Consider the following 72,089-nt stretch of genomic DNA (forward strand, 5'->3'; position numbering starts at 1 on the left):
CGCTTAGCGCAGTTGAGTAAGCAACGAAATAAGTGTTTACGATATGAGCAGTGAATGGGGGGAGTATCTTGCAGTAAGATCATGGTAGGAGTGAATACGATATTAAGCCCTAAAACCGTGTTTATGCATCTTGTGACGTCTGACCAGAATGCCTGAATGCGAGGACAATGCCACCAAATGTGCGACAAAGTGCCCCTTTCACCACAACGCCTCCAGCAAGAATAGGAGGAGTTTGGGAAGATAGTGTGAAGTCGTTGTGGGGTTAGGTACCATCTCGACAATAGCTTATAATTCATTTCTGCAAAAACCAATGATATGGATGACTTTTTAGTTTCAGTAAAGATGTGACTCCATTGTGCCTCAGAGAGGACCGTATCTAGCTCTCCCTCCCATTTAGATATGTAAGAGGGTCTCCTGGTTGGAAAGGAGCCCCTGAGTAGTTTATATATTATAGAGATATGGGATCTTGACATAGTGGGGGTTGTACACAGGATTTCAAATGGGGTAAGGGGTCTGGAGAGGTCCTTAGAAACTGGGCTGCTCGTTATAGCATGTCTCAACTGTAGGTAGGGGAACCAGAGATGGAATGGGGGACCTAATAGATGGGAGAGTTCTAGCTGAGGGCGTATTTGTCCTTTGTTGAGCACTAGATGTGCCGGGATATTGGAGGCGGAATTTGCAACTATCGGTGTTTTTATGGAGTGCGGATGCAATAGGAGGGGGTTGTTAAGAAGAGGTGTGAGGGGAGAAGGTATGGTCGAGATGGATTTATCGAGGGACAATGTTCTATCCCAGACTCGTAGCGTGGCTGCCACATAATAATTTATATATACCTCTTGTGGTCTGTGATTGGGCATGGTCCAGCACACATCACCCAAGTTATGACCTCCGGCCAAGGAGGATTCCAGCTTAATCCAGGGTTTCTCCCGGGGGGAGTGCTGCCAGGCCACGATCCTAGCCAGATGTGCCGCTCTATAGTATGCTAAAAGATTCGGGGCCCCCAGTCCACCGTGCACTTTGTCTAAATACAGAGTGTTTTTAGCTACTCTTGTGCGCTTCCGAGCCCAAATGAAGGAGTCAAACATTTTCTGTTGTCTTAACAAGTATGAACTGGGGATATCTAGTGGAAGGACTTGAAACAAGTATAAAAATTTGGGAAGGAGGTTCATTTTGATCGCGTTTATTCGGCCCATCCAGGAAAGATGGCCTCTCTTATGCCATGTCTCAAGGGTCCTTTGGGTTTCCCTTTGGAGGGGGATATAGTTAAAGTCAAAAAGATCTGTTTGCAAAGGTGAGATATCTACACCTAGATAGCGTATTTTGTTTGTGATATGGAAGGAGGTTTTTGCTTTAATAAACTCAGTCTCGTCTTCTGAGACGTGCAAGGGCATTAAATTGGACTTCTCCATATTAATCGAGAAGTTTGAGACTAACTTGTATTCCTCCAAATCATGGAGTAGTGCTGGGAGTGAAGTGTGTATAGAGCATACTGAGAATATGATGTCATCTGCATATAAAAGGCATTTTTGCTGGGAGAGGTTCAAGGTCATACCCCTAATCTGGTCGTTACTTCTGATCTTATTGGCCAAAACCTCTACCGTCAGGGCACACAATAAGGGAGAGAGGGGACACCCCTGTCTCGTGCCGTTTTTAATGGGGATCTTTTGTGACAAGGTGCCATTAGCGCTAATTCTAGCTACTGGGTCATTGTAAAGTGCTTTAATACGGGAGATAAACATTTCTGAAAATCCAAACCTCAACAGGGTGGCCCACAGGAAGTCCCAGTCCACCCTGTCAAAGGCTTTCTCCGCATCTGTGGAGAGCAGAATTACTGGGGTTTTAGTGGCATTTGCAGCATGTATGGTCTGGAGGACCCTAATAGTGTTATCTTTGGCCTCTCTTTGGTAAATGAAACCAACTTGATCCGTGTGGATGAGGCTGGGGAGAATTTTGTTAAGTCTGGTGGCTACTAGTTTAGCGAATAGTTTAATGTCGGTGTTAATTAGGGAAATGGGGCGATAGTTAGAAACCTTTACTGTGTCTTTTCCTGGTTTGGGGATGACTGTTATCGTAGCTTCCAAGAGGGATTGAGGAAGGGGGCTGTCTTTACCTAGGGAATTGAATAATTTGAGAAGGTGGGGGCTCAGTAGGGTTTTAAATAGGTGGTAGAATTTGGGGGTAAACCCGTCCGGGCCTGGGGCTTTACCTTGGGGGAGATTCTTAATGGCCACCAGAATCTCCTGTGAGGTGAATTGCGAGTCGAGTGACTCCCCTTCCTCTTTTGTAAGGGTGGGTAGCTGAACTCGAGAGAGATAGTCATTGATCCTGTCAAGTTTATAGTCGGGATGCGCCGTAGGGAGATTATATAGGGAGGAATAATAGGTTTCGAATTGGTTAACTATTGCTGCATTGCTGGAATGGGAAGTCCCGTTAGTGTCTGTAATCTTGGTGATAAAGGCCTTATGTCTCTTCTTTTTAAGGGACCTGGCCAGTAAACGGCCTGCTTTGTTGCTTTCCGTATAGAATTTGGAGTTGGACGTTATTGCTCGTAATTGGGCGTTCTTAATTAGGTGCTGATTGAGGGCTTCCCTAGCTAGTTGGGCCTGTACCAGTCTTTGCGGACAGCGGGGGTTCTGTTTCAGAGCTGCCTCACCTCTCTGAAAATTGGTCATGAGGAGTGTGTACTGTGCAGCTTTCTGTTTGCGGAGTTTGTGTGTATGGCCCATGATCACGCCTCTAATAAAACATTTATAGGCTTCCCAATTGTTTGTAATCGAGGTGCAGTCTGGATCATTGAATGTGAAGAATTCAACAGTCTTTTCTGTGATATCAGTAGTGATTAATGGGTCTGTAAATATGTGGTCATTAAGCTTCCAGTGCTGCTGCTGATGTGGTCTTGAGAGCCAGGAGAAAGTGGAGCTGACCATGCTATGATCAGACCACGGCGTGTGGTGTGTCCTAGAGTCAATTAGAGTGGCGAGGGTGCCCTGATCACAGAAGATGTAATCAATACGAGAGGAGGAATGTTGAGGGTGAGAGAAAAAGGTGAAATCTTTAGCGGAGGGGTGCGTAATCCGCCATGTATCAAAGAAAGGGATTGTCCTGAGCGCCTGCCAGTTAGCTTTTATTTGGGTGTATCGCATATATGATTTACCTGTCGAAGTGTCTATGGCTGGGTTAATGGGGAAGTTTAAGTCGCCTCCTAGTAGTATAGGGCCTTTTGAGATGTCTAAAAGCTTATTAACTACAGTGCGGAAAAAAGAGGGCGTTGGGCGGTTAGGAGCATATAAGTTGGCCAACGTTAGAGGTCTACCATAATACAGGCCGACCAAAATTAGTATTCTACCCTCGCGGTCCTGGAATTTATCCAAGAGAGCAAAGGGGGAGTTCCTTCTAAAGAAGATTCCCACTCCGTTACGTTTTGTTGGTCCTGAGTTCAAGAAGTGTTGGTCGTAATACAGATGTGAAAGGGTGGGTTCGTTAGACCTTTTGAAGTGTGTCTCCTGTATCATTATAATGTCTATTTGTTTTTTGAAAAAATCATGAAACGCAATGGAGCGTTTCTGGGGAGTTAGAAAACCCTTAACATTTTGTGTGGCGATCTTAAATTGGCCAGCTACTGGGAGGTTTGCCATTTACCCTTAAGCTGTCTGTTAATCTGAGTGTAGAAAGTGTCTGTCGAGTATGGTTCAATGATATTTACGCGGCTGCTGCTATTAAAATAAAGCTGTGCTGGTAAGAGTACTGTCTGTATGTAGAAGGAGAATGAAACAATCAACAATAGGAAAGAGGAGAAAAGGGAGGGGGGAAGTAGAGGAAAAGTCTGGGAGAAAGAAAAAGGAAGGAAAACAATAGCGGAACAAATTCCGAAGGAAAGATGTAAGAACAAGTACAATGAACAAAAATAGAGCGGGGAAAGTCGACCCAACGGAGCCCTCCCCAACCTGTATATGACTGAGAACATAAAGGAGAGAACTGTGCAATGGTGGTCTCGGGTTCCAACTATGAACCGGTTAAGCAAAAAGATCGACCATTAATTTTTATAACTGAGCACTAAATACATTCAAAATACATAAACCACACATACCTAGAATGGAGCAAAAGTGAACATTATAATAAACATCACTGTGACATGTCATATATTTGTACTATCTGCCTGTCAAGGGACTGGCGGACATTCAATCAGATTGAAAAAAATAAATAAAAAATAGAAAAATACATAACATAAGGTAAGCTAATAACTTCTATATGTAAGAAACGTTTAGTTATCTAAGTTCCTGACTGGGGTCTAAATTTAACACCAATTTTATTATTGTGACCGCTCTTAATGAGCATACCTGTGCCGAAGGTATCATAATTACTAGTGTGTCAGGGAAAATATCTAAAGAAAAAAAAAAAAAGAAAAGAAAAAAGGAAAACCCCCCTCTATTTAGATGGGGTGGCAGTTTCTTTGTGGGGCCACTAGTGTTAGCATCTAACCACAGTCCTTTATCTTGTTCCAGGCAATATATATTCTATAACGTTTCTAGGTAGAGTCTTATATATCAAAGTTCGGCCTGGTGTATATGATAGTACTTATGTCCTAAGGCTATCAGGCCTTGCAAGTACTAGTCTCTTGATATGAGAGTCATTTCTAGTGTTTAAACTGCGGGATACACGAGGCTAAACCTCAAAGTCTTACTCACGGAATCCTTTGGGAACATCTTCTCAAGTCTGAGGATCGGTTGTGCGATGCTGGGCTAGCGAAACTGGGCTGAGTCTTTTTCTTGTTTGTTGCCCAGCAATCTCTGACCACAGTTTGCTTTGTGGTCTCGCTGGTGTGTTTGTATTCTTTGAGAGGGGAGGTTCAGGCGCCTCAGGCAGAGGGATGTCCAGTTGCCCGCAAAAGGTCGGGACATTATCCAGAGTGTTGCATTCGAGCCTCTTTCCATCTTTGATGACTTGTACTGACACTGGGAATCCCCATCTATACGGGATTTTTAATGAACGAAGGTGTTGCGTGAGGATTGCAAATTCTCTCCGGCCCTGTAGAGTGCGTATTGAAAGGTCCTGGAATATCTGTATTTTGGCCCCCATGAAGGAGAAGGATGATTGTGCTCTAGCCATTTGGTAGATCCTCTCTCTGTCTTTAAAGCTCTGGAAGCATACAATTATGTCTCTAGGGGGTTGGTTGTCTTTGGGCTTAGGTCTCAGGGCCCGGTGGGCTCTTTCCAGCGGTATCTCTTCGATAACTCTTTGATTTGCTACGGCAAGAGATTGAAAGAGATTTTGTAGATGAACTGGTATTTCGTCTCTGTGAATGGATTCAGGTATACCTCGAAATCGTAGATTGCATCTACGTGTTCTATTTTCGATGTCGTCAAGCTTATTCTCAAGCTCCAGGATCTGAGCTTGTTGAGTTTCAATCGAGTGAGCCATATCTGCAACTTCCTGAGACATTTCCTCTCGATTATCTTCCAGGATCCCAACTCTGTGACCCAGATCGTTGATATCTTCCTTGAGGTCTGCGCATTCGGACTTAATGCATGACTTTACTTGGTTTATCAGTGCCTCCATTGCTTTGAGGGTAACAGGTTCATCGTTAGCTTGTTTTGTAGGGGTCACTTGAAGATCTTGCGAATTATCCGGGTGTTCCGGCAGGGATTCTTCGTCGCTTCCCGCCTGCGTGGTTTCGGCTTTTTTTGCCCTATCTGTGTTCTTAAAGAATGTGCTCATTGAGTTACAGGCGTTGCTCTGCTTTAAATTTTTATCAACTTTACTATTTCTTCTTAGCGCCATGGCGCCAGTCAATTGTATATCACAGTGAGTGGATCAAAGTGATGTAGCTATATCAAGCAGAATGGTTGGAGGCTCAGTTAGAACATTAGCTGAGTGAGACACTGAAGCAAATTACTCTTTTCACCTTAATAAGCTGTTCTTTGCAGGGAAGCCATCAGGCCCAAGGAGAAAATTCCAGAACCCAAAGCAGTGTCAAGATGCCCTGGGGCTGTAAATCAGGTCTGTGTGGGATCAATTGAGCCTTTTAACTGCCAGGCCTTTGAGTAAACGTTATTCATATATCATAAGGCTCATCCTAAGATGAAAGTAATTTCTGTGTCCCCTGCAGTCAATCTATAAACATTTGTCTGCTTCATCTCAGTGTATTAGAGGCAACCCGTTATTTATAGTTGTGCTAATAGGCACTGCATGTAAAGTCGCTAAACATGGGGCTCAAGCGGGGTGTGTTAGCGTGCAGGAAGTGTTTGACAGACTCTTACCCCCAGGTTGAAGTTCTCTGAGGGGGAGGTGGTGTGCTCTTTATCCCTCTTAAAGCTGCCGATCGCTGTTTCCCACACTCCTTGCTAGGGATTCCAAGCAAATGTGTCACCTGTCATTTGCTCCGGGCCAGTTCCGATCTCGGTAGATTGACCCACGAGGTCTAAACTTGAGGAGCGCCTCTGGCGCGGCCTGCGCCGCAAGTTGTAGCAGAAGGATGGAGCGATATGAACTAAGCGCTCTGCTGTAAGTTAAATGTTCCGGTGCTAGTCCAGGGCGGTATCACCGTAAGACCAGCTCTCCCATGTCACTTAAAATGTTATTGGGGAAGGGCTCCGCAACAGCCGAGTCAGGAGCTCTAATGCAGTGCGGCCATTCCGTACGCCCGCACGCTCCGCCCCCTCGTTAATCCGTGCATGCAATTTTAAGCAACTTTCTAATTTACTCCTATTATTAATGTGTCTTCGTTCTCTTTCTATCTTTATTTAAAAAGCAGGAATGTGATGCATAGGAGCCTGCCCATTTTTGTTTGAGAACCTGGGTTATGCTTGCTTATTGGTGGGTAAATGTAAGCATCCAATAAGCAAGCACTATCCATGGTGCAGAACCTAAAATTGGCTGGCTGTTAAGATTTACATTCCTGCTTTTAAAATAAAGATAGCAAGAGAACGAAGAAAAAATGATAATAGGAGTAAATTAGAAAGTTGCTTAAAATTTCATGCTCTATCTGAATCGTGAAAGGAAAAAAAAATTGTGTTCAGTGTCCCTTTAAAGGGACAGTCTAGTAAAAATGTAACTTTCATGATTCAGATAAGGCATGCAATGTTAAACAACTTTCCAATTTACTTTTATCATCAAATTTGTTTTGTTCTCTTGGTATTCCTTGTTGAAAGCTAAACCTAGGTAGGCTCATATACTAATTTCTAAGCCCTTGAAGGCCATCTTTTATCCCAGTGTATTTTGACAGTTTTTCACAGGTAGATGGCACTAGTTCATGAGTGCCATATAGATAACATTGTGCTCACTGCCCCGTGGCATTTTTTATGAGTTAGCACTGATTGGCTAAAATGCAAGTCTGTCAAAAGATCTGAGATAAAGGGGAAGTCTACAGGGGCTTAGATATAAGATAATCACAGAGATGAAAAGTGTATTAATATAACAGTGTTGGTTATGCAAAACATGGGAATGGGTAATAAAGTGATTATCTACCTTTAAGTACATATAATGATGGCAAAACTTGTTTAAAATGGAAATGTGGTCTGTCATTTAAACTGTCAATGGTTCAATTGGTGGGTAGAGGGAGGGAGGGAGGGTGTAGTAGCCCCCCCCCCCCATTTCAGTGGCAATAAAACTTTTTGCCTAATATGTGATTGAGCTCTATGTAGCTGAAGAGCAGGGGTGGAGGTTACCAAAAGCTTAAATCAACTGCACTAGCAGTGGGCCATTGGTCCTACTAGGGGTAGCAGAGTGAAGGTGGACACTACTTAGTGTTGCAGAACCCCAGAGATTTTGTTATGTCATTCCTGTCTAGTTATAGTTTTGATTGCCTCCTGTGTTTATGTACTTGTATTAACTTTACACTTGGTGCCATTTAAAAAAGTCATAGCGTTTTATATGGCTTAGGAGCCAGCAATAGGTGGGGTAGTTGGTGTGCTAAGAACTGACCCCCCCCCCCAAAAAAAAAGTAACATTAAGTATATGAATGTAAGTAAACAGATGTAGATTTTAATCTTTAGTTTGTATGTAAATATATTAATATCTGCAGTAAGAATAGTCCTATTCATAAGGAATCTTTTTTTACCTCACAAAGGCCTCTCGGAATAGGGGTCCTAGGGGTCTTCACATAACAGTGCACAACTGTTTGGGGGTGAAGCCTCTGACTGGCAATTCAGAAGGGACTTGCAGGCTGGTTTATCCAGACCTGAACACCTATTTCAAAATAGAGAAGGAAGCAGAGATCTTATTTGTCCGCAAAGAATAAAATGAGAAATGTCCCAAAAATATCTGTACTGGGCAGCTCTTTCTTTACTTTCAAACAGAAGTCACACATGAATGTTCCTATAAAACATCAAGAGGACACTGCATTGTGTAATCTGTATAAAAAGTAAGTATTGTATACAGCAAGACACATACTGAACAGGACATTAGCACTCTCATAGAGCAGGCTGGTCTATTGGCAGTGGACAAGCTAACTGGTCTCAGGAACAGCCAGGCTCATCATCTTTTTGGATTCTAATCTTTACAGTTAACTGCAAATAGCAGCAACAAGAACTTGGTGAAGGTTAAAAAATATATATTAAAAACAATAATAAAAAAACAGGGAAACTCCTTTAATAGAAGTCCCTATATGCAACATGTTTCTCTTCAGTGGGTTAACACCAGAGAAACGTGTTTCATATAAGGACTCCTATGTGAGGAGATTCCATTATTTTTTAGTTTTCCAGCACAGCTTTTTTCTTTCATGCTGTGCATGCACTTGCTTTTTTTTTGCTTACATGGGCACATATGTGTTTGTCTCAGAATATATTGCTAAGGCTCACTGCTGCAGATTCACTTTCACTCTAATTAGAAGGAGGTAGGAAAGGAACTTGGTGCAAGCTTAGCGTAAGCACCCCTTCCATGATGGGTTTAAGGTGACTCTGAGGTCTTGCCTGTAACCCACTTCCATCCAAAGTGTACTGTCCTGAAACCCCCACTCCAACTAACCCAACCACCAAATCCATGATTTCCCAACCCAAGTATCCCTAACCATGCTGGCCACCAGACCTCATATCCCATTTAGAAATTCACTTGCATTATTTTGTTATTGGATCCCCTCATTAAAGTAGTGATAGAGGCAGCATGATTATGAAGCGAGGAGATTATATAAACTCAGCCCAGTAAATGATAAAGGGCCAGATTACAAGTGGAGCATTATTTAATGCTCCCACTCGCACACTTACTCCGCTCGAAGTAAGTTTTTTGCGCAAGCACTAACTTGATACACGCAAAAAGCCAAACTTAGGATATCACGCGTGTGTTAACGTATTCCCCCATAGAAGTCAATGGAGAAAAATAAGTAAAAAAAAAAAAGACCCTATTCACGTGCAAACCTGATCGCATATTTTCAAGTGTGCTAACCCGACATGAAAATATGAATCTTTCACATTCCACTCTTCTTTACATAGCAGAATATGGTCTATTTATTCATAAACATATAACTCTACATATATCTGATGATATATTTATATAATATCTATCTATACCTATATACAGTATATATATATATATATATATATATATATATATATATGTACTGTGTGTGTGTATATATATATATATATATATATATATATATATATATATATATATATATAGGTATAGAGATGTGTGTTTATATGTGTACAGATATATATATATATATATATATGCGGCTGAGTGTGTGTGCACTCCCACTATCTCTCATCAACTGCCGGGTGCTATTGTGAAATAATAAACAAGATTGAAGATAAGCACTCACTGGATTCTGGACAACATAGTCAACAAAAATTATTTATTTGTGGTGTGACGTTTCGGGACTAAGCACTGTCACAGGAAGGGACAGTGCTTAGTCCTGAAACGTCACAGCACAAATAAATAATTTTTGTTGACTACGTTGTCCAGAGTCCAGTGAGTGCTTATCTTCAATATTGTATACATATATTTACAAATACTTACAAAGAACATATTCTACTATGTACAGAACACTGGAATTTGAAATATTTACAATAAATATTCATTATAACAATTTATTAAATATGAATATTGCATAAATATGCTTTTTCATGTTTTCATCTACTTGACTGCAAAGGGCTCCATTGAACTTATATATATGTGTGTGTGTACATATGTATTTATGTGTGTATATATGTCTGTATATCTCTATGTTAAAGCCATTTGCACCTGAGATCTTTATTTCTTTGAGCCCTTATAACTTTTTTGTGAATTTTTTTTTAATAATTTTTATTAGAAAGTGTTATTACTGTAGCTGTACTTTGTAATGTATTTTTGATGTGTTTTGTGACACTTTTTATTTTGCGATACAGTTAACCAGAGCTCTGAGGACACGGTAATCATTCTAGTGTAAAAAGCGATTGTGCTCACAAGTTCGTGTTTACTTTCAACTTGTAATACAAGCATTAAATCTGATGCATACAAACACTAGCGATAAAGCCCTTTTCGCGTGTGTGTAACTGTTAGCGATCCACTTGTAATCTGGCCCAAACAGGGCAACTGGAACAAGAGGTACTACAATGCAGGATGAATCAGATGGTATAAAATTAATGTAAATAAGAAAGATGGAATAAGAGTTTTAACTGTAACAACTTTCAAAGGCCACAATACAGAGGAAAGGGAAATGAAAGGTAGCAGAGTCTCCTGTAATGGAGTTAAGGGATGAGCTGACAGGCTAGTGGAAAATCCCAGTGTAGTGTAGTAGCAACAATGTTGCAAAGTGTGGGGAGGTCTTAGGCTTACCTCATATAAGGGAAGTTCTGGAACAATCTGGCCTCTTCCACCTGGGATTTTGCAAGGAGAAAGTTTTGTGCCATTCTTCAAGTGAAAATGTCTAGATCAAAGAGAAGTGCTGCGGTGCCCATTCGCTTCAGGGAGTCCCCTGGGAGATCCATGAGGAGTACACCTGTAATAGAGGAAGAGGATGAGGATGTGGTGCCACCGACTCCGGCAGAAACAAGGCCAGTATTGTCTGTCTTAACTCCCAATACTATAATAAGTAGCCCCCCACCCCCTGAGCCTGCGCCCGCCGGGCCTGGTACTGTTATGGTTACGGGACAGGCGGGTGCAGTGAGCTCTGGCCCATCCAATTTAGATCAAGCTTTGGAGGCAGGCCTGGGGGCCCTCACGGCCTCCGGACTGTCTCCGGTGGCAGCGGCGGCCATTGTGGGCATGTTTAAGGCCCTGACGGCCGCTGTTATGCCTCCAGTAGTGGGGCAGGCTAAACCGGGGCCTAGCGCCCCTCATCAACAGCCTCCTTTACCCCATGCGAACCCGGGGCCTAGCAGCATTAACCAGGGGGCTAGCGTTTCCTATCATCCGGCCGGGTCCCCGGGGCCCGGACCGGATGTCTCAGTGGTGGCTCAGTCTGTGACCGGTGTGGGGCCTATGGGTCCTCGCCCGCCCCCTGGACCGCATCCATCATTGGTGGCTCAGTCAGAGCCTGCTACTTCCAGTGCAGGCTCCGGTTGCGGCCTCGCGTCCGTCGCGCCCATTTCCGGCCGGTCAGGTGACACGGGTGACGTCCCTTCCAGCGCCGCGGTAATCACACGGCCAGAACATGGAGCGGATGGGCACGTTCCTGGGGCCAGAAAGAGGCCTAGCCGGGTACTCTCCACAGGTGAGGGGGGAGTATCCAGGCAGGCCCGCTCCGCTGCGCTACACTCTGCAGCATCTAGCATGGTAGACAGGGCCAATGTAGTGCAGAGAGGCCGTGGCATGCAAAGGGGGAGGCTCATGGGATCTAAGGTTGGGTTGGGAGAGCGAGAAGTGCATTGCTGGGGCGCCAGTGGTATAGCAGGGGGGGTTCCGGCAATACTGATGTACCCAAAGGGGGGAGATTGCGCTCACAGATAGGGTGCAGGGCGAGTCACTGCAACCAACAGCTGCAGGGGTCCAAGGTGGCCACGGACCGGCCAATGCAGGCGTTCAGAGCATACACTCAGGCAGAGAGCGCATGGTTAGTGCATCGCCTGTTGTTGCAGGGTCAGTGAATGAATGGAGTGGTGATAGGGGTGATGAGAGGGCCAGAGGGGTCTCGACTGGGGCAGGGGTTAGTTCTACTCCAGTTGGGGGTAGTAGGCAGGAGGGCCGCATGGCTGGCCTGGATACTCCCCTCTTGTTTGTTTCTCCTCCACAGGACAAGCTGGCCGCGCCGCAGAGGACAGAGGTGTCTGGTCCAGCAGGAGCTGGACTGTCGGTACCGCAGTCAGGAGGATCAATGGAGGCAATACCAGGAACATCTACACCTTCCACATCGGCAGTTGGTGAGAGAAACTTATTTAATCTGTCACGCACCTTTGACACCGACTATAGCACTGATTCAGATTCAGATGGTGGGAAGAAATTAAGGCTAAATAGCAAGGGACAGCGCCGCATGTTCAAAATGTTGAAGGTGCTGGTTGCTGAGCGAAATCAGGCTAAGAGCTTAGGTAGCATGGAGCAACCTGCTCTGCTGGCGGGCCGGAGCTCCGTGTCCGCCTCCGCCGGCAGTGCTCAGGGAGGCAAGAGCTCTGCGCAGCCGCAGGACATATCAGTTAGTGCCAGAAGGGTTGCCCTGCAGGGGGGACTCTTATCCCTGCAAGATACACTGCCTGCATCTCAAACCCAAAACGATACAGAAAATTCGCGATCACAAATACCTCAATATGTTTGAGCTGTCCCTAGAGGCGCAGCGCGACAAAGAGCGTAGTGAGGATGGGACTGGACCAAAGAAGATCCAGCGCCCTGATACATTCGATGAGTGGAGGCGGTGCTTTAAGGTATTCTCCTCCTGCTACATATAACAAAGGCCGGAGGCCGCAGTAGATATGATCAAGTACGCAGAGATAATAGAATGTATCTATAATAGGTATGGGGAAGGCATGTGGCGTGCCTATGATAGTGAGTTTAGGAGAAAAATGGCTGGGAATCCAGTTTTGAACTTCGGGGTGAAAGACTTGGACCTGTGGTCCCTGCTCATACCAGAAAAGGGGGGGGCAGGGGGATTGATGCTGCGGACAGGGCCCCCAAGGCCACCGAGCATCATCAAGCGTCGGGGCAGGGAGTGTTGGAAGTACAACGAGAAGCAATGCGACAAAGGCGCTTCCTGTTCCTTTCACCACTCCTGCATGTACTGCAGCGGCCAACACCCGGGTATTGTATGCCCGAAGCGGAGGGACGGAGGAGCCTTCCGTGGGGCAAAATCGGGGGGGGCTGGACAAAAGAGCTCCAACACCCCTGAAGCTGGACGCCATTAGACCTTGGCTGGCGGCTTACCCAGACAGGGTGTCGGCTGCCAACCTACTGGCGGGGATTGGGGAAGGTTTTAAGATACCAACATTGGGGTTGGTACTGGGGTCCTCGTCGCATAAGAATTTAAAGTCGGCTTATGAAATGCCGGGCGAAGTTAGGGCGAAACTGGGCAAAGAAATTGCTCTGGGAAGATTTGCTGGTCCATTTGAACAACCTCCCATCCCTGACCTGGTTATTTCCCCTTTAGGGGTGGTCCCAAAAAAGGAACCAGGCAAGTTCCGCTTGATTCAGCATTTGTCCTATCCGAAAGGGGGTTCCGTCAACGACGCAATAGATCCCCTAATAAGCTCGGTGTCCTACCAATCGTTTGACCAGGCGTTGGAGTTGGTAGTTGCGGCGGGTCCGGGCGCGCTGCTAGCCAAAATGGACATCGAGTCCGCTTTTCGGTTACTCCCCATACACCCATCATCTTTCAGACTGATGGGGTGTAAATTTTAGGGGAATTATTTTATCGACAAATGCTTGCCCATGGGTTGCTCGCTATCGTGTGCTTATTTTGAGGAGTTTAGCTCATTCTTGCACTGGGCTATCATTGCGGCGGCCGGCGGGGGAATAGTCGCTCATTACCTGGACGACTTCCTGCTGGTTTGCGCTGCGAACACACGCGAATGCGATAAGCTGATCGCGGTAATGCGAGGGCTAATGTCGAAATTTGGAGTGCCACTGGCTAAGGAAAAAAAGCAGGGCCCCTGTACAAGACTTGGGGATCGAAATTGACACTGCTGCAAGGCTATGTCATCTTTCAGCCGACAAGGTGGAAGTCATGCTTTTGGCGGTGCACAAAGCCGGGGCAGCAAAGAGCATGCCCCTGAGGGAGCTGCAGTCAGTGCTAGGCTTGCTCAATTTTGCGTGCAAAATTATACCCATGGGACGCGTGTTCAACAGGAGGATGGAAGCTTTGCTTTCCACTCCGCATGGTGCACGTAAAGTGTTGGTTTCGGAAGATATGCGGGAAGACCTGAGGGTATGGGAGCACTTCCTGTAAGGCTTCAATGGAACGCTGCTTTGGCGCGCTCCTAGGGTTTCCAGTCAGACAGTGCACCTGCTGACGGATGCAGCTGGAGCGGCGGGTTATGGCGCCTATTTAGATGGGCAATGGAGCGCCGAGCCATGGCCCCTGTCATGGGTCCAAGTCGGCCTGACAAGGAACTTGACACTTCTGGAGCTCTTTCCAATAGTTGTGGCTATTGAGCTCTGGGGGCTGCCGTTAAAGGATCGGTACATCGTATTTTGGATGGACAACGCTAGCGTTGTGTTCGCCATAAATAGGTTGTCGGCGTCATCACCGGTAGTTGTTAGATATTTGCATCAGCTAGTGCTGAGGTGCTTGCAATACAATATTCAGTTTACCGCGAGGCACGTTCCCGGGGTCAACAACACCCTGGCGGACGCACTCTCGAGGTTTCAATGGGAGCAGTTTCGCAGACTGGCCCCTAACGCAGCAGCAGTCGGCTTACCTTGTCCCCACTCTATTTGGCAGTTGGCGGGGCAGGGAGGTCCATACAGCACCTAGTGAGGGCATCCCTGGTGCCGAATACATGGAGAGCTTATTCACAGCACTGGGGCGAGTGGGTAAGTTACTGTCACATTCGGGGTGCAGCGCCAGAAGGGGTCTCGAGGGATCTGTTCTTGGAGTGGCTGGCGGAGAAACACAGGCAGGGGATTTCAAAGGGCGCTATATCCAATAGGATAGCTGCAATCTCCTTCTTTTGCAATATGTTAGAGTGTCCCAACATCACTAAAGGTTTTCTGGTGAGGCAAGTGATTAAGGGCTGGGGTAGGCTCGAGGGTAGAGCGAAAGATGCGCGCAAACCAGTGACATTCTGTAGGCTGGCCAAGCTGATGGACGCCATCGAGGGCATATGCGTCGAACCAGGTGAAAGAGAACTGTTTCAGTGCGCATTCTCCTTGGCGTTCTTTGCGGCCCTTAACGCGGGTATGCAGTTGGCTCATGTCAAATTTGCGGGCGAGAATTAGTTATTGTTTATCCCACACTCGAAGACTGACCAGGAGGGGAGAGGGGTGTGGATCACTCTGACGCCCTCAGCATCGGGCGCCTGCCTGGTTGTGAATACAAGGGCTTACATGGTGCAGCGTCCGCGGGGCCCTGTCCAGTTCTTAGTGCATTCCGACGGATCAAATCTTTCTCGGTACCAGTTTGCAGTGGTGCTCAGAAAGGTAGCGCTTGTTGCAGCGTTGGGGAACTGTAGAATCAACCCCCAGTCCTTCCGAATAGGGGCGGCTACCAGCGCGGTGGCCCTGGGATGGAAGGGAGAACGCATACAGAAGTTGGGTAGATGGAGGTCCCAATGTTATAAGTCTTACGTGCGCCTGCCAGCTGAGGAGTAGGGGATAATCGGGGCATGAGTAAGAAAACATGCGTTTAATAGTTGTGCTGGTTGTGTTGTCTATCTTTAGTTTCTGGTGATTGACTATGTAATCCGTTTTTCAGGTGTGGCTACAGGTCCTTCTCGCATCTGGATAATAGGGCACTCTTACGTGCACTGGGCGGCACTGAGGGCCCATTCTCTTCCTGAGGGGCAGCAGTTGGGGCTTCCGACGTCTAAAGCATCAATATGGTGGTTGGGCCATAGAGGCTTACAGTGGGATGGTTTGCCTGCCCTCCTCCAGAATTCTAGACATAGATGGGGACAGCCCCACATCATCCTCCTTCACATGGGGGGAAATGACATAGGGAGTGCACCGGCTTTGGACCTCATCAATGCGATGAGGTCGGATGTCAAGTGGATCTGTACCACGTTCCCGGGGGTTAGGCTGGCTTGGTCCAACATAATCCCCCGGCTGCGTTGGAGATATTTTCCCACACCTAGAATAGCTTATAGGGTCAAGAAAAAAGTTAACAGGGAGCTGGGTAGAGCAGTACTAGAGATAGGGGGTTTTGTGGTCCGCCATGAACTGATCTCAGCGGACAAGAAAGGGCTGTAACGCCCGGACAGGGTGCACCTGTCCGACGAAGGGCTGGCGATCTTCCTGGCAGACCTCAAAATGGCTCTGGTTAGTATTATTTAGCGGGTGGCGGCAAGAGCCCGGTTTATGTGGGAGTGCCTGTCTCTTGTGGCAGGAGGTTGTAGCCATCAACAATTGAGGGCGGAGTCTGCAGAGGTGACAGTCGGGCTAATGGGCGGGGGTGATGTCCTCAGGTCGTGACCTGGGGGGCCCCGCCCCGCGGGTCTGCTGGCTGAAGATCCTTTAGGATGTCCGCACCTATTAGACAGAATGGGGTGGGGCCACATTTGCGGCCCACCCTTGGCATTTGCAATTCCACAACATCTGGCTGCGACCTCTTGTCATATGGAGCTAATAGTATTATTTTACTAGGCCTCGAATGCCGACACAGGTTAAATATTTGAATGACTTCCGTTGAAGTCAAGTTAATATTTGTTAATAAATATGACCATCGTTATGGTCTTTAAATCCCAGCTATCAGTGTTGTGTGTTTATTTATAGGTTAAGTAGTTATGTTAAGTGGTTTTGTAAGGGGTTGGAACTACCAGATACAGCATCAGCCCTTAAAGCAGGTTTTTACACTGAAATGTAGGTAGCATGAGGTTGAGCTGTAGCAATTTCTAGTTTCCATAGTTCAGTGAAACAAGCAGGGTCATTAATGGATTTTTATGCATCGGTGATGCAAAGGAATGTGTAGAGGGAGCAAGGGGTCATACACTAGAGTCAATAATTATAATAATTATATCCAGAACACAGGCAGAGTGACTCAATATATGAAGCTAGAACATTGTGTTAGAGAAACATCTAAAGGTCATGTCAAGCAACATCTGTGGTCAGTTGTGAAATCCCTGAAAAAGACAAGAACACAGCATGAACTGTAGATTTAGAGACGCTGCCCGTAATCTGGAAAACACAATGTGATACGTGAGTATATGGAAGTGAAGGTCAAATTTGACAGAAGGCTGTCTAAACTTAACATGTTTAGTATGTAACCAGGCCAAATAAATCAACATAGGGTTTGTACAGCCATAGACGCTTTAAAAGGCTGTAAAATTATAATTTAGAAAGGTAACAGCAGGTGCTGCAACTCTAAGATTATTAAAAGGAAAATGTTGAGATTGTATCTGAAGGCAGCATTGAAGAGACTATTTTAGAATTGCTTGCCAAAGTAAATTTCTAGGTAGTTTTACATTGGTTAGTGGTCAAAACAATTTTTATAAAAGAAATTAACATTAATTTGAGAAGATATTTCTCTAGGTCTTCATTGGTGGTAGATTGTAGTAGATTGCCTTGAGAGTACATCTGCCTTTACATTTTTAGTACCAGTAGAGTGAGTCAGAATTAAATTATATTTTGAAAATAAATAAGACCATTAGGCCTGTCCAGCATTTCAGACAACAAGTCAAGTTATAATAGATTTTTGTGATTAATTTAGATTAGGAATTGGATAATGTCATTCACCAAGAACTAGTTTCAGTCTCAACAATTCCTTATTGGCAGCAACCGAATAAAGTGTCTTTGAAAAGTAGGATACTGAAGTAAACTTATTAGAAGAAAGATTACACTATGGGCTTGATGTTCAAAAACTCACCAGCATGGAAAGAAATCATGCAAATTCTTGGTTGGTTTTTTTTGTAGAGAATTATTTTGTAATTTATATGTCTCTCCTTCCATCCCAGAAAACTGCATAGCAAGATAAACAGATCTTCATTGAAGTTCTGCTGATTGAAGATTTTCCCTGGAAAGCAAAACCTCAAAGTCTGGACTGGAATAGACAGCTCTCCCATACTTGAGCAAGTTATTCCATACACGGCATTGGAGACACCAGGGCAGGCTGCGTTTATCCGGACAATATTGCAAGGGAAGTTTATCCTTCTTTAACCATTTTTACGTAGAGTTTATACATTATAAGACATTGTTTCTGTATCATAATGTTTGATAATCTCAAGCTAAATGTTACCTTTCCAAAATTATTTGAGGGAACTCACAGTACTCACAGTTAATCTAGTTGATTTAGCTTTAGATCATACTCTGGCAAAGAGCTGCATCAGCACCAAGATCAGATGTATCAAATTCATAATCTGAGTCAGGATTGAAATTATGCAGTAGAGATACTGGAAAAAAGCACAATTTGTTTACATATATACATATACACCTTTGAGCCCTTCACAGTAAAACACCTTGTTATACCATATCCATTTAACTCAATGTTTAAACATTTTTATTAATAATAAACCCCTATTTTACATTTTGTGTGTGTGTGTATTACTTTATATTATTATTTTACATGTGTTTTCTTATGCTTTATTTCTAGGCCTAACATTAGGCACACTAAATATTTCAGCACTATAATGTGTTGTGCTCTCGAGCTACACATAACTCACCACTAATATGAGTAATGATCGGGCAACCTGCAAATACTATTGAAAGTAAAGGGAATAAAAAAAGTTTAATTTTGACTTTATGGTCTCTTTTAAGTACTAGTCATGGAAAAGTTGGGTAACCAAGAATGTCGAGAATAAATTAACTGCCGAGTGGGTAGTGGGGCAGAGAGATAATAAATGTTAATTTTTCTCCTGTTCTCTTGAAGAACTGGTCTCACTGCATATGCAGTGAGAGAAAAGATTAGGAGGATTTTGTGTAAATATAGAGAAATGCTAATAAGATCTGCCCTCCCTTCAAGCTCAGCCAGGTTGATTAGGTTGTGCTTTCCTTAGCCGAGAAAACTATTTCATATACAAAATGTACATAAAGGAGCAATTTCCCATATATATTTAACTCTGCAGTTGGTATAACAAGTTATTTTAAACACATCAAAGGGAAACTACATTTACGGTACAATCTACCTTTAACCCCTTAAGGACCGGCAATTTTAGAGAAAAACTTGCCCAAAGTATCAGATATTTTTTTTATTATTACTGACAGAAATAGAGCCTTGTTTTTGTTTTATTAACCTATCAAACATGGATATTTTTTAGTAGACAATCCAAGGTATTGATCTAGGCCATTGTTTTGCGACCAAATCTGATCATATTAAAATAATTGTTAACTTTTTCACAATCTTTGAGTTTCTCACAGATATTATTTACACTCAATTACTGCAGTCATAGAACAAATGGTTTTAAAAGCTTTTCTGGGGTCACCTTTGTGCAGAAACAGCAAACATGCATGACTTTGCTATAGTTTTTGGCAATTAGAAGGCTGCTAATTGCAGTTGCGCACCACACTTCTGAAATTTCAGACAGGGAAGGGGTTAATCAGGCACCTTGTGGGTAAGCTTTTTAATTTTTTTAAAATGTATTTCTGAAGTGTAGGAAACCTTCCTCACCCACCCACCTTCTTGATCCTCCCTCCCAAACTGCTCTCTAACTCCCCCTTTAATTAGGTGCCACCATCTTAGGTACTGGCTGCTGTCTGCAAGTACTCAGCTTTATAGATGTTTAAAAATTATTTATATTAAAAAATATTTCTGTTATGTAAAGATCCCCCCTTCCCCCCCCCCCCCATCAATTGCCCGATTTTCTGCAGGTAGGGAAGCTTCACCCCCCCCCCCCTTCTGCGGTGTGCTGCAGTTCTCCCTCCAAAACAGCATCACTGCAAGTCGATGTCAGTGCTTCCTTACCATATGACGGCAAATGCCTTCTGCCCCTGGCTGCAGTCTTAGCTGTCAGCAAGGACCGCAGCATGAAGCAGAAGCTTTGACGTAAGTGCTATGTAAACAGAGCATGCTAAATCCCCTGTGATGTAGTACCTTCACCCAATAGACATAAGGGGTTAAGTACATCTAATAATGGGATAGGTGTGCCTTTCCTATGCACAAAAAACAATCAGCTAGATTACGAGTTATGCGCTCTATAGGGAAATTAACGAACGCAACAAATGTTGTGTTATTTAACCCCCTATAGCACTGCCATTACAAGTTTTCAAACAACCGGCCTATGCATGAGATATGGTTGCGTTGAGCTTCATACCGCACAAAATACAAGCGCTGTTTTGATGTGCTCATGCACGCTTTCCCCATAGACATCAATGGGGAAAGCAGGTCAGAAAAAAGCCTAACACCTGCGATCGCAAAATGAAAAGCTCTGTAACGCAGCCCCATTGATGTCTATGGGGAACATAAAAGTTACGTTTAAACCTAACACCCTAACATAAACCCCAAGTCTAAACACCCCTAATCTGCCACCCCAACATTGCCGCCACCTACCTACAGTTATTAACCCCTAATCTGATGCTCCCGATATCGCCACACTATATTAAAGTTATTAACCCCTTTTCCACCGCACTCCAAAATCGCCACCACTATATTAAAGTTATTAACCCCTATTCTGCCGCTCCCCAACATCGCCGCCACTAAATAAAGGTATTAACCCCTAAACCTCTGACCTCCCACATCACTACCACTAAATAAACCTATTAACCCCTGAACTGCCAGCCCCCACATCACAACCTAAATTAAACTATATTAACCCCTAAACCTAACCCTAACCCTAACTGTAACACCCCCTAACTTTAACATAATTAAAATAGAGCTAAACTAAAGTTACAATTATTAACTAAATAATACCTATTTAAAACTAAATAAATACTTACCTGTAATCTATAATAAACTATTACGGGCCATTAAAAGGGCCTTTTGGGGGCCCTGAAAAGGGCCTTTTGTAGGGCATTGCCCTAAAGTTAACAGCTCTTTTGCTACAAAACAAAACAAACACCCCCTAACAGTATACAAACCCCTACCCCCCAAACCCACAAAATAAAAATAAAGTAAAACCTAATCTGCCCATTGCCCTGAAAAGGGAATTTGTATGGGCATTGCCCTTAAAAGTTCATTTAGCTCTTTTGCTGCCAAAGCCCTAATCTAATAATAAAAACCCACCCCAAAACGATTAATACATTACACAACCTGATCTAATCTAGAATAAACTACCAATAGCCCTTAAAAGGGCCTTTTGTAGGGCACTGCCCTAAGTTAAACAGCTCTTTTACCTGAAAAAAAAGACCCACTAACATTACAACCCCCCAACCCACAAAATTAAAAAAAAAACTATCTAAAAAACCTAAGCTACCCATTGCCCTGAAAAGAGCTTTTGTATGGGCATTGCCCCTAAAAGGGCATTTAGCTTGTTTAGGAATAGCCCAAACCCTAAACTAAAAAAACACACACAAAAACCCTTAAAAAACTCATCACTAACAACCAAAGATCCACTTACAGTTTTTGAAGTCCTGCTTAAACGATCTTCATCCAGGCAGTGAGAAGTCTTCATCCAGGCGGCCAAGTCCTCGTCCTGGCAGTGAGAAGTCTTAATCCAGGCGGCCTCTTCGATCTTGATCCAGATGGCATCTTCTATCATCCAAAAGAATGAGAGCTGCATAAATCCTTTTGGCTGATTTGAACAGCCAATAGGATTTTAGCAGCTCTAATTCCTATTGGCTGAATTAAATTTTTCAGCCAATAGGAATGCAAGGGACGTCATTTTTAAACGGCTCCCTTGCATTGAAGATTCAGTGTACGGCAGCGACCGTATGAAGAGGATGATCTGCGCCGGATGTCTTCAGGATGGACCCGCTCTGTGCCGCCGGGATCAAGATAGAAGATGCCGCATGGATGAAGATAGAAGAGTCCACCTGGATGAAGACTTCTCGCCGCCTGGATAAGGACTTCGCCGCCTGGTTTAAGATAGAAGAGGCCGCCTGGATGAAGGTTTCTCACCAGCTGGATGAAGATTTCTCGCTGCCTGGATGAAGAGCATTCAAGCAGGACTTCAAAAACTGTAAGTGGATTGTCGGGGGATAGTGTTAGTTTTTTTTAATGGTTTTTTGGGTGTTTTTTTTAGATTAGGGTTAGGGCAGCAAAAGAGCTAAATGCCCTTTTTAGAATTAGTTTTTTTTATTTTGGGGGGTTGGTTGGGTGGTGGGTTTTACTGTTGGGGGGTCTTTGTATTTTGTTTCAGGGAAAAGAGCTGACATCTTTTAAGGGCTATTGGTAGTTTATTGTAGGCTAGGTTTTTTCTATTTTGGGTGGGCTTTTTTATTTTGATAGGGCTATTAGATTAGGTGTAATTCTTTTTTATTTTGGATAATTTTGTTCGTTATTTTTCGTAATTTAGTGTTTGTTATTTTTTGTAATTTAGTCTTTTTTATTTTTTGTAATTAGATACTTTGTAATTTTTAGAGTAGTGTTAGGATTTTTTTAATGTGTAGTTAAGTTTTTTTTGTTTTTTATTTAAATAATTTTTGAGGTTTTCATATAAGCATACAGACAATTATCATCAGCACGTTATAAAACAAAGCACAACAACAATTTGCAGTGTATATCCAAAATAAACATACAAGAACTGCACCTGTTCCTATTGTAACTCATACATTTAGTGCAAGGACATATCAAATCATGCCTCGCTATATATTCACATTCAAATCTGTAGCCATACAAAAAGGTTTAAGTATTCGAAAGATGAACCGCATGTTTTCACATTTTTCCTTTGCTTTGAATTTGTATAACTTGAAACTCATAGATATGATATAACGATCCTATTTCAAGTAGATATATATATATATATAGATGTAACAAATAAGTGTTTCTGAACAAAACATAACTCAACCTTAATGTTACCTAGAGCAATATTTTACAACATAAAGTAAGTAAAGTATTGTATATCACATCAGTTTTTACTTATTTCTTCTAATTATAGAATATATAAACCCAAACCAAAATGTAAGCCACTTTTGGGCTTATAAACACAACTAGATACCTCATTGTGGGGGATATTGTTCAAATTGCATACCTACTCTTGAGCATATTGCTGTAGTGAGTGGTATATTTATAAATATATATATGTATATGAGGAAATCTAATTAAGACTTTTATATATTAGTAAAAATATAAAGATTTTTAACAATAATAATACCCTTAGGGGAAAATAGGAGCTTTGATCTTATTATATCATAAGAAAGCCACAAATGTGCTTGAAACCACCTATGGTTCATTTAAACATGCCTTTCTAATTATAATATTGGTAAAGGTGTTTGGTAAAATATAGGCTGGTTACCCACAGTTAGAAAGGCCCTACATGAGCCAATTATGATGTGAGATGATAAATATCAACCTTTTATCAAATAGAAACCATTAGTGTAACAAAGCATGTATGATCAATCTAGCTATGGGTACTTCATTCGAGATTATAAGGATATCAAATTAAGTGTGGTATTTACAAGAGAAACTGCAATTATGTCTCTAAGCATAATCAAGATTGCTAGAGCACTTTTTTTTCCCTTTTTTTCTTCTTTATCAAACCTGTCGATAATAGGGTCACTGGCAAGAAAAAAAAAGAAAAAAAAACCCCAGCCTAATACAGTTTTGCCACTATAGGGAATATAGAGATCCAGCTACATAAAATAAAAATATTGGTTATAAAACTATCTTTGGAACAATGAGGTATAATAAAACCTGTGTTTGCTCCAGACAAAAGTGTGATTGCATTAGAACTATGCTATAGGGAGGTTGTTTTCCTTCTATTTGTATGCTTAAACACTGTCACCTGGGTACGGGCCCTTTACCCGGCGACAGGTTAACCATATTAGTTCCTATTAGTATATTGCTGTATATGGTAAGGTCAGGGCTGGACTGGGAATGGAAAGCAGCCCTGGAAAATTTGATTACCAGCCCTATTTTTTTCAATGAGTCAGCAGAATGCGCATCCCCCACCTCAATTTTTCTCAAATGGGATTACTGGGATACTCATTCCCCCAATGTTTTTTTCAGAATTAAATTTTATTAGTTTGTATTGAAAAAAGTGCAAGATTGTTGTTATATAGGCACCCTACAACCCAATTGCATCCACCCTTTAATTTGTAGCTTTCCAGCCCCATCTGCTGCAGCCCACTGGGAAATCTCCTGGTATCCTGGTAGGCCAATCCGGCCTTGGGTAAGGTTAATACCTCTGAAATGAAAGTTAGCATAGATTACTCAATCTTGGTACATTGGGTTATATAGCTTGCGAAGGGAAAACAAACCTATTAGATATATACATACATAATCACCTGAGAAGATTAGCGTTAAAAAAACAAAAGAGTGAGCAATCTCATATGTCGACAAGTAAACCAAATTAACCCTCAGTTTCATAAGAAAACTGTTGAATATGGTTACTCTTGGACCTAATGGAATAGTTAGATCATCAGTTATACTGACTAACTTTAGTTTTTATTTCTAAGCTTGAAATAGCCCCTATAACATTTTAAAATAATTTGTAACATATAGCTTAGGTCAAATGGCACATGATGTCCTCTCCTGTACCTCCCAGGTTGTGGCCACATATTAACTGGGCTATATATGGGGCTATAGCCATAATCACAATAATAAGATGGGTACTGCTTTGAAAACAGTACGTTAGCCTATTATGTAGCAGCTCAGTAAATAAATAAAAAAGCATCTGGGATGAGGAGCTAACAGAGAAACAACCTATATTGGTCCCAGTAAATAGAAGTGGGGAGATAATAGCTATTGTAGCCAAATCTGGTCCCATACAGCAAGAACATTGGTGTGATGTATTACATGGGAAAATCACTTAAATATGTTTAAAGTGCTAATAGGAAAAATCATAATATTAAGGTACTCAACATACAAGTACATTTAAGGCTGGTTTACATTTATAAGACAGCCAACCATCTCTAGAATCATAATAATCTCTATGGATACAGCTATCTTCACAATAGAGTGATAAAAGGAGAAACGTTATATGAAAAAGGGGTGTAATTTCTTAGCTGACTTTCCATGTTGTCCACTTATTCGGCCGTTGAAACACACAACATAGTGAAAATATTAGCAAATTATTAAATGTAGGGCAGAAACCTTTAGTGAAAAACTGTTGACATTGTAGTATTAAAACTTAGTGGTTGCAGGGGACAATAGAGATGCCTAGCCAACACCAACTTTAAAGGCAGCCAGCGTGTACACTGTCCCTTCTAAGCTAGCAAGAGACCTTTAAGGCTGAATCTTGGAGGGGAGCACAGGTAGCGAAATGCCAGAATATCGTAATGGTAGTTCTGAAAGTCTCACCACTGTAGGAAAGTCCTGTATCGAGGTCAAGCTAGACTTTAGATTATCATCCTTCACATGAGCATACCGTAAACCATCCTGTAATGTCTCAGAACCTGAAACAGGTTAACAGTAGTTGAATGTGGCTCTCAACTGGAGAATTGCACTTTAAATAGTTTATATGTGACACAACCTTGTCTTTTTTAATACTATGAAGTATTGTATGACTGAGGTGGTGTTAAAGTTGATATAATTTAATCTACAACTTCCCAAGAATGTAGTCAGGAAATTAGTAGGTAACTTGGAGTAAAATAGGAGAAAAAAATATTTAGTGAACCTAGGAGGGGGTCATCTGTCTCGCATAAATGATCCGCCCAGATCCTGGGTTCAGATCTCAGGAAAGAAATCGTAGTCAGGACTTTAACCCTTTCAGTGGGATACGTCATGTGTTTCAGGGAGTACAATAAATGACAGGCATTTTTAAAATATCTGTAAGTCTTTCTGTCTCCTGAAAATGGTTCAGGCAGGGAAACCTGTGGTTCAGGTGTTTGGTCTGAAGAAGTTTTAGATTTTACTGAATCTTTTATAATATCCTTTAAAGTTCTGTTTTCAATCTGCAGGTCTCTTATAGCTTGTCCCATTTGATTGACTTTTTGGGACAGGTTATAAACTATTTGAGGCAATTCACTTGGCTCCATTTTAAGGGCTTAGTATTATGTAATGTCTCAGAACCTGAAACAGGTTAACAGTAGTTGAATGTGGCTCTCAACTGGAGAATTGCACTTTAAATAGTTTATATGTGACACAACCTTGTCTTTTTTAATACTATGAGGAAGTATTGTATGACTGAGGTGGTGTTAAAGTTGATATAATTTAATCTACAACTTCCCAAGAATGTAGTCAGGAAATTAGTAGGTAACTTGGAGTAAAATAGGTAGAGTTGTTCAAATGACAGCTTAAGGGAACTGCAGGCAATATGTAGGAGCAAAGTCTTTTCAATCACACTGCAGATATTTCACATAGAAGATATATGAACCAGATGTAACAGTCTTTATATGCTCAAATATTTTCTCTTTAGTAATATCTTTTCATTCACACTGAAAGTATAGATCAGACGTAACAATCTTATATGCTCCAAATATATATGTACATTAAGTAGCGATATTGAGAAGTAACTCCAAGATGATTGTGCAGAGAAGCAGCAGACTGCTGGACTGATTCTAATATTCCTGAGCGCTGCGCGGAACACAGGAGGAGGAGTTTCCTCAATGACAGAGTTTTGAGTAACAGTTGCGGTCAGTGTTATCTTGCTCTGGCTATTATATGTAGGTTACCATAGAGAATGTAGAGGCTGTACGAGAACTGGCTGTCCTAGGCCCAGATGCCTTAGTTGTCAGTTCTAGGCTCACAAACGCAAAAGAATTGGCTACAAATAAGCTCCGAGGGATAAAACATCACATCCTATAGTTTGAAGTTGTGGATGGTGTATTTTATATCAGAAAATAGGAGGATTGTTGAGATTTTTACAGCAGCTCAAAAAATTGCTTCCTTTCAGGTTGAATGTACAGACATGCCCCCCGTGTAGTTTAGTTTTATTTAATTGGTAGTTAGTTTAATTTTAGTTTAATAATTATATTAGTTAAATTTTAGTTTAAACTTAGTTCTTTTAATTTGAGAGGTAGGTTTTAATTTAATTTAAGCTAGGGAAATTGTAATTTTAATATAAAGTTAGGGGGGGGCGTTAGGTTTAGGGGTTACTAGTTTAATTTAGTTTATTGCGATGTGGGGGGCTTTTCGGTTTAGGGGTTAATAGTTTACTTTAGTATATTTCATTGTGGGGGTCTTGAGATTTAGGGGTTAATAGGTTTATTATAGTGGCGGCGGTGTAGGGCTTAATAACTTTAGTACAGTGGAGGGGATGTGGGCGGACGGCAGATTAGGGGTTAATAATATTTAAATAGTGTTTGCGATGCGGTAGGGCGGCGGTTTAGGGGTTAATAACTTTATTATAGTGGTAACGATGTTGGGGATCGGCGGAATAGGGGTTAATAATTATTTTAGTGGCGGCGATGTCGGGAGCGGCAGATTAGGGGTAAATAAGTTTTATATAGTATTTGCGATGCGGGAGGGCCTCGGTTAGGGGTTAATTGGTAGTTTATTGGTGTTTAGTGTACTTTGTAACACTTTAGTTAGGAGTTTTATGTTACGGTTTTGTAGCGTAAAACTTATAACTACTGCTCTCCGATTGCGAAATGGATGTTGTTGGCATAGGCGGCAACGCAAGCTTTTTAGCCTCACCGAAAAACTTGTAATGGCAGCGCTATGGAAGTCCCATGAAAAAACGTAATTTTTACATGTGCGGGACTGAGGTTGCGTTACAGGTTAAAAGGCTTGCAGTACAGCTATACCGACAAGACTTTTATAATGGCTGCGGTGCTGTTTTAACGCTGAAATGATCATTTTTTAGTGTTAAAACACAAACACACAACTTGTAATCTAGCTGAATGTGAGCAGCACTGAAAACTCAAACACTATACATTAAAATTATACATTACCTTTAAAGAGACATTTAAGATTAAGTGCTACAAGTGGAGAACTATTTATCACTCCCGCTCATGCGTTTATCTATTTGTGCACGTCGGATAGCGCACATAATAAAAGTAAATATTTTATGCTCGTGCACTGACCTGATGCACGCAAAGAGCCGATGTTAGAATATCAGTTGTGCATTCAAGTATTCACCCATAGAAGTCAATGGAGAAAAAAAGTGGAAAAAAATACCCCACTCTTGCGCAAACCAAATCACATATTCTCATGTGCCCTAACCCTACATGAAAATATGAATATTTCACATTCAATGTTGTTCACATAGCAGAATATGTTCTATTTATTCAAAAATAAATATTTCTACATATATCTGATGTGTTTTTTTGTACAACATATATCTATACCTATATATACATGATTATATATAGGTATAGATATATACAGAAATATATAGGGAAATCTATTTATAAATATTTAGAACATATTCTACTATCTGCAGAACATTAGCATGAGAAATATTTAAAGAAAATACATAGTTAAAACCTTTTATTAAATATGAATATTGCATAAAAATGATTTTTCATGTGTTCATCTACTTAACTCCAATGCACTTATATATATATATATTTTGTTTTATGTGTGTACATATGTATATACTGTATGTGTTTATATGTCTGTAAATACATATATAAATTCATAAATACATATGTACACACATATATATATATATATATATATATATATATACACATACATACATATACATCTTTAGACATGTATATGTATATATCTCTATGTTAAATCTCTTTACCTGCCCTTTTATCCTAACACCTGAGTTGTCATATATTTGACCCTTTATAACTTTTGTGTTCAATATTTTTTAAAAATAATTTTTATTAGATAGGGTAATTATAAGTGTAACTATAATTTGTAATGTATTTTTGATGTGTTTAGTGCAACTTTTTAGTTATGCGATAAATAATTTAACCAGGGCTCTGAATCATTCTAGCCTAAATTGTGATTGCGCTCAAGTGATCACGTTTACTTTTAACTCAGAGGCCTATTTTTCAAGCCGTCAACCGCAAATACGCTTGAATTCCGCAGCGTAATTGTGGTGAGCTTGATTCCCCTTATTTATCAAAGACTACAGACACCGGCAAAAGTAAAAATCTGTGATGTAACATACGATCCGCCGGTCTCAGTCCGACACAGATCAATGCTTACGTCACTACAGATGTTCCAAATGCAAATTCAGCACTATCTGACTACTTTTGCTAGTTAACAAATATCTAACAGGTACGCTCGCCTCTATTTCGGCCCAGCGTACCTAGTTTCAATCCGCCGCCCTGGAGGCGGCGGATGCCATAGGAATCAATGGGAGTATGAAAGCAGCGAAAGCTCATGTTCGCTGCTGCCCGATATCCCATTGATTCCTAGGGGAGAATAAAAGTTACATTTACACCTAACACCCTAACATGTACCCCGAGTCTAAACACCCCTAATCTGCCGCCCCCTACACAGCCACCACCTACTTTATACTTATTAACCCCTAATCTGCCGACCCGCCACTGCCGCCACCTATATTATACTTATTTACCCCTAATCTGCCGCCCTGACACCGCCGCCACCTACATAATGTTATTAACCCCTATCCCGCCACTCCCGGAGCCCACCGCAACTAAATAAATGTATTAACCCCTAAACCCCTGGCCTACCACCACCAGCCCCCCACATCGCTATAAACTAAATTAAATTATTAACCCCTAAACCTAACAACCCACTAACTTTACATTAAATATTAACTCATCCCTATCTTATAATAAATTTAAACTTACCTTTAGGTTTAAATTAAACTATATTAAACTATTAATTAATCTTCCTTAACTATTATACTAAAATTACATTAAACTATATTAAATTATTAATTAATCTTTCCTATTATACTAAAATTACATTAAACTATATTAAACTAATAATTAACCTACCCTAAATATTATACTAAAATTACATTAAACTATATTAAACTAATAATTAATCTACCCTAACTGTTAGACTAAAATTACATTAAACTACAAATTAAATTAACTATATTATATATTTAAACACCTAACCCTACCCAAATAATTTAAATCTACACCAAAAAATTACTAAGTTGCAAAAAACTAACAACTAAGTTACAAAAAAATAACAAACACTAAGTTAAAAAAAAAATAAACACTGTTACACCAAATAAAAAAAACCTAGCCTACAATAAACTACAAATAGCCCTTAAAAGGGCCTTTTGCAGGGAATTGCCCCAAAGAAATCAGCTCTTTTACCTGTAAATAAAAAATACAAATACCCCCCCAACAGTAAAACCCACCACCCACACAATCAACCACCCCAAATAAAAACCTAACTAAAAAAACCTAAGCGCCCCATTGCCCTGAAAAGGGCATTTGGATGGGCATTGCCCTTAAAGGGGCATTTAGCTCCATTGCAGCCCAAAACCCTAATCTAAAAATAAAACCCACCCAATACACCCTTATAAAATCCTAACACTAAGCCCTGAAGATTCACTTACAGTTTTGAAGATCCGACATCCATCCTCCAAGAAGCCAGCCGAAGTCTTCATCCAACCCAGACGGCATCTTCTATCTTCATCCAAACGGCGCGGAGCGGCTCCATCTTCAAGACATCCGACGCGGAGCATCCTCTTCATTCGACGTCTTCTTCCCGAATGAAGGTTCCTTTAAATGATGTCATCTAAGATGGCGTCCCTTAGATTCCAATTGGCTGATAGAATTCTATAAGCCAATAGGAAATAAGGTTGAAAAAATCCGGATCAGCCAATAGGATGAAAGTTCAAGCCTATTGGCTGATTGCAACAGCCAATAGGATTTTTTCAACCTTAATTCCGATTGGCTGATAGAATTCTATCAGCCAATCGGAATCTAAGGGACGCCATCTTGGATGACGTCATTTAAAGGAACCTTCATTCAGGAAGAAGACGTGGAATGAAGAGGATGCTCCACGTCGAATGTCTTGAAGATGGAGCTGCTCCGCGTCGGATGAAGATAGAAGATGCCGTCTGGGTGAAGACTTCTGCTGGCTTATTTATTTATTTATTTATTATCAGGTATTTGTAGAGCACCAACAGATTCCGCAGCGCTGTAAACATAGTCGGTGTACAGGATAGCTTTTGTAGGGGTCAAGTGGGTAGAGGGCCCTGCTGAGAGTTTCACTGTTGTAGTCGGCTCTTATGAAGCGATCTGTAAACAGCTGGGCCCATAGGCTTACAATCTAAGGGGTTCAAGGGGAAAGCAATGGCGTTAGGAATGGTTAGTGTTGGTTGTGTGCATCCCTGAATAGTAGAGTTTTTAGGGAGTGCTTGAAGCTGTTAAAACTAGGGGAGTGTCTTATGGAGCAAGGCAGGGAATTCCACAAGATGGGGGCCAGTCTGGAGAAGTCCTGTAAATGTGAATGTGAGGAAGTAACATGAGCGGAGGAGAGGAGGAGATCCTGAGCTGATCGAAGGGGACGGGAGGGAGAGTATCTAGAGACAAGTTCTGAGATGTAGGGGGGAGCAGTGCAGTTGAGAGCTTTATATGTAAGGGTGAGGATTTTATGTTTAATCCTAGAGGCAAGAGGAAGCCAGTGAAGGGATTGGCAGAGAGGTGCAGCAGATGAAGAGCGACAAGTTAGGAAGATGAGCCTGGCAGAGGCATTCATAATGGATTGTAAAGGAGCTATGCGGCAGCTAGGTAGACCAGAGAGGACGGAATTGCAGGATTCGAGGCGGGAAAGGATGAGAGAGTGGATTAAAATCGTTGTTGTGTCTTGTGTAAGGAAATGTCTAATTTTAGCAATGTTTTTAAGGTGGAAGCAGCAGGCTTTAGCCAAGGACTGAATGTGAGGAGTGAAGGAAAGTTCTGAGTTAAGAGTGACCACAAGACATCGGGCATGTGGGGTAGGGGTAATGATGGAATTATCACCAGTTATAGAAATTTTGGGGGTGGAGACATTGGAAGAAGGTGGAAAAATATGGAGTTCAGTTTTGGAGAGATTTAGCTTAAGGTAGTGAGAGGACATCCAAGATGAGATGTGAGAAAGACAGTTAGTGACACGGGTTAGTAAGGAAGGAGGTAGGCCTGGTACAGAGAGGTAGATTTGGGTGTCATCGGCATACAAATGGTATTGAAACCCATGGGACTTTATTAAGGAACCTAGTGACGACGTGTAGATTGAAAAGACAGAGCCTTGAGGTACCCCAACAGAAAGTGGTAATGGGGCAGAGGATGCTCCGGAGAAGGCTACACTAAATGTACGGTTAGTCAGATAGGAAGAGAACCACGAGAGAGCTGTGTCACAGATGCCGAAGATTTGGAGGGTTTGGAGCAGAAGAGGGTGGTCAACAGTGTCAAAGGCTGCAGACAGGTCAAGGAGGATAAGCAGAGAGAAGTGGCCTTTGGATTTTGCTGTAAGAAGGTCATTGGTAACCTTGATAATTGCTGTCTCTGTAGAGTGATGGGAACGAAATCCAGATTGCAGTGGGTCAAGAAGAGAGTTTAGTGTAAGGAAATGGGATAGACGTGCATAAACTAGCTTTTCGAGGAGCTTTGAGGCAAGAGGGAGTAGGGAAATAGGGCGGTAACTGGAAGGGGAGGTTGGATCAAGGGAAGGTTTTTTTGAGGATAGGTGTGACCAGTGCATGTTTTAGAGATGAGGGAAATCTCCCACCCCTCAAAAGCTCACGATCACCCAAAACCCAAATATCCAAAAATGCAGCTCTTTTGCCCCTGTTAATGAGGATGAAGTTTCTGCTCTTATACTGTCCTCCCACCTCACTACCTGTCCCCTCGACCCCATCCCCTCAGAGCTACTCCCCTCCCTCTCTTCTACCCTCACCCCCATACTCACACACATTTTCAACCTCTCCCTCAGCACTGGTATATTTCTAAAGGGCTTGGATGAAGACTTCGGCCGGCTTCTTGGAGGATGGATGTCGGATCTTCAAAACTGTAAGTGAATCTTCAGGGGTTAGTGTTAGGATTTTTTAAAGGTGTATTGGGTGGGTTTTATTTTTAGATCAGGGTTTTGGGCTGCAATAGAGCTAAATACCCTTTTAAGGGCAATGCCCATACAAATGCCCTTTTCAGGGCAATGGGGAGCTTAGGTTTTTTTAGTTAGGTTTTTATTTGGGGGGGTTGGTTGTGTGGGTGGTGGGTTTTACTGTTGGGGGGTTGTTTGTAATTTTTATTTACAGGTAAAAGAGCTGATTTCTTTGGGGCAATGCCCCGCAAAAGGCCCTTTTAAGGGCTATTTGTAGTTTATTGTAGGCTAGGTTTTTTTTATTTTTTGGGGGGGGGCTTTTTATTTTCATAGGGCCCTTAGATTAGGTGTAATTAGTTTAAATCTTTGATAATTTTTTTTTTATTTTGTTTTACTTAGTGTTTTTTTTTTTTTTGTAACTTATAGTGTTTGTTATTTTTTGTAACTTAGTTGTTAGTTTTTTGTAACTTAGTAATTTTTTAGTGTAGATTTCAATTATTTGAGTAGGGTTAGGTGTTTAAATATATAATATAGTTAATTTAATTTGTAGTTTAATGTAGTTTTAGTATAACAGTTAGGGTAGGTTAATTATTAATTTAATATAGTTTAATGTAATTTAGTATAACAGTTAGGGTAGATTAATTATTAGTTTAATATAGTTTAATCTACCCTAACTGTTATACTAAAATTACATTAAACTATATTAAACTAATAATTAATCTACCCTAACTGTTATACTAAAATTACATTAATTATTAGTTTAATATAGTTTAATGTAATGTTAGTATAACAGGGTAGGTTAATTATTAATTTAATATAGTTTAATTTAATTCTAAAGGTAAATTTAAATTTATTATAAGATAGGGATGAGTTAATATTTAATGTACAGTTAGCGGGTTGTTAGGTTTAGGGGTTAATAGGTTAATTTAGTTTATGGCGATGTGGGGGGCTGGCGGTTTAGGGGTTCATAACTTTATTTAGTTGTGGTGGGCTCCGTAAGCGGAAGAATAGGGCTTAAGAACATAATGTAGGTGGCAGCGGGGTATGGGAGTGGTGGGATAGGGGTTAATAAGTTTATTAGAGTTGCGGTGGGCTCCGGGAGCGGTGGTTTAGGGGTTAATAACTTTATTTAGTTGCGGCAGGGTCCGGGAGCGGCGGGATAGGGGTTAAACATTTTAGTATAGTGGGGTGTTTAGTGACAGGGTACAAATAAAGCTGTGAAAAAGCCTAATAGCAGCGAGATCGATGACTGTCAGTTAACAACAGTCCGCTGCTCATTGCCCCTTACTTGGTGCACGGCTTTTTGACAGCTTTTTTGTTAAATTTGGAGAGCGTATTCAGGTCCTTCGCCACGATGTTAGGTGATGTCAGGCGAGCGTATTGGTGCTGGCGATAAGTTGATGGCTTGATAAGTAGGCCTCATAATATGAGCGATAATCCCGACAAGCGCAAACATTTGCAATAAATCCCTTATCGCTTGCACACACACATGTGCGCTCCCCTCTGGCCCATAGTGTTTAGTATCACTTTAATATACAGAAAAACCCTGGTCAAGTAGAAAAAACATTGTCTTTGCAACACCAGAAAAAATTTAACTAATATGGACATCATACATATATTTTTTTGTACACCTTATAGACATAAACATACTAGTTTAGTCATAAAAAGTTTGAATTTCAGGTCCTTCTTTGTAGCAGACTGCTGTTAGCAACACTCTAAAAGGAAAAAAAAGAAAACATATCTCACACATGTTTTTAGTTTCTAAGTGTACAAGCTTAATTGCACAGTTTAAAAAGCAAAAGTATTTAACGTGAAGAATGTAGGGTGGCAATAGATATTATTTTTGACGTCTGCTTGTTCTGATTTGTTTTATTTCAATGTCAATTAATTACAGGTTACAGTTACCTGGCAATCACATTTTGGCATGCCCTAGCAAATATTTTGGCCCCACCTATTGTTTGGGTATGATAAATAACACACAGCTTGTGTGATAGACTGTTTGGTATATATGTGTATTTTGCAAACCAAGATTCAAAGAAATTATATTTGAAAGTGTAAAATTAGTTCACTGTTATTATGCTAAGCTGTGTATGTAAAGCTATGATCATGTTTCATTCTTATGTTTTATTTAACTTTCAGCTACACAATGCAATGAAATGCCTATGCCTGGAAAACAGCAGAGTTATCTGCATCTCTGTGCAACAATATTTGCTTGGTGACATAATCTAATAAAATAATTTTTGATTGGCAGCAGATAACATAAAGCCTATATATACTAACTTTTGAGTCTTTAACTCTCCATTTTTTTATGAAAAAACACAGAACCTGACCTTAGTCTTTCCTGATACAAAATTAGCATAACCAGACTTCTAGGTGTCTTCAATCTAAATCAATAAAATCTGTAAAATTGTGATCCATGCTTTCCTAAAAAGGCTAAAATGAGGTGGGTAGAAATACTAAAACATTAACACTCAACTTGAAACATTAGCCACTGATTGTTAAACTCAACACTTGAAATAAATAAACAGGGCACCGAGGTTTATGTTAGTAAGGCCACCGATCTGTACGTATAACAGACAAGAATGGCAGCTTTTTAGCAGAGCTCCGGTGGAAGGCAAGCTGACAAGCTAAATCAATCCACTCCAAAAACTCAAATGAGGCATAACTTAAATCCGGAGAGCATCTAAGGTTGCGGTGAACAGACTGTGGGCATTATAAGTTTTGAGAGGCTACAACACATACGGGACACTGCCAGTGATACTCGCTAGTTTTACGAGCCAATCGCTCACATCAAAAAAGGAAACAAAAAGGGACTTGAATCTCTATATTCGGCGAAGGCTACAACATCTTCACACATAGAGATCAATAAACACCGGCAGGAAAGCCATAGGTGAGCCTGCTCTCCCGTACACTAAAGCACTAATTAAGGGAGCGAAAAGCCTAAAGCCTACTCACTCAATAGTAAAACCGCAACCACAGACACGCTGTATCCTTGCCCACACAAAGGGAATCTGGGGCAGTTCAAAAACAAATAACCCATAAGGGGTAACAACGGAAATGCTGATAACCATAAGGGGAATCCCCTCCGCATGCTAGTTGGCCACCTGATACATAAAAGCTTAAAGACATTGGCAAATAACCCATAAGGGGTGACAACAGAAACGCTGGGATTCACAAAGGGAATTCAGATGCATGCTAGTTGGTCCCCTGTCACAAAGTGTGCAACAGGCTTGCAGCCTATAAGAGACACCTGTTAAATATACTTAACAGCTAAAGCATACTGGATGCATATACTCCCATATCAATAGCTAACAAAGAAGCCTGACAAAGTTGCTTAATGCTTATAGATATTTTTTATTGCTCAGCATAAGCCTTTTTTTTTTTTTAAGATCTTGTTGCTCACTGAGTGATTACTTTCCATCAGTCACAAGAGGTGGAATCCAGCCGTGAACGCACCCTTGGTATCTGTCTATAGAACAAGAGACAACATAGCTGACAAAATGGAATCAAAAATACAACATAAAGATAAAACTACTAAAACAAACTAAACAACTAAATCCCATCTGAACAAATTTTTCAAATCAAGCCAAAGCACTATCTCCCAAAGCTTAGGACAGGATGAGGAAGACCCAGACCCACCATTATCATCAGTCACACAAGACTCTTTACTAATAGAGAATAATAAACCGCTCACCAGAGCGGATCTTCGCACTCTTCCTTCAAAAGAAGATTTCAATACATTTCTCATACAAGTAAAACAAATGCTTAAAGATGACTAGCCGACATAAAGAAAGATATATCAGACCTAGGCGACAGAATTGAGTATGTAGAGGAACTAACAGATAGCTTGACTAATACAATGGATGGTCCCTCGAATTGCCTCACCGCACAATACCTCAAAATTCAACAACTTAAATCACAACTTGAGGACTTAGACAACAAGGGAAGAAGGCAAAACTTAAGAATAAGAGGAGTCCCAGAGAACAACCTACCTATTTAACGACTACTTGCAACACCTATTCCGATTCCTAATTGGAGAATAGCTAACCTCTACAATACATATTGATAGAGCACACAGAACCCTCCGGTCTAGGCAAAAAAAAATGATCCTCCTAGAGACATTGTTCTAAAATTCCACAGATACCTAGACAAGGAACAAGTACTCTCTGCTACCAGGAAATATAAACCTTTCAAATTTGAGGACTCAACAATATAAATATACGCTGATCTCAGCCCTCTGACATTAAACAACAGACGAGAAGCGAAATTCATTACAGAACATCTAAGGAAGCACAACTTACCATATAGATGGGGATTTCCTTTTTTTTTTTTTTGATTTTCAAAAACTTTATTGTACCAAATATAAACATTCATTATACAGATACAGGATATTCTGAAACTGTCGCATTACATAGAATAGGAGAACACATTCTTTAAAGATCTAATGATAATGAATGAGGTCTAAAAACATCCTCTATTCCTTCTTATAGTCTACGATCTTATCATAGTGTCTCTTGGCGTTCAATAGCGTAATCTTCAAGTATAAAGTGTCCTGTATCATCATTGCAGTTTGATATGAATTGATACAAACAATTAACCATTATCAAATATAATAACCCTGATGTGAAAAGAAATGTTGCAAATCATTATAAAGTACATACCGTAAATTAAATACATTGCGCAGTATGTGAGAACAGGTTACATATTGTTCCATATCGTTGTCATTGGCAAGGAATAAGTCCGACTGTTTAGTCAGTCCCAGTGTGCAGGGATGGAAGGGAGTGCATGTATTCGTCCCATAGGAGTCTAATTGACAGGTAATCCTCTATTTTGTGTAATTTCGAGTAGTGATATTGTTCTAATTCTATGGCTGTAGTTACTCGTTCTCTCCAAAAACCCGTGGACGGCAGTGTGGGGCGTTTCCAGTAATATGGAATGTAACGTTTGGCTGTGTTGATCATGATAGTGAGCAATTTGATTCTGAGTTTGCATTTCATTTGGGGGAAGTAATTAAAGAGGTAGGTCCAGGGTGTGAATGGAAGGGGGATACCTATAACTAGCTCTATTTCCATACCTATATAAGACCAATATGTTTGTGCGATAGGGCATGACCACCATATATGTGCAAAAGTACCCCTTTGCGCGCAGCCTCTCCAACAATCAGTATTGGAGCCTGGGAATATTCTCCCTATTTTATCAGGGGTATAATGCCATCTACAGAGAAGTTTTGTGTTCATCTCCGTAATATTCATAGAGGAGGCAGATGAACTCATTTGTTTATATATAATATTCCATATCTGGTTGTTGATTATTAAGTTCTGTCTCCCAGCTTGTTTTGTGAGATGGGGGGTGGGTTGCGCGATGGGAGAGCAATAGTTTATACGATATTGATAGGATACCTGTGTTTGGGAATGGTAAATAACATAATGACTCAAATGGGGTCAGAGGCCGAGCTAAGTTGATTTTGTCTATGTGTGTCGAGACATAGTGTAGGAGTTGATGATGTAGTAGCCATTTGTTAAAGGAGGGTCCTATAATCTCAATTAACTCCTCTTTAGACTTAATTTTCCCGTTTTGAAAGATCAAATAATGAGGAATCATTTGTGAAAGTGAGTGTATATTGGGAGTGTGCAATATGGAATGGAGAGGGGTTGTGGGATTACCTATCAGGGGTGTTAAAGGGGAAAAATGTGTGGAGATCGTTTTGTGACTCCTCAAAAAATTTTCCCAAGTCTTAAATGTTTCTCTGACTAACAGAGGGAGTTTTGGGAAGTTCTGGTCTCTTGTAAATTTAAGCCAGCAGTTTCCTCCAAGTTGGTTACTCTGAGAGAGGTCATGTTCTAGCACCACCCATTCTTTGTGGTTGGCGTTTCTGCACCAGTCTACAATTCTGGTCATGAGAGTCGCATAGCAATACCATGTTAAGTTGGGGACTCCAAGTCCTACGTCAGTCGTAGGGCGGTATAGGGTATGTGTAGCTATCCGTGGGCGTTTGTGATCCCATATATATGAATTTATGATTTTCTGAATTTGATGTAGAGTGGAGTCAGGGATAGGAATGGGTAAAGTTTGAAGGACATAGAGGATTTTAGGGAGGATAATCATTTTGACGGCGTGTATCCGGCCGAGCCATGAAATTGATTTATTAGACCAGGAATGCAGTGTGCTGATTATGTGATTTCTTAAAGGTGTAAAATTTAAGGGGATCATTTTGTTTAGGTGTGGGGTAATTAAGGTTCCTAAGTACTTTCGGATGGTATTTAAATTGTTGTGAATGAAGTATACATAGATCTGCAGGTGATGTCTCTATGCTAATGAATTCAGATTTTTTTATTAATGCGGAAATTAGATAAGGTACCATATTCGCAAAAGAGGCACATTAAGGGGGGGATAGAAGTGCTGATATTTGTAAGTGTCAGTATGACATCATCCGCATATAATGAGGTTTTATATTCACGTTTGCCTATGGTAATGCCTGTTATTGCTGGTGAATTCCTAATATTGGTCGCTAAAACTTCCATCGCCAGGATGAATAGTGTTGAGGATAGTTTACATCCTTGTCTTGTGCCATTGCGAATTAGAAAGGGAGAGGATAAGGAATCATTTAACTTAACTTTAGCTGTAAGGGTGTTATATAGGGCGAATATTTTATGAATCCAAATTTGTGTAGGGTATGGGATAGAAAAGACCAGCTAAGGCGGTCAAAGGCCTTTTCGGCGTCTAACGATAGTACTATGGAGGGAATTCGATTGTTAACGGCATATTCAATAATGTTTAATATTTTGGTGGTGTTATCCCGGGCTTCCCTACAGGGGGTAAACCCCACCTGGTTAGTATGAATGATGTTTGGAATGATTCTGTTTAATCATGTGGTGAGAATTTTAGCATACAATTCAATATCTAAATTTAATAGGGAGATTGGGCGAAAGTTTGGGGGTGATATTGACGGTTTGCCTGCTTTTGGTATCACAACTACGTGTGCCTCAAGCATTGAGGATAGAAATCTATATCATCTGATATTGCATTAAACATCTCCATTAGGTGAGGTGTTAAAGTGTCTTGGAATGTCTAATAGTATTTTGCCGAGAGTCCGTCTGGACCGGGGCTCTTCCCTGTTTTGAGTGTCTTTATGGCTGATAAAATTTCTTGCGCAGTTATTTGCGAGTTAAGATCTTTTAATTGCCCTTCAGTAATTTGCGGGAGTGGGCAGGTTTGAAGGAATCATTCTATTTCTTGGGGAATACAAGTAGAGGGAATTTCCAAGGATATGTTGTATAAGTTAGAATAGTAAGTGTAGAATGCTTGTAGAATAGCAGGGGTAATTTTTGAGGTAGTTTACCTGGGAGGTGGATTTCGTAAATGTGTGACCTAAGTTTTTTATTTTTAAGGGACCTAGCTAAGTATTTACCTGCTCTGTTACTTTCAAAATGGAATAAACTACTCGTTTTCCTTTTTAGTGCATGGTATTCAATCTGTAGGAAGTCATTGAGCGTCTTTCGCACCCTCAGGACCTCAGTTAAAGTGAAAAGGTCAGCTGGGGATTGTTTATGTTGGAATTCTAATCATGAGAGTTCAGCAGTCAAGTCTCGATACATATCTCTATATTGTTTATTAGTCTGTGACTTTAGTTTTATAAGTTCTCCTCGGATGAAGCATTTATGTGCTTCCCATACCGTAAACTGACTAGGCACAGAAGGAGCATTGATAAGAAAGTACTCAGTCAGGGTCTTGTCGATTTTAGTAATGTGTTCAACTTTGCTTAAAAGATTATCATCTAATGTTCAGGGGAAAGGAGTAAGTGTGTGTTCTGCCAGTTAAAAGAGAGCATCACTGCGGAGTGATCGGACCAGAATGTGGGTGAAATAGAGCATTTGGTAATTTGAGAGAGGCCTGATTGGTTAGTAAATATATAATCTATGCGGCTATAAGATTTGTTGGGATAGGAGTAAAATGTGTAATCTTTTGTGGTTGGGTGCACAAAGCGCCAAGTATCGTATAATTTATGAAGTTTGAGATTTTTCCAAAAATATGTGAGAAATTTAGTGTGTGGGTTGGAGAGGGAATTTGTACTGTCAAGTTGAGGTTGGAGAGGGAAATTAAAATCACCTCCTAAATAGACAGGACCTTTAGAAGTGTCTAACAGTTTATTAAACATTGTGGTGAAAAATGCTTTGGGAGTTACATTAGGAGCATAGATGTTTATGAGCATTATAGGTTGGCCATAAAGGAGTCCCACTACTCCTAGCAGTCTACCCTCTGTGTCGGATGTTTTGTGTAGTAACATGAAAGGTAGGGTTTTTTTAAGCAGTATGCTAACCCCGCATTTCTTAGCGGGTCCTGAATTGTGGAAATGTTGAGTGTATGTGCGACCGAGATACTTTCGCCAGTGATTTTTCTTGAAATGTGTTTCTTGAAAGTAAATGATATCTGCGCCCCTTTTAGCTAAGTCGGGGAGCGCTTTGAACATTTGCAGGGGGAATTCAGTCCCTTTGCATTCTGTGACACCAAAACTAGAGGATGAGGTTCTTTTAAGTGTGGAGGTGTCATAGCTTGAGTGTAGGAATAGAATAAGATGAGATATTTAGATTATATATAAGACCAACAGTCAGAGAGTATACAAACCATGTCTCACCTATATAGGAAACATACAATGTCATAAGATATGCATACAGGGTAAAGAAACAATAAACCATTAATTCTGAACAGGTGTTAGGGCTGAGTTTTGGTTTACTTAATGCGTCCTGGATCTGTGCCACAAGTCTGAATGGTTTAGGATTAAGGGAGTGTCCTTTAGTTAATTATATTAATCACCTGTCTCGGCTTAGAAATCCAGCATGGCCGCCGCTATCAGAAAAAACCAGGGCGTAATAAATGTGAGATACGTTTGGCCCCTTTGCAGTTTATAATCCCCAGGCTGACTGAATGTAAAAGATATTGGGCTGATAGTGTCCGGTGGCTACAGTGTTATGGAGGGAGTTAGTTACCTGAATGCTCTTCTTGAATCCGCAACGCCCCGTGTTGTGGAGGTTGTGGAGGAGACTCCAAAATGGCGTCAGGTTTAGTGTGTCTATCTAGGATAGAAGTCCAGTGGTTCACTGTTGGCTAGGCAAAGAAAGACCAAGGCTCTAGGCCAGCTTTATTGTATGGAGCGTGGGTTGTGATGTTTGCTGTGCTTAAGTTGCCGTGGTTCCTCTTTCACGCTCCCACTTCTCAGACCGCAGCACCGACACTCTATTCAGCAAGGCATAAATTGGCAGCTAATCTTCCTGCTCTATAACTTAGAGAGCTCCTCTGGGTCACTCTGTGAGACAATATAAACAGCTTAGTTGTCCAGGATTCGGTTCTTTAAAAGGTCTGCTTCGCGGAGCTCCGGAGTTATGCAGCCATCTTAGCTGCTGCCAGGCTCCGCCCCCCCTTGGGGATTTCCTTTTTGTCTTAAGGTTAGAAAACACACCAAGATCCTGATATATAGAATGCCAGATGATCTAGAAGACTTCTGTAAAGCCTTGGACATACCCCTATCATCTCCCCCATCCATACATCAACCCACATTCCACACCCTGCATCAGCTACTCCATCTAATAATACATAAACGACCCAGATCACATTACTCTCTCAAAATGGCAAGGGACTCAATTCCCCAACTAAACGCTCAGTAGCTCTTAATTATTTAAAAAAAAAATTAAAGGAGACATCATTCTTGTCCAAGAAACCCACTTCCTCAAAAATAATGAACCTAAATTCAATTCTAAAGATTTTCAAACTAATTATTTGAACTCACATTCCAAAAAAAACATGGAGTAGGGATATTATTCAGTAAAAACATGCACTTCCAACTTACCAATAGATATGACGACACTGAAGGCAGGTACCTAATTTTAACAGGCTTACTATATAACAGCCCAGTCACGATAGCAAACATATATTCCCCTAATAAAAACCAAAACAGATTTATGAAATTAATCACAGATAAAATACTTGAAGTCAAACGAGGCATCCTTATACTTGGTGGGGATTTTAATATAACCCTATATCCACTCCAAGATAGCTCCACAGACAAAATGCATATTAGTAAACAGACTAGACTCAATGTCATTGACTCCCTTAAGAGCAACACACTTTGGAGGCTTCAAAGTTTGGAGGCTTCAACATCCTAGGTTGCAAGACTGCACCTTCTACTCCCATGCGCAGAAGCCCTTTACCAGAATAGACTACTTTATGATGGACCACAAACACCTAGACATAGCACTTCATTCAGAAATACACCCAACCGCCTGGTCTGATCACTTCCTGATCTTGATGGATTAATTGTGGCCCAGTGGATCCCATAATGTGAGACACTGGAAACTAGATGAATCCCTGTTGCACAATCCTGAAATATCTCAAAAGATTAGTAGTATTCAGGTATACTTTCATATTAACACTGAATCCATTCCAGATGTCGGTCAAGTATGGGAGGCCCACAAAACAGTAATAAGGGGTATATTGATACAACAAAAATCCAGAATTAACAGACTTAAAAAATTCCTATTGTTATCACGAGAGTTAGAAAAAGCTGAATCCTTACATAAAAAGAATCCTCAGGATCAGGAACTGCTTAACCAGGTGACCAAAGCCAGAGATGCTCTTAATGCGCACCTTCAAAAGGAGGTCCATATGAAGGCTCTCTACCTCAAAATGGTCTACTTTCAGTGGGGGGGGGGGGGCAGAGCAGGCCCCCACTGTTGGCGAAAGCTCTTAAAAAAAATCCACCATCAACCAAATAAAGGTGGCATAGTTAATGAAAGCTCTCTAATTCCAAAAGTAGTTTGTGATTACTTTGATAGCCTTTATAACCTGCCCAACCCTCATAGAGACCAAAACATTGAATCCATCAGATCATACTTAAACAAATTAGATCTCCCAAGCATTACTGAACAGCATAAATCGACCCTGGAGGAACCCATTTCCTACTGAGAGATATATAACACAATCAATAGTTTACCTTCATGTAAGTCCCCAGGGCCAGATGGGTTTACAAATACATATTATAAGACCTATAGGGATCTTTTAACACCCCACCTTCTAACACTATTTAACTCTCTTGACGGGAATGGCCACCTCCCTAACCAAATCAAAGAAGCCCACATAACTATCATCCCAAAACCTTGTAAGCCACATTATATACCCGAAAATTTTCACGCCATATCTCTCCTGAACTCAGACCTGAAGATCTATGCTAAGATTCTTGCCATGCGACTAAACAATATACTCCCTACCATTATCCATATGGATCACGTTGAGTTTATTCCAGGACGAGAGGCTAGGGATAATACCATTTGTGCTTTACAACTTATTGACTATGCCAAAACCCAAAATATTAAAACTGTCCTAATAGCAACAGATGCAGAAAAAGCTTTTGATCGTTTGCATTGGGACTTTCTTTTTCACTTCCTTAAAAATTTGGTTTCAGTGACCTTATCATTAAAATAATTCAACATCTATACAACTTCCCAACAGCTAGAGTTAGGGTTAATGGCCCACTTTCTGACGGTTTTAAAATACACAATGGTACCAGACAGGAATGCCAGCTCTCCCCCCTTCTCTTCAGACCCTAGCGCCACAAAACCAACAAAACAAAAAAATAACAGGCTTCACCTTCGGTGATAATGATTTCAAAATATCTTTATATGTTGATGATGTGCTGTTATCCCTATCATCACCCCTTATATCTCTCCCTGAAGTCATTAAGGAGTTTGACAACTTTGGTAAACTTTCACACTTTTCTATTAATACTTCTAAATCAGAACTCTTGAACATCAATCTATCTAGCGAAGACCTGTCCCAACTATTAAGAGTATGCCCATTTAAATTACAACCTAACGCTCTCAAATTTTTAGGAATATTTCTAACCCCAAACCATTCTAGACTATTTGATTTGAATTATACCAAGACTATAACCAAAATAGAACAGGACTTTTCTTCTTGGTCGAACCGCCCTTTCTCATGGTGTTGAAGAATGCAAACCTTGCAAATGACCACTCTCCCTCAAATCTTGTATATAATGCAAACAGTACCCCTGACATTTTCTACTACTTTCCTCAATCAGCTTCAAAAGTCTCTCAATTCTTTTGTTTGGGGAATTATCAAACCCTGCATCAACAAAAATTCAATGTACAAATCCCCAAATAATGGAGGACTGGGTCTCCCTAATATTGAGACATATTATAAAGCGATGGGCTTACAAAGGATAATAGACTGGCATAGAAATACCCAAACCAAAGCCTGGACAGTACTATATTCACATATACTAAAGACCCCTGGGGTGGGAATGCTCTGCTGGATTCCGCGCAACTCTAGACCTTTAGCTACTACCACAAATCCTTTATATTCCAGTGTTTTTAACATATGGGATAAACTTGTGCAAAGCAACTCCCACGTTTCATCACCAAGATCCACACTCTCCTCAATATTTCCTAATGCTGAACTATTAGGGGGCATGGACTACAAAGACACAAACAGACTAATTGACAAAGATCTAGGCTCCTCCATCCCAATATGCAAAGCCTGAAGCCCATAACAGGCATAGGAGACTACTTAAACAGAGCTTTCACAAATTTGGCTTAAATACAGACAACTCCACCACTTTCTACCCACATCACAACATAAAACCAATATGACGAGACCACTATCGCCATTTGAATCAGTTTGTTTGATTGACTCCCCCTTATGACACACCTTGGCTATCGCAGAAACCCTTATTACAAAACCACAAGCTAATTCTATCCCAGCATACGCTACTAAGTGGCACGTGGAACTTAAAACTAAATTAGACCACCAGACCTGGCGCAGGTTATTCATTAATACCAAAAAGTCCTTAACCTCAACTAAATTTATAGAACAAAACTTAAAATACTCACAAGATAATATCTTACACCAGCCCGCCTAAGAAGCATATACCGTGGCTCCCTGGATAGATGTTGGAGGGGGTGTGGGGCTAGAGGTACGATGCTTCACATTTGGTGGGGCTGCCCCAGATTGCCAAAGTTTTGAAAGTTACTTGAGCAGTTCTGCCAACACTTCCTTGGATCTTCCTTCTCCCTAACCCCCCAAAAAACACTCCTAAACCTTCCACACAAATATCCATGCCAACTGCAATTAAAGCTCTTGCAATTCTCTCTAAATGCAGCAAAAACCCTAATTGCACGCAACTTCAAAAAGCTCAACACACCACAATAAATGAATGAATAGCCCACATGGAAGAGATCTTAGTATTAGAGGAATATGGGTATTTTTAAAATATGGATATGTTACACGATCTCAAATTTATTTGGGAGTCCACACTATATACACACCACAACCAACAGTGATCCTTTCCAGGTGATGCAAATAATGTATTTTGCAAAACAAAGCTTTTGCTTCTATAAAAAACAGAGCTTCAACATCCGCTGGGCAAAATCTTTATAGGTTCCTGAATAAATAAATAGATATTATTGTTAGGCTCATCATGCTCACTCCCTACCAGATTTGGCTTTCAGGTCTGGTGGCTCCCCCTGTATATCCTAGATGTATTACTCTTGTCTTTCTAATGAAAATACCATTTGTCTGTTTACCTATACCTATGCGTTTACCTATACCTATGCGATGTTCGATCCGCCCCCTATTCGTCATCATTGAGTAAACTTTGACCCTGTACCTAACAGTCAGAATACACATTACAGCCAATCAGCAGCAGACCCTCCCTCCCAGACCCTCCCACCTCCTGGACAGCATCCATTTTAGATTCATTTGGAAGCTGCATTCTTAGTGAGAGGAGGGACAGTGTAGCTGCTGCTGATTTAATAGGGAAATTGATAGCTAGGCTAGTGTATTCAGTGTCTACTACAGTCCTGAAATACTCCTCTGATCTCTGCTGTAAAGACAGCACCCCAAAAAGCCCTTTTTAGGGCTAGAACATCAGTCTGCTTTTTTTTTTTTTTTTTCCTGTGTAATCTTAGTGCAGTTGCCTGCCTGCCAGCGTGTGTGTTAGGCTCGCAGCGTATACTATGCCACTTGCCCAGTGCCACCACTCATATTTGGTGTAACAGTAGTGTACATTTAAAAAAAAAAAAACTTTTTTGACTGTGAAATAATAGCAGACAGCTGCCAGTACCAAAGATGGCCACCAATAAGGCAGATGGGGAGGGTTAGAGAGCTGTTTTTTGGGGATCAGGGAGGTTGGGGGCTAAGGGGGGATGCTACACCACAGCATATGTAAATATGCTAAAAAAAAATAAAAACGTTTTAAAAACCTTTTATTTTAGTACTGGCAGACTTTCTGCCAGTACTTAAGATGGCGGGGACAATTGTGGGGTGGGGGAGGGAAGGGAGCTGTTTGGGAGGGATCAGGGGGTCTGATGTGTCAGGTGGAAGGCTGATCTCTACACTAAAGCTAAAATTAACCCTGCAAGCTCCCTACAAACTACCTAATTAACCCCTTCGCTGCTAGCCATAATACACGTGTGATGTGCAGCAGCATTTAGCGGCCTTCTAATTACCAGAAAGCAACGCCAAAGTCATATATGTCTGCTATTTCTGAACAAAGGGGATCCCAGAGAAGCATTTACAACCATTTTTGCCATAATTGCACAAGCTGTTTGTAAATAATTTCAGTGAGAAACTTAAAATTGCGAAAAAATTTAAGTTTTTTTAAAATTTGATCGCATTTGGCGGTGAAATGGTGGCATGAAATATACCAAAATGGGCCTAGATCAATACTTTGGGTTGTCTACTACACTACACTTAAGCTAAAATTAACTCTACAAGCTCCCTACATGCTCCCTAATTAACCCCTTCACTGCTGGGCATAAAACACGTGTGGAGCGCAGTGGCATTTAGCAGCCTTCTAATTACCAAAAAGCAACGCCAAAGCCATATAAGTCTGCTATTTCTGAACAAAGGGGATCCCAGAGAAGAATTTACAACCATTTATGACATAATTGCATAAGTTGTTTGTAAATAATTTCTGTGAGAAACCTAAAGTTTGTGAAAAAGTGAACTATTTTTTTTTATTTGATCGCATTTGGCGGGGAAATGGTGGCATGAAATATACCAAAATGGGCCTAGATCAATACTTTGGGTTGTCTACTACACTACACTTAAGCTAAAATTAACTCTACAAGCTGCCTACATGCTCCCTAATTAACCCCTTCACTGCTGGGCATAAAACACGTGTGGTGCGCAGTGGCATTTAGCAGCCTTCTAATTACCAAAGAGCAACACCAAAGCCATATAAGTCTGCTATAATGGCATGTCTGGCACACAGTGTTGGGGCAAGGGTCCATCTGACCACTGATACCTGGTCTGCAAAGCATGGTCAGGGCAGGTATATCACCTACACTCCGCACTGTGAAGCGGGCGTAACCCTTACACGTAACCCTTACACTACCTGATCAATACATCATACCTGATGTTTTAAAGCAAGTTATTCCAAACAATTTAGGAATGTTAGGTGATTTATGCCCTTTATGGATTAAAACCAGACTCTGCATCAACTATGTAATTTTCAATGGGAGTTTTGCCATGGATCCCCCTCCGGCATGCCACAGTCCAGGTGTTAGTGCCCTTGAAACAACTTTTCCATCACTATTGTGGCTAGAAAGAGTCCCTGTGGCTTTTAAAATTCGCCTGCCTATGGAAGTCTATGGCGGTTCGCCTGGTTCGCTGGTTCGCAAACTTTTGTGGAAGTTCGAGTTCTCCGTTCGCGAACCCAAATTTTTAGGTTCGCGACATTACTATTTATCTATTCCTTATTTGTTATTTTCGTTAAATGTCATGTTTATTAGCATGTATAACGCTGTATCAAAAAAAATATTTAAAAAAAAATGATTTGTAAAAACTCCCCAAAAAAACAACAGAAAATAGGTTACTGGCCTATTCAGTTTTGCTTTACTTTGCACATTCTCTTAGGTTGCACTAAACATTACACTAGCGACTGCCTGCTTATGACATTATCGCTAATTCTAACAAGATCACTATTCTAATGGCAAACACATCTATCCCAACAGCTGTCACAACCAACAACCTAAAGCAGAAGAGGGTTGGTAAATTCTCCTTCTTGCATATACTACATAAAATAAAAATGACTCTTCCCTACCCTGAGGTAAACTCCCAGATGGTACCTCCCATACCACTGTATCAAAAATAAAAAAAATACTTTCCTTTATCCCCTAGTTGCATTGTCAGGAAAAACTTTGCACTCAGTGGTTTAGGCCTGGGATTTCCTTTGACACATGCATTCTCAAAAAGAGCAAAATGAGGGGGTACTAAAGCCAAACCATTTAACTTGAACCCTAAACCACCTGTTAAATAATTTCCCTTCAAGTAAATAAACAGGAAGTTTAGGGTTTATAAACCACTATTCATTTCTAAAAAGTATAAACAAAATCAAATTTGCTTTCCCTCCTAATTCACACTGACTTGGCCATTCTGAAAGCTAAACCCAACTTTATGTTGGGGAGGTCCCAGTATTTAATGTAAGCCACTTTGCAGACATCACTGCAAATAACATCAACACAAGCTCTGCAATTTATTGACAAATCATATCCAAAACTATAAGGGCTTCTTAAAACCAATCCCTAAAGTAAGTAAAACAGCTGCAAACCAACCTCATTTAAATAAATGAAACTCTAAGAACAAAATCTTTCCTATCATCACTCTCAAGGTCTTTGTTCTTGACCCCTACACACCTTTAAAAAAAAATAAAAAATTAAGCCATTTGTTAAAATATCTTTATCTACTTTTCAGAAAAAGTGGTAGCATTATATGTCTCAAAAATTATTTGATATTGGATATCTTTAAGTAGATGTGTAAAGCTGGGAGAGGTATTAGCTTTCCAATTTTTGAGGATCAGGTGTCGAGTAATCAGAATGATAATGTTAATAGTTCTAAATTTTTTATTGAATTATAGTTTTCATTTAAGAGAAGAAAAACATTCTTCACAGTGATTTTAAAATGATCTTTATATTGATTGTTATACCAGAAGAAAGTGTTTTGCCAAAATTGAGAATTTTTTGGACAGGACCAAAACATATGAATTATATCAGCTTTACTGAAAGAGCAGCAAGGAAATGAAGGAGAGAGAAGGGGGAAAATATCATCAATTTATTTGGCGTAAAATAAGCATTATTTTTAAGTTTCAAATGAGGTTCCTTATAACTCATTGGGGCCTCGCAAAGATCCACATAACTGAAGCTTTGTTTAATGTTGATAATCTCGGAAGGAGAAATTTGAGGAATCCAATAATTCAATAATTTGTCTAAATAGACTTGGCCTTGTTTATCTAGTAGAATACCGTAAAATAGTGAGATTGAGTGGGTAACAGATGCAAACTTATTTATACATATTTTGATTTCGGGATGCATGTCAAAACTGTCCTGTCCCAATCTAAGGAATTGAGGTAATGTCTGAGTAGAAAATAAGCAAAATGATTAGAGCAAGGGAGATTAAATTTGTGAGAAATAGGATTAAACTATATAATTTGGTTGTTATCAAGCAATAGTTGGTATAAAAAGCCAACCTTTCTCAGCCCAAGAATAAAAAACAACCTGGGAGAATCCCGGCATAAACTCACGATTCCCTTGTATAGGAAGGAATTTAGAAAATGTATAATTGGTCCCTAGGCAAGTACAGGCCCTCTGCCAAACCAAAATTATATTTTTCATCGTAATTAAGTTATCTACTACTGAAGGAAGTAGGTTAGCGGGGCAATGTAATATAGCTTTCAGTGAAAAAGGAAAAATAATAAATTTTTTCCAATTCATATGTGGATACTAGAATCACATAGCCAGTCAAAAGCAATTTTGACAAGTGTCGCAATATTATATAATTTAATATCTAGAAAGGCCAGTCCCACATGTATTCTTTTTTGCATCAATCTGGGTAGAGCAAATTGGGCTCTCTTGTCCTTCCAAAAAAAATTTGGAGCAATGAGCTTGAAAGCTACAAATATTCGCCCTAGTGATAAATAAAGGAAGATTCTGGAGTAAAAAAAGAATCCTAGGGAAAATTATAACTTTAATTAGATTTATGCGTGTGACCAATGAGACAGGAAGAGAAGCCCAGAGTCTTAAGTCAGTTCTTGTTTTTTAAAATACCTAATAAAAGTTTAATTTATACCAAGAATTTGGGTTCTTATTAAGAAGGATACCTAGATATTTAACAGTCTGAACTATTCAAAATGGATGCTTCAGGCACAGACGTGTGGGGGAATGCACCCATAAAAGTTAACTTTTCTGGAAATTGATTTTATATCCCGAAAAAGAGCTGTATAAAGAGAGGATTTTTATGACTTGAGGTATACTCTAAACAGAGTTTTTAGGAAAAATAAGTAAGTTATCTGCATATAAAAGAATTTTAAGAGAGTAGGACCCAAATTTAATCTCAATCAATTCTTGTCGTAACCATATAGCCAATGGCTCTAGAGCAATGTTAAACAAGAATGGAGAGAGTGGGCAGCCCTGTCTTGTGCCCCTTTCAAGTCTTATTCCAGAAGAAAAGACTCCATTAATTAGTATATAAGATATAGGGTTATTATATAGGTTGTGCATAAAATAGTAAAACTGATCTTTAAACCCAAAATTCTCTAGGCTTCGAAACAGATGATCCCAAACAATTGAATTGAAAGATTTTTCTGCATCGACTGCGAGTCAATGTCCTCATTACTACTTTTCTTTGAGTATACGGTTCCAAAAGTAATCTAGCATTAGGGTAACTTTATGCAAATGTTTAGATAAATTCCTACCTCTCATAAAACCAGTCTGATCAGGATGAATAATTTTGTCCAGACAACCATTAAGCCTATTTGCAATGATACCTGTTAGAAGCTTGTAGTCTGTCTGACGAGAAGCAATTAGACATTGGATCATTCGCTATAAAGTATTTGTTAAATAATTTCAATAAGGTATCTTTAACATTATTCGCAAAAATTTGATAAAACTCTGCTGGCAGCCAGTCAGGACCAGCAGCTTTGTTTCATTTTGCATTTTTAATAGCCAATAGAATTTCTTCAGAGGATTTAGGGGCATTAAGAACATTCTCTTAGGTTGCACCAAACATTACCCTAGTGACTGCCCGCTTATGACATTATCGCTAATTCTAACAAGATCACTATTCTAAGGGCAAACACATATATTCCAACAACTGTCACAACCAACAACCTAAAGCAGCAGAGGGTTGGTAAATTCTCCTTCTTGCATATTCTACATAAAATAAGAATGACTCTTCCCTACCCTGAGGTAAACTCCCAGATGGTCAAAAATAAAAAAAATTACTTTCCTTTATTTCCTAGGTGCATTGCCAGGAAAAACTTTGCACTCAGTGGTTTTGGCCTGGGATTCCCTTTAACACATGCATTCCCAAAAAGAGCAAATAGGGTGAGGGGTACTAAAGCCAAACCATTTGTCTTGAACCCTAAACCACCTGTTGTTAAAAAATTTCCCTTGCAGTAAATGAACAGGAAGTTTAGGGTTTATAAACCACTATTCATTTCTAAAAAGTATAAACAAAATCAAATTTGCTTGCCCTCCTAATTCACACTGACTTGGCCATTCTGAAAGCTAAACCCAACTTTATGTTGGGGAGGTCCCAGTATTTTACTTAAGCCACTTTGCAGACATCACTGCAAATAACATCAATAGCTCAGCAATTTATTGAAAAATCATGCCCAAAACTACAAAGGCTCCATAGAAACCCTTCCCTAAAGTAAGGAAAACAGCTGCAAACCAACCTCATTTAAATAAGAGACTCTAAGAACAAAATCTATTCTAGCATCACTCTCAAGGTCTTTTTTCTTGACAACTACACACCCTCAAATTCTTTTATTTTTTTTAAGCCATTTGTTAAAATATCTTTATCTACTTTTCAGAAAATGTGGTAGCATTATATGTCTCAAAAATTATTTGATATTGGATATCTTTAAGTAGATGTGTAAAGCTGGGAGAGGTATTAGCTTTCCAATTTTTGAGGATCAGATATTGAGTAATCAGAATGATAGTGTTAATAGTTCTAAACTTTTTCATTGAATTAGAGTTTTCATTTAACAGAAGAAATACATTCTTTGCGGGGATTTTAAAATTATCTTTATATTGATTGATATACCAGAAGAAAGAATTTTGCCAAAATTGAGAACTTTTTGGACAGGAACAAAACATATGAATTATGTCCACTTTACTGAAACAGCAGCAAGGAAATGAAGGAGAGAGAAGGGGAAACATGTATTCAATGTATTTGGTGTAAAATAAGCATTATTTATAAGTTTAAAATGAGGTTCTTTATAACTCATTTGGGGCCTCGCAAAGATCCAAATGATTTGATTGTTTAATGTTGATAATCTCGGAAGGAGAAATTTGAGGAATCCAATAAAGCAATAATTTGTCTAAATAGACTTGGCCTTGTTTATCTAGTAGAATACCGTAAAATAGTGAGATTGAGTGGGTACCAGATGCAAACTTATTTATACAGATTTTTAATGTCTGAGTAGAAAATAAGCAAATTGATTAGAGCAAGGGAGATTAAATTTGTGAGAATTAGGATAAACTATATAATTTGGTTGTTATCCATCAATAGTTGGTATAAAAAGCCAACCTTTCTCAGCCCAAGAATAAAAAACAACCTGGGAGAAACCCGGGGTAAACTCAGGATTCCCTTGTATAGAAAGGAATTTAGAAAATGTATAATTGGTCCCTAGGCAAGTACAGGCCCTCTGCCTAGCCAAAATTTTATTTTTCATCATAATTAATTTATCTACTACTGAAGGAACTTTGTTAGTGGGCAATGTAATATAGCTTTCAGTGAAAAAGGAAAAAATAGTAAATTCTTCAAATACATATGTGGCAAAGATACTAGAATCACATAGCCAGTCAAAAGCAATTTTGACAAGTGTTGCAATATTATATAAATTAATATCTGGAAAGGACAGTCCCGCATGTATTCTTTTTTGTATCAATCTGGGTAGAGCAATACGGGCTCTTTTGTCCTTCCAAATAAATTTGGAGCTATGAGCTTGAACGCTACAAATATTCACCCTAGTGATAAATAAAGGAAGATTCTGGAGTAAAAAAATGAATCCTACAGAAAATTATAACTTTAATTAGATTTATGAGTGCGACCAATGAGAGAGGAAGGGAAGCCCAGACTCTTAAGTCAGTTCTTGTTTTTTGAAATACCTCATAAAAGTTTAATTTGTACCAAGAATTTGGGTTCTTATTAAGAAGGATGCCTAGATATTTAATAGTCTGAACTACTCAAAATGGATGCTTCAGGCACGGATGTGTGGGGGAATGCATCCATAAAAGTTGACTTTTCTGGAAATTGATTTTATATCCCGAAAAAGAGCTATATAAAAAGAGGATTTGTATGACTTGAGGTATACTCTAAACAGAGTTTTTAATAAAAATAAGTGTTATCTGCATATAAAAGATTTTTAATAGTGATGTCGCGAATAGTTCGCCGGCGAATAGTTCCCGGTGAACATAGCTTGTTCGCCGCGGCAGGCAAACATATGCGATGTTTGATCCGCCCCCTATTCGTCATCATTGAGTAATACTTTGACCCTGTACCTCACAGTCAGCAGACACATTCCAGCCAATCAGCAGCAGACCCTCCCTCCCAGACCCTCCTACCTCCTGGACAGCATCCATTTTAGATTAATTTGGAAGCTGCATTCTTAGAGAGAGGAGGGACAGTGTAGCTGCTGCTGATTTAATAGGGAAATCGATAGCTAGGCTCGTGTATTCAGTGTCCACTACAGTCCTGAAGGACTCATCTGATCTCTGCTGTAAGGACAGCACCCCAAAAAGCCCTTTTTAGGGCTAGAACATCAGTCTGCTTTTTTTTTTTTCCTGTGTAATCTAATTGCAGTTGCCTGCCTGCCAGCATGTGTGTCAGGCTCACAGCGTATAATGTGCCCACTTGCCCAGTGCCACCACTCATATCTGGTGTAACAGTCGTGTAGATTTAAAAACAACAACACTTTTTTGACTGTGTTAAATAATAGCAGTCAGTTTCCTTCACACGTGTGCGTTTCAGTGCCTGCCTGCCAGGGCACAGTTTCACCCCAGTGCAACTCATATCTGGTGTAACAGTAGTGTAGATTTAAAAAAAAAAACACTTTTTTGACTGTGTTAAATAATAGCAGTCAGTTTCCTTCACACGTGTGTGTTTCAGTGCCTGCCTGCCAGGACACAGTGTCACCCCAGTGCAACTCATATCTGGTGTAACAGTAGTGCACATTTAAAAAAAAACAACACTTTTTTGACTGTGTTAAATAATAGCAGTCAGTTTCCTTCACACGTGTGCGTTTCAGTGCCTGCCTGCCAGGGCACAGTGTCACCTCAGTGCAACTCATATCTGGTGTAACAGTAGTGTACATTTAAAAAACAACAACACTTTTTTGACTGTTTTAAATAATAGCAGTTAGTTTCCTCACACGTGTGCGTTTAAGTGCCTACCTGCCAGGGCACAGTGTCACCCCAGTGCAACTCATATCTGGTGTAACAGTAGTGCACTTTTAAAAAAAACAACACTTTTTTGACTGTGTTAAATAATAGCAGTCAGTTTCCTTCACACGTGTGCGTTTCAGTGCCTGCCTGCCAGGGTACAGTGTCACCTCAGTGCAACTCATATCTGGTGTAACAGTAGTGTAGATTTAAAAAAACAACACTTTTTTGACTGTGTTAAATAATAGCAGTCAGTTTCCTTCACACGTGTGCGTTTCAGTGCCTGCCAGGGCACAGTGTCACACCAGTGCAACTCATATCTGGTGTAACAGTAGTGTACATTTAAAAAAAAAAAAAAATTTTTGACTGTAATAGATTGAATAGCAGTTAGTTGTCTGCAAGCGTGTGTGTCAGGCCTACAGCGTCTACTCTGCCAACTTCTGCCAGTGCACAGTGCCACTTATATCTGTTGTCACAGTAGCTTGCATGCATAGTACCACTAATCGAAAAAAAAAAATGACAGGCAGAGGCAGGCCAACCCACAGGGGCCGTCGTGTTTGTGGTGCTGTGATTCCCTTTGGCCCTAGAATAATGCCCAGTGTTCAGAGGCCACGTACCCCAAACTCGAACAGTTCTGAGGACATAGTTGACTGGCTAACACAGGACACCCAATCTTCTACAGTTTCCGCTCGGAACCTTGACGCATCATCCTCCTCCAGCTTAGCTTCGGGCACCTCTCAAGTTACCACTCGCCCGCCTGCCGCCACCACCAACACTAGCACCCTAGCCGCTTCACTTGATCTGTCAGAGGAGTTATTTACACATCAGTTGGAAGAAATGAGTGATAGTGATGTGCAACAATTATTGCCAGAGGATGTAGATAACAGGGATATGTCTCAGTCAGGCAGCATTACACACATGGACGTACGGTGTGATGATGATGTTGTACCCGCTGCTGCTTCCTTTGTTGAGTTGTCAGATACAAGTGAAGCGGTTGATGATGACGATGCGTTCATGGATGTCACGTGGGTGCCCGCTAGAAGAGAAGAAGAAGTTCAGTGGGGAGACAGAGAGTTGGAAGGAGGGGGAGGTTGTCGCAAGGAGCTAGTGGCACAGTCAGACAGCATGCATCGGCACCCGGGGTCAGCCAGACAGCACGCCAATCAACGCATGCTGTTGCCACAACCAGAATGCTGTCATTGCAGAGCTCAGCAGTGTGGCATTTTTTTGTGTGTCTGCCTCTGACAACAGCGATGCCATTTGCAACCTGTGCCAAACAAAACTGAGTCGTGGGAAGTCCAACATCCACCTAGGTATAACTGCTTTGCGAAGGCACATGATCACACATCACAAACACCTATGGGATCAACACATGAGTACAAGCAGTACACAAGCTCAAAGCCGCCATCCTCCTCCTAGTCCAGCATCTTCAGCCACGTCAACCACTGCTGTCCTCCTTGCTCCCTCTCAACCATCCGCAACTCCGTCTCTCGCCTTGATCAGTTCCTGCTCATCTGCCCACAGTCAGGTATCTGTCAAGGACATGTTTGAGCGTAAGAAGCCAATGTCACAAAGTCACCCCCTTGCCCGGCATCTGACTGCTGGCTTGTCTGAACTCTTAGCCCGCCAGCTTTTACCATACAAGCTGGTGGAGTCTGAGGCGTTCCAAAAATTTGTAGCTATTGGGACACCGCAGTGGAAGGTACCCGGCTGAAATTTCTTTGCATAAAAGGCAATCCCCAACTTGTATTTGATTGTGCAAAAGGAAGTAATGGCATGTCTGGCACACAGTGTTGGGGCAAGGGTCCATCTGACCACTGATACCTGGTCTGCAAAGCATGGTCAGGGCAGGTATATCACCTACACTGCGCATTGGGTAAACCTGCTGACGGCTGCCAAGCATGGAATGCGTGGCTCTGCAGAGGAGTTGGTGACACCGCCATGACTTGCAGGCAGGCCTGCTGCCACCTCCTCTACTCCTCCTACTCCATCCTCTTCCATAACCTCCTCGGCTGAGTCCTCTTCTGCTGCTGCATCTTGCTCCACATCAACGGCACCCCCCCAGCTCCCCAGGTACTATTCCACATCCTGGATACGGCAGTGTCACATTACGCCGTCTTGGGGTTGACTTGCCTGAAAGCAGAGAGTCACGCCAGACCAGCACTTCTGTCCACCCTGAACGCACAGGTGGATTAGTGGCTGACTCCACACCAACTGGAGATTGGCAAAGTGGTTAGTGACAACGGAAATTTTTTTAGTGGCGGCATTGAATTTGGGCAAGTTGACACATGTGCCATGCATGGCACATGTGTGTAATCTGATAGTACAACACTTTGTGCATAAGTACCCAGGCTTACAGGACGTCCTGAAGCAGGTCAGGAAGGTGTGTGGCCATTTCAGGTGTTCCTACACGGCCATGGCGCACTTTTCAGATATCCAGCGGTGAAACAACATGCCAGTGAGGCGCTTGATTTGCGACAGCCCGACACGTTGGAATTCAACACTCCTAATGTTCGACCACCTGATCCAACAAGAAAAAGCCGTTAACGACTATTTGTATGACCGGGGTGCTAGGACAGCCTCTGCGGAGCTGGGAAGTTTTTTGCCACGTTATTGGACGCTCATGCGCAATGCCTGTAGGCTCATGCGTCCTTTTGAGGAGGTGACAAACCTAGTCAGTCGCACCGAAGGCACCATCAGCGACATCATACCATCTGTTTTCTTCCTGGAGTGTGCCCTGCGAAGAGTGCTGGATCAGGCCGTAGATGAGCGTGAAGAGGAAGAGGAAGAGTTGTGGTCAGCATCACTACCGGAAACAGCCTTATCAGCATCGCTTGCTGGACCAGCAGCAACGCGGGAAGAGGATTGTGAGGTAGAGGAGTCAGAGGAGGAATGTGGCTTTGAGGAGGAGGAGGAGGAGGAAGACCAAACACAACAGGCATCCCAGGGTGCTCGTTGTCACCTATCTGGTACCCATGGTGTTGTACGTGGCTGAGGGGAAGAACATACCTTCAGTGAGATCACTGGGGACGAGGAACGGGACATGAGTAGCTCGGCATCCAACCTTGTGCAAATGGGGTCTTTCATGCTGTCATGCCTGTTGAGGGACCCTCGTATAAAAAAGCTGAAGGACAACGACCTGTACTGGGTGTCCATGCTACTAGACCCCCGGTATAAGCATAAAGTGCCTGAAATGTTACCGAATTACCGCAAGTCGGAAAGGATGCAGCAGTTCCAAAATAAATTAAAAAGTATTCTTTACACAGCGTATAAGGGTGATGTCACAGCGCAACGGGAATCTAACAGGGGAAGAGGTGAAAGTAATCCTCCTCCTCCCACGACCACGCCGGCAAGGACAGGACGCTTTACAGATGTGTTGTTGATGGAGGACATGCAGAGCTTTTTAAGTCCTACGCATCGCCACAGCCCTTCGGGGTCCACCCTCAGAGAACGACTCGATGGACAGGTAGCAGACTACCCCGCCTCAACTGCAGATATCGACACTCTGAGGAGCGATGAACCCCTTGACTACTGGGTGTGCAGGCTTTACCTGTGGCCTGAGCTATCCCAATTTGCGATAGAACTTCTGGCCTGCCTACTTCAAGTGTCCTGTCAGAAAGGACCTTCAGTGCAGCAGGAGGTATTGTCACTGAGAAGAGAAGTCGCCTAGGTCAAAAAAGTCTAAATTACCTCACCTTTATTAAGATGAATGAGGGATGGATCCCGAAGGGACTGACAGTGGGCGATACATTTGACTAAAAAAAGGCCTGATGAGATGAGCTGCCTTGGGCTAAAAATGGTCCACACGCTGCTGTATTTTATCTCTGAATGCCGGATGACTTGCGTGACTTATCCGCCACCAACTAGGGTTCAAGCTGCAATGTTTTAGGGCATTTTCTGCCTGGGAAACAAAACATAAATTTTTCTGGCCGCTGCTACAGCAGCAGCTGCAACAATACCTAATTTTTCAGGCATGTGTACATGCCTAATTCTTCTGGCCTCTGGTGCTGCACTGTGGCTTCAAAAACCAAACCAAAAAAAAGTCACATAACAGGGATTAAACTGATAGGAATAGTACTACTTAACACACCACTCCTATCTAGTGGCACATTAGATTGCACGCACAGTGCCCCAGATTTGAAGTAGGAGGTCCGACCAAGCATCTTTTTCCATCTCCCAGTTCCTAAAATCGATGCCATATACACGTCCCCTGATAGGGGACATACCAGGGATTAAACTGATAGGAATAGTACTACTTAACACACCTTATAATAACACAGAGAGAGGCAACGCAGAGAGAGGAGTCTGAAGAAGTCAGAGGAGGAAGGTGGCTTTGAGGAGGTGGAAGACCAAACACAGTAGGCATCCCAGGGGGCTTGTTGTCACCTTTCGGGGACCCTTGGTGTTGTACATGGCTGGGTAGAGGAACAGACCTTCAATGACATCAGTGAGGACAAGGAATGGGAAATGGCTAGCTTGGTATCCAACCTTGTGCAAATGGGGAGTTTGCGGTTGTGCAAATGGACTGTTTGTGGTTGTTTGCAGTGCGTTAAAGGGACAGTCTAGGCCAAAATAAACTTTCATGATTCAGATAGAGCATGTCATTTTAAACAATTACTTTTATCACCAATTTTGCTTTGTTCTCTTGGTATTCTTAGTTGAAAGCTTAACCTAGGAGGTTCATATGCTAATTTCTTAGACCTTGAAGCCCACCTCTTTCAGATTGCATTTTAACAGTTTTTCACCACTAGAGGGTGTTAGTTCACGTATTTCATATAGATAACACTGTGCTCGTGCACGAGAAGTTATCTGGGAGCAGGCACTGATTGGCTAGACTGCAAGTCTGTCAAAAGAACTGAAAAAAGGGTCAGTTTGCAGAGGCTTAAATACAAGATAATCACAGAGGTTAAAAGTATATTATTATAAATGTGTTAGTTATGCAAAACTGGTAAATGGGTAATAAAGGGATTATCTATCTTTTAAATCAATAAAAATTCTGGTGTAGACTGTCCCTTTAAACGGGGAGTTTGGTCTGTCACTGTGAAGCAGGCGTAACCCTTACCTGATCGATACAACATCATACCTGATGTTTTAAAGCACGTTATTCCAAACAATTTAGGAATGTTAGGTGATTTATGCCCTTTATGGATTAAAACCAGACTCTGCATCAACTATGTAATTTTCCATGGGAGTTTTGCCATGGATCCCCCTCCGGCATGCCACAGTCCAGGCGTTAGTCCCCTTGAAACAACATTTCCATCACTATTGTGGCCAGAAAGAGTCCCTGTGGGTTTTAAAATTCGCCTGCCTATTGCAGTCTATGGCGGTTCGCCCGGTTCGCCGTTCGCGAACAGTTGTGGACATCACTAATTTTTAAGAGAGTAGGACCCCAATTTAATCCTTATCAATTCTTGTCGTAAAATCATAACAAAAGAAATGTTATTACTCTGGATCTTACAAACTATTAAGTCCCTATGAACACACTCATATAAGAGTGTGATTCTTTCTCACACACTCTATTTCTAGGATATATTACAATACAAAACACAATTGAGTGGCACCTGTAAATGTACAGGCTCTAGGGTATGTGAAATCACAGTTTATAAAAAACCTTGTATATAAAAAAACAACCTCGTTTTTTTATATATATTCAAAACATGTAAAGTTTTCTATTAAAATAAATATATTTATATATATATATATATATATATATATATATATATATATAAATATATTTAATGCTAAAATAAATGTATTTAATGCTAAAATAAATGTATTTAATGCTAAAAGCAAATATTAAAACAGATGATATTCAGTTTGATATTTAGTATGAATAGATAATATAAAAAACAAATGTTATTCAATACTATCAAAAAACTAAAAAGTACATGTGAGTTGTGACCACATCTTAAAAAAGGTGTATGAGTTAGGAATATCAGTGTGTCATTGTAGATGAACAGGCACATTAACACATTTTGATAATTGTATCCTTTATTCCGTTACACAAATTGTTCCATCTTATTTATGAGGCTCTTAACTACAGTACCTTATGCTTGATATTCCTGATCAGTATGATTTCTAAGCTTCCTGCTCAATGTGTTATTACCCTATTTCAGGGTCTTGTAATCATAAGATCTTCTGCTTGATTGCACTGATCAATATGATTCTCAGGTGTTATGTTCTGCCTTTTCCTTTGCCGTTACTCTATCTGTTGTACCATGTGGTTCTATCTGTCAGCCAATCAGGGTTCAGATCGTCCATTTTTGAAAGTAATGCGGCTGTAGTATCCCCACTCAGATTTACAGAGTAATGTATTTGTAAGATATTTGATCCGTGTTTCAGGCTCCTTTATTGGCTCCTTTCCACTAAGTTGCACTTAGTGTATCAGGTTTTTGTAAATTCGCTGTACATTTAATAAATGCAGTATGTTGGTGCTGTAAGTCTTGCACACAGGTAGTCAGAACATATGTCACTTCTACGCGTTTCAGCATCTATCTGATGCCTGTCGTAAAATCAAATTTGCTTGCCCTCCTAATTCACACTGGTTTGGCCATTCTGAAAACTAAACCCAACTTTATGTTGGGGAGGTCCTAGTATTTAACTTAAGACACTTTGCAGACATCACTGCAAATAACATCAACACAAGCTCAGCAATTTATTGACAAATCATACCCAAAACTACAAAGGCTTCTTAAAATCCTTCCCCAAAGGAAAACAGCTGCAAACCAACCTCATTTAAATAAATGAATCTCTAAGAACAAAATCTTTTCTAGCATCACTCTCAAGATCTTTGTTCTTGACCCCCACACACCTTCAAATTCTAAACCATTTCTCCTTGCTCTTATTAACATATTCAATAGGAATATCCACGTACCGACAATCCCAAGATACTCTTAAACGAAACAAAAGTTTTATTTCAGAGCATATAAATAATTAAATAACATTTTTTGTATAAGCAAAAAGGTGCCCATCTCCTTCGACCCTCTCACATTAATTATTTTGGGAAGCCATGGAGAGTCAGGATTCAGAAAAAAATGTTATGCTCTGCTTTAGTGCAACTCCATGCAGGATTACCCTAAGGCAACTGCCTATATCTGCCTTATAGAAGGACTGGCTATTAATCAACCCGGTATGATGGAATCAGGGTCTTAAAATTTTAAAGTGTAAAATTAGTTTACTGTATTATGCTAAGCCAGGAAACTGTGCCATTTTAACAGATCAGCCTTGATTGAAGATATATGTTTTGTCATCCTTAATGGGACATTAAACACTGAAGGGTATATTTATTATATGGCGGGTGGACATGATTCGCTATAGCGAATCATTTCAGCCCAACATCGCTAAATGCTGACAGCATTTAACATTGCACAACTATTTCTTGTGAAATGCTTGTGCAATGCCGCCCCCTGCACATTTGCGGCCAAAAGCTTTAATCCGATTGGCTGATTTAAAATTGAAGAATCAAATCAGCCAATATGAATGCAAGGATACTCGTATATAAAAGGGACACCTTGCATTCAATCTTAATGGACCGTGGCCTGGATGAAGATGGAAGAAGATGGACCCCGATGGATGAAGACGGAGCGCCACCCATCATTTTAATTATATTTGGGCAGAAAAAGAGCTGAATGCCCTTGAAGGGCAATGCCCATCCAAATGCCCTTTTCGGGGCAATGGGTAGTTTAGGTTATTTTTATTTTTTTGGGAGGGTGGGGGGTTGTAATGTTAGGGGGTCATTTTTTTAATGCAAAAGAGCTGTTTGCTTTAGGACAAAGCCCTTACAAAAGGCCCTTTTAAGGGCTATTGGTAGTTTATTTGTAGAAAAGTGGGTGGGGTATTTTGGGGTGGGGTTTTTTATTTTATTTTTTTAGGGGTATTAGAATAGGATTTTTTTGCGTTAAAGTTTTGTGAAAATTATTTAAAATTTGTTGGTAATGTTAGGTTTTTTATTTATTGTAATCTATTTTTTTTTTAAGTAATGTTAGTTTTTTTAGGGTAAGATTAGGTTTTAATTTAATTTTAATTTTACAGGTAAGTTTTTATTTTTTTAAAGGTAGTTAAGATAGTTTTAATTTATTTTATGGGTATTTTATCGGGCTTAAGTTAGGGGGTGTTAGTTTAGGGTGTTTAAATTTTAGTTTATTACTTTGTGTTTGGGGGGGATGGTGATTTAGGGGTTAACAGTTTTATTTAGTGTTTGCGATGTGGGGGGATGGCGGTTTAGGGGTTAATAGTTTATTTAGATAGTTTACGATGTGGGGGGGTTGTGGTTTAGGGGTTAACAGTTTTATTTAGTGTTAGTGATGTGGTGGATGGTGGTTTAGGGGTTAATAAAGTAGTTTAGTGTTTGTGAAGTGGGTGGATTTGGTTTAGGGGTTAATAGTATTATTTAGGGTGGACAATGTGGGGGTGGCGGTTTTAGGGGTTAATAGTGTATTTTATGTGTGTAAGTGTACTTTGTAATGTATTTTTGTTGTGTTTTGTGCACCTTTTTAATTTTGCAACACAGTTTACCAGAGCTCTTAGATCGCGGTATGGATTGAAGCTGAAATACTATTGCGTTAGCGCAATCATGATTTATCCTGATGTGTAATATCAACGTGAGAAAAATGTATTGCGAAATTACCATTGCGCTAGTGCAATGTCTGTTGGGCCTCACTTGTAAGCTCGCCCTAAATATATGCAACATAGAATGATGCAATCAAAGAATAGGATTAGTTTACGAATAACATGTAGATGTATTTTTAAAGTTTCATTAGCTGTTTCAAAATTGACAAAATAAATATAAAGTTTTAGAGTCTATAAAACAATAGGAGCTGCCATGTTGTAACTTAGGTTACATTCTTTGCTGTGGTCAATTAGGAACAGTTATAAATAGTGATGTTGCGAATTGTTCGCCGGCGAATAGTTCCCAGCGAACATAGCATGTTCGCGTTCGCCTCGGCGGGCGAACATATGTGATGTTCGATCCGCCCCCTATTCGTCATCATTGAGTAAACTTTGACCCTGTACCTCACAGTCAGAGTACACATTACAGCCAATCAGCAGCAGACCCTCCCTCCCAGACCCTCCCACCTCCTGGACAGCATCCATTTTAGATTCATTTGGAAGCTGCATTCTTAGTGAGAGGAGGGACAGTGTAGCTGCTGCTGATTTAATAGGGAAATCGATAGCTAGGCTAGTGTATTCAGTGTCCACTACAGTCCTGAAGGACTCATCTGATCTCTGCTTTAAGGACAGCACCCCAAAAAAGCCCTTTTTAGGGCTAGAACATCAGTCTGCTTTTTTTTTCCTTTGTAATCTAATTGCAGTTGCCTGCCTGCCAGCTCAGGCTCACAGCGTATACTGTGCCCACTTGCCCAGTGCCACCACTCATATCTGGTGTAACAGTAGTGTACATTTAAAAAAAACAACACTTTTTTTGACTGTGTTAAATAATAGCAGTCAGTTTCCTTCACACGTGTGCGTTTCAGTGCCTGCCTGCCAGGGCACAGTGTCACCCCAGTGCAACTCATATGTGGTGTAACAGTAGTGTAGATTTAAAAAAACAACACTTTTTTGACTGTGTTAAATAATAGCAGTCAGTTTCCTTCACACGTGTGCGTTTAAGTGCCTGCCTGCCAGGGCACAGTGTCACCCCAGTGCAACTCATATGTGGTGTAACAGTAGTGTAGATTTAAAAAAACAACACTTTTTTGACTGTGTTAAATAATAGCAGTCAGTTTCCTTCACACGTGTGCGTTTCAGTGCCTGCCTGCCAGGGCACAGTGTCACCCCAGTGCAACTCATATATGGTGTAATAGTAGTGTAGATTTAAAAAAAAACAATTTTTTGACTGTGTTAAATAATAGCAATCAGATTCCTTCACACGTGTGCGTTTCAGTGCCTGCCTGCAAGGGCACAGTGTCACCCCAGTGCAACTCATATCTGGTGTAACAGTAGTGTACATACCTGATGTTTTAAAGCACGTTATTCCAAACAATTTAAGAATGTTAGGTGATTTATGCCCTTTATGGATTAAAACCAGATTGCATTAAATATGTAATTTTCCATGGGAGTTTTGCCATGGATCCCCTCCGGCATGCCACAGTCCAGGTGTTAGTACCCTTGAAACAACTTTTCCATCACTATTGTGGCCATAAAGAGTCCCTGTGGGTTTTAAAATTCGCCTGCCTATTGAAGTCTATGGCGGTTCGCTCGGTTCGCCGGTGCGCAAACTTTTTAAGGTTTGCGATATCACTAGTTATAAATAGTTCACTAGAGTATGTAGCCAATGGCTTTGTGGAATATAACAGTGTTCTGCACTTCCATTTCTAGCAGGAACTGAAAACTCACAATTTCAGAATTGAATTACAGAAAAAGAAGACAAAGTAAATAATGAAAGCATATTGCAGAGGTTTTTTTTATATATACAATGTATCACTTTATATTACCATCTCAAAGTATTTAATGTCCCTTTAATCCCAAAAATCTCAAAACTGTCATAGAGCCCTGCATCTTGCTCTGCATAGCAGAATTCTTGTACAACTTCATGAACTTTGAGCCATGTGCGCAAGCATAAACATTTGTTTCGGATGAATTGTTTGTCATGAAAAAATATAATAAATCCCATATATCCTGTGGGGAATGTATTCATGAGAAACAGAGGAGCAGCTGGACATCAACTTAAATTTAAAGAAAGTTAAAGTTGTAGTTAGTGCTACTGCTGCAAAATTGGCCAAGGACAAAAATTAAACTTAGACTTGTTGGCTGAAACAGGAATCGATAAACCGACAGTAACATATGACAGCTGCATATGACAAGACAAAAGTAATTGAGTTATGTTAGAGCTGTGGTCAAACTTTCCTTGTGCAAGTGGTAGATGGAAAGTTGAAAGAACTGTGAACTGCCAGATTGCTTTATTTTTTCGACAGCTGGATTTACGACAATAGGTTGGATGAACAAAATATTGCAAAAACAAATGTCTTCTTGACTCTGTACAAGGCTATATTATGAGTGGCACGTGAGCGATAAAGAATATTTTTCGGCTCTCTGAATGCGATGGAATAAAAATTATCTTTAAAAAAATGTATTGCATTAAAAGGGTTTAAAGATATGAGAAAAGAAAAGTCATGCAAATGGCTTTAACATAGAGATACATACATGCACATGTCTAAATATGTTTATATATTTGTGTATATGTGTGCACATATATATGTATGTGTTTTACAGTATATTTACTGTACATATTTCACATTCCAATGTACTTCACTTAAAGGATAATGTAATTTTTTATTATAAATACATATTTTTATATATCTGTATAAACCTATAGCTATATATCTAATCCAAGGTATAGATATGTTTTTTGCATTAACTGTATTATATATATATATATATATATATATATATATATAAATATTTAATAATAAAAAAAATATATATATATATATATATATATATATATATATATATTCGGTTCCATCGGTGGTCGGCTGGCTGAACACGGCTCAAGGTAGGATGATCTTCAGGGGATAGTGTTAGGTTTATTTAAGGGAGGTATGGGTTAGATTAGGGGTATGTGGGTGGTGGGTTTTAATGTTGGGCGGGTATTGTATTTTTATTTTACAGGCAAAAGAGCTGTTTTATTTGGGGCATGCCCCGCAAAATGCCCTTTTAAGGGCTGGTAAGGCAAAAGAGCTGTTTACTTTTTAATGTAGAATAGGGTAGGGATTTTTTTTATTTTGGGGGGATTTGTTATTTTATTAGGGGGCTTAGATTAGGTGTAAGTAGCTTAAAATTGTTGTAATATTTTTTAAATGTTTGTAACTTATTTTTTTTATTTCTTGTAACTTTTTTATTTTTTGTACTTTAGTTAGTTTATTTAATTGTATTTAATTGTAGTTATTTGTAGCTAATTAATTGAATTAATTTAATGATAGTGTAGTGTTAGGTTTAATTGTAACTTAGGTTAGGATTTATTTTACAGGTAATTTTGTATTTCTTTTAGCTAGGTAGTTGTTAAATAGTTAATACCTATTTAATAACTATTCTAACTAGCTAAAATAAATACAAAGTTACCTGTAAAATAAATATAAATCCTAAAATAGCTACAATGTAATTATTAATTACATTGTAGCTAACTTAGGGTTTATTTTACAGGTAAGTATTTAGTTTTAAATATGAATAATTTATTAAATATAACTATTTAATAGCTATTGTACCTAGTTAAAATAAATTGAAAGTTGCCTGTAAAATAAAAATAAATCCTAAGATAGCTACAATATAATTATTATTTATATTGTAGCTATATTAGGGTTTATTTTAAAGGTAAGTATTTAGTTTTAAATAGGATTAATTTAGTTAATAAGAGAAATATTATTTAGATTTATTTAATTAATATTTAAGTTAGGGGGGTGTTAGGGTTAGTGTTAGACTTAGGTTTAGGGGTTAATAATTTTATTAGAGTTGCGGCGGTGTAGGGGGGGCAGGAAAGGGGTTAATAATTTTATTACAGTAGCGGCGGTGTGGGGGGGGCAGGATAGGGGTTAATAAATTTATTATAGGTGGCGACGGTGTAGGGGGGGCAGATTAGGGGTTAATAAGTTTAAGATAGGTTGCGGAGGGGTCCGGGAGCGGCGGTTTAGGGGTTAAACTATTTCTTTAGTTGCGGCGAGGTCTGGGATCCGCAGGATAGGGGTTAATACATTTATTATAGTGGCGGCGGTGTAGGGGGGGCAGGATAGGGGTTAATAGGTATAATGTAGGTGGCGGCGGGGTCCGGGAGCGGCGGTTTAGGGGTTAATACATATATTATAGTTGCAGCGGGGACCGGGAGCGGCGGTTTAGGGGTTAACATATTTATTATAGTTGCGGAGGAGACCGGGAGCTGCGGTTTAGGGGTTAATCAGTTTATTATAGTTGCGGCAGGGTCCAGGAGCGGCGGTTTAGGGGGTAATAACTTTATTTAGTTGCGGCGGTGTAGGGGGGGCAGATTAGGGGTGTTTAGACTCGGGGTACATGTTAGGGTGTTAGGTGTAGACAGCTCCCATAGGAATCAATGGGATATCTGGCAGCAGCGAACATGAGCTTTCGCTATGGTCAGACTCCCATTGATTCCTATGGGATCCGCCGCCTCCAGGTGGGCGGTTTGAAAACCAGGTACGCTGGGTCGGAAAAGTGCCGAGCGTACCTGCTAGTTTTTTGATAACTAGCAAATATAGTCAAATTGTGCCGCACACAATCTGTAGTGACGTAAGAATCGATCTGTGTCGGACTGATTCCGGCGGATCGAAGCTTACGCCACTAAATTCTACTTTTGCCGGGCAGCAGGGCTTGATAACTAAGGCGAATCAGCCTCACCTCAAATACGCTGTGGAATTCCAGCGTATTTGAGGTAGACACGTTGATAACTAGAGGCCAGAGTCTAGCCCTGAGAAATGGAATGAATAGAGAAACAATAATATGTCTGAGCTGAATCCTAAAATATGATGAAATATAAAACTTAAAAGCAAAGAGGATTCTCAGATAGCACCATCATCATTACCATTTTATTATAATAAAAAAGCCCCAGTCATTTTTTTTCATTTATGCATTCTATATATTTTATGGACACATAAAATATTTGCTGTTAGTCCCCTCTCATTAATATAAAAAAGAGGTATGTATTGGCATAAAGAACAGCAATGTGTACATAACAAAATACAATCTTATAAAATAAATAAACTGTGCCCATTAATGGGGCATGGAGCACTTTATAATTGTAATATAAAATGCGTAGCTATGCATAGTAAAATAAACTTTGCAATATACGTTCATTATTTACTGTGACCCTTTTTTCAAGTAGGCTCCTCCAAATAAAACAGTGGTGAGGGAAGATTGTCAGTTGAAATTAATTGCAGCAAGGAAAGTGTTAATCCAGAAGAAAATGTCACCTGGTTGGTGTGTTGATTTATTGCAAGACTACAGAAACGCCTTGTAATTACAAGAGGTTTTATGTCACTTTCTCACTATCCAGGTATTTTTGGTACATCTTTCCTACCATCAAAGTATTTTTGCTATTACTTTATTACCAGCCAGGTATTTTTGCTATTACTTTATTACCAGCCAGGTATTTTTGCTATTACTTTATTACCAGCCAGGTATTTTTGCTATTACTTTATTACCAGCCAGGTATTTTTGGTATATACTGTCTGCAGTAAATGCTGCAGATGCGTATTAAGGAGCTCACAAGTTCATAAGAGCGGTAGCTAAACATCAATATAAACTGTAGATTACTGTTCGTATCCCAGCTACAAGGCTGGCCACAAATTGATGCATACCCCCAGCGAACATTTTATGCGCGATACATGCTCAGACTTCATATTATATGGATATCCAATATAAATTAATTGTTTTCGCTACATGTTCATCCATACGTAAAATACAATGTTTACTTCCTTGCCACCCCTTGGTGCAAGTTACAGGACTAGACCTTATGTAATCAAGGTATACACCAACATCATATCCTTAACATGCACATGCAGCCTCAAATTCCAAGTATATGACAACATCACACTATAGGCTAGATGCCAGTAATCCCTTACATATGCATAAACATATCTATTGTATACAACTGGTCAGATAAATAGTCCTCATACCAGGAATAAATCTACATTGCACTGCAGACATAAAACACCCCATGTACTACTCTCATGTAGGATCTATGCCAATATTACAGCACATCATAATAAATCTACAGCCTAAACAGTTCTGACAGCTCCTAAAGACCGCCTAAGTAACTGGGAGCGCCTATAACAAATCAGGCTCAAGTGTTATAGAATGGTGGTATGTTACAATTAAAAATCAATATATTATTTATTTTTTACAAAATAAAATGTAATATAATACATCAACATAAACAAAAAACACTTAATAGTTGTATGGACTGGCACCATACCGTAGAAGGTCTTAAACATATATGTGCATATAGTAATAAGAATGTCCAAATTGTGTGAAAAATGTCCAAGTTTGTATAAAAAAAGGGTGTCCAAAATATGTATCCAATAATATTCTGTAAATAACGTAGTACCTTTTAAACTTTCAAATAATTTTTCTATGGATGAAAACTACAAATATTATATATGCTTTTTATCACTCATTAGGACACTTTTTGTGTCCAGAATTTTAATTGTTTAAAAAGATAGATAATCCCTTTATTACCCAATCCCCAGTTTTGCATAACCAACACAGTTATGCTAATATAGTTTTCACCTCTGTGATTACCTTGTATCTAAGCCTCTGCAGACTGCCTCCTTATTTCAGTTCTTTTGACAGACTTGCATTTTAGCCAATCAGTGCTGACTCATAAATTGCTCCACCTGAGTGAGCACAATGTTATCTATAAGGGACACATGGACTAGCGCTGTCTAGCTGTGAAAAACTGTTAAAATGCACTGAGATAAGAGGTGGCCTTCAGGGCTAAGAAATTTGCATATGAGTCTACCAATGATTAGCTTTCAACAAAGAATACCAAGAACTCAAATCAAATTTGATGATAAAAGTAAATTGGTATGTTGTTTAAAATTACATGCCCTATCATAGAAGCTTAATTTTGACTAGACTGTTTACATTTAGATGACAGCACACATGTAGGAGCCCCTTCTCTATTTTCCTCTAAAACGTTTTGAATGGTTTCTCTAAACATTGATAATTATGAACAATTAAAAAGTTCAACACTTCAGTTAGGGACATTGTTATTAAAGTGAGGAAAAATGTTAAGTTTTTATGTTAATGTCCATCTTATATACTTGTTTTTTTGGGGGTTCTAATGATATAACTTTGTAACTATTCTAAAGTCACACTGTAAAAAAGTTATTTTAACACAGGCCTAAGAAGCCAAGGCAGACTCTTAGGAACTGAAGAATGGGGCCAAACAGCTCGAGAAAGAATATAGTGTGGTCCGCAGGTGTAATCAGTGTCAGATTTATTATATTTCTATAAGAAATTATAGTTCAATGTAAAAAACACTAAGAACTTTAAGTTCCCACATTTTAGGCTTCAGCATTTGCTTGCAAGTTACTTCTACGCACGTGAATCCATTAGCATAAGTTTACTAGCAGATGTTTGGAGCAGAGCAGCCTAGCAGAGATGAAACGGAGAAATATGATAAAGGATTTTAAAAATAAATAGAATATGTATTGAAAAATCATGAAGTCTGAATATTTTGGCAAGAAACAGGAAAGACTATGTATAGTAATCTACTACAGCACGAAATTGTGCTTTCCTTTAGCTTGAGCAATAACAAATACATTTAGACTTGTAATAGAATAAAAAAAATAGAATTATTCAACGTGCTCGAGCAATGTTAATGCACAATATCACTAATATTTCTGTGCTCTATTGGTAGTCTAGGCCATAATATTAAACAACACATTAAAGTTTCCGTTTTCGCTCACACACAGAAGCCGGCAAAGAGGTGAACACTTCACAAACAGATGTTGTTAAACTTATTAACCAGTGCTTTTTCTCCTGACTCAGTTTTGGTTTGTTGAGAAATACATCTTGATTTTGCGCCATAGATTAATGTAATTTATTAAGTTCTCGGAGCTGTGCTGCAGCTGTGGAGCGCCTGATGAGTAATGAGTTACATGACACACATATTATAATGATTTGTAGCAATTTATGTATCTGTATATAATTATTTGGCATTAGTAATGAATACAATTGCCAGGTTTAACCTAGAAGTGATAATGTGTCTGATCTTACATTTTACTTGAACTTTTGCATAAATAATATAG

The sequence above is a fragment of the Bombina bombina genome, chromosome 5 (genome assembly GCF_027579735.1).
Source record: "Bombina bombina isolate aBomBom1 chromosome 5, aBomBom1.pri, whole genome shotgun sequence".
Taxonomy (NCBI): Eukaryota; Metazoa; Chordata; class Amphibia; order Anura; family Bombinatoridae; genus Bombina; species Bombina bombina.